The sequence below is a fragment of the Mustelus asterias genome, unplaced genomic scaffold, assembly GCF_964213995.1.
Source record: "Mustelus asterias unplaced genomic scaffold, sMusAst1.hap1.1 HAP1_SCAFFOLD_2342, whole genome shotgun sequence".
Lineage (NCBI taxonomy): Eukaryota > Metazoa > Chordata > Chondrichthyes > Carcharhiniformes > Triakidae > Mustelus > Mustelus asterias.
The window spans coordinates 1-58408 of record NW_027592287.1 but is presented as its reverse complement, the minus strand read 5'-3'; the positions used below and the strand labels follow the sequence as shown (position 1 = coordinate 58408).

Genomic DNA, 58408 nt, shown 5'->3' with positions numbered 1-58408 from the left:
ACCCACCCCCCACACTCCGCCCAACCCCACACTCCCCACCCCCTTACTCCCCCACCCCCACACCCCACCCCCACACTCCCCACCCCCACAGTCCCCACCCCCACACCCCACCCCCACACTCCCCACCCCCACACTCCCCACTCCCACACCCCACCCCCACACTCCGCCCACCCCCACACTCCTCACCTCCTTACTCCCCACCCCCACACCCCCACCCCCACACCCCACCCCCACACCCCACCCCCACACTCCCCACCCCCACACTCCCCACCCCCACACCCCACCCCCTCACCCCACCCCCACCCCTCCCCACCCCCACACCCCACCCCCACACTCCCCACCCCCACACCCCACCCCCACACTCCCCACCCCCACACCCCACCCCCACACTCCCCGCCCCCACAGTCCCCACCCCCACACCCCACCCCCACACTCCCCACCCCCACACTCCCCACCCCCACACCCCACCCCCACACCCCACCCCTACACTCCCAACCCCCACAGCAGCCCCCCCACACCCCACCCCCACACCCCACCCCCACACTCCCCACCCCCACACTCCCCACCCCCACACCCCACCCCCACACCCCACCCCCACACTCCCCACCCCCACAGCACCCCCCCCACACCCCACCCCACGCCCACACTCCCCACCCCCACACCCCACCCCCACACCCCACCCCCACACTCCCCACCCCCACACACCACCCCCACACCCCACCCCCACACTCCCCACCCCCACAGCACCCCCCCCACACCCCACCCCCACTCCCCACCCCCACACTCCCCACCCCCACACCCCACCCCCACACCCCACCCCCACACTCCCCACCCCCACACTCCCCACCTCCACACTCCCCACCCCCACACCCCACCCCCATACTCACCCCCACACTCCCAAACCCCACACCCCACCCCCACACCCCACCCCTACACTCCCCACCCCCACAGCAGCCCCCCCACACCCCACCCCCACACCCCACACCCACACTCCCCACCCCCACACTCCCCACCCCCACCCCCACCCCCACACCCCATCCCCACACTCCCCACCCCCACAGCACCCCCCCCACACCCCACCCCACCCCCACACTTCCCACCCCCACACCCCACCCCCACACCCCACCCCCACACTCCCCACCCCCACACACCACCCCCACACCCTACCCCCACACTCCCCACCCCCACACTCCGCACCCCCACAGCACCCCCCCACACCCCACCCCCACTCCCCACCCCCACACTCCCCACCCCCACACCCCACCACCACACCCCACCCCCACACTCCCCACCCCCACACTCCCCACCTCCACACTCCCCACCCCCACACCCCACCCCCACACCCCACCCCCACACTCCCCACCCCCACAGCAACCCCCCCACAACCCACCCCCACACCCCACCCCCACACCCCACCCCCACACTCCCCACCCCCACACCCCACCCCCACTCCCCACCCCCACACCCCACCCCCACCGCCCCACACGCCCCACCCCCACACTCCCCTCCCCCACCCTCCCCACCCCCACACTCCCCACCCGCACACTCCCCACCCCCACACTCCCCACACCCACACTCCCCAACCCCACAGCCCCCCCCACATGCCCAAACCCCCACCCCCACACTCCCCACCCCCTTACTCCCCACCCCCACACTCCCCACCCCCACACTCCCCACCCCCACACTCCCCCCACCCCCACACTCCCCACCCCCACACCCCACCCCCACACCCCATCCCCACACTCCCCACCCCCACAGCACCCCCCCCACACCCCACCCCACCCCCACACTCCCCACCCCCACACCCCACCCCCACACCCCACCCCCACACTCCCCACCCCCACACACCACCCCCACACCCTACCCCCACACTCCCCTCCCCCACCCTCCCCACCCCCACACTCCCCACCCGCACACTCCCCACCCCCACACTCCCCACCCCCACACTCCCCACCCCCACAGCAACCCCCCCACAACCCACCCCCACACCCCACCCCCACACTCCCCACCCCCACACTCCCCACCCCCACACCCCATCCCCACTCCCCACCCCCACACCCCACCCCCACCCCCCCACACGCCCCACCCCCACACTCCCCTCCCCCACCCTCCCCACCCCCACACTCCCCACCCGCACACTCCCCACCCCCACACTCCCCACACCCACACTCCCCAACCCCACAGCCCCACCCCCACACTCCCCTCCCCCACACTCCCCACCCCCACACTCCCCACCCCCACACTCCGCACCCCCACACTCCCCACCCCCACAGCCCCCCCCCCCCCCCCCCACATGCCCAGACCCCAACCCCCACATTCCCACACGACACACTCTCCACCCCGGGGTGGCACAGGACCCTGCCTCCAGGACGGAGCGTTGCACGAGGTTGGGGGGTGCGGGGGGGGGGGGGGGGGGGGGGGGGGGGAGGCGGTGGGGGGAGACACAGGGAGTTGTTCCAGCCACACTATCTTTCTGTCCCCCCCGAGAGGGCACCCAAACCCTGAACAGACCGTTCAGTCTGGGAGCTGCAGGCTGGGAGGTCTCACACACTCTGAACACCTTTATCTGCTCCTTATCCTGTGCTCACACTCACACCCGCATAGAGATACAAACACTGCCAACACTCTGCTGTCGATTCACCTCACCCCCCCCAACCCCGCTAACCTCTCATCACCTGTCAGACCCCTCAGCTGGGGGAGGGAGAGGGGGATTGGAAAGGGGGTGAGGAGGGCTGAATACCCCTCACTTCCATCCCCAGGCCTGCGCTGCGAATTGGGGGCTGATCCACATGGGACAGGCAGAGTGGGAAAGGACAGCCCAGGATAGTGTTCACTAGAGAGAGCATCCAGCTCCAACCCTGATGGCGAGGATACCTCTGCCTTCACAATCCCATCCCCGGAAAGGGAAGGAACAGGAAAACCTGGGAATGAACTATCCGGAATGTTTTATCTGATTGGTGCAACGGACGTCTGTATTCACTGCCTGATGTGCAGCCGCCATCTTGAACATGGTTCACCCCTGGGTGCGATGGCACCATCACAGCTTCATTCACCCAGGCGGCATTGGGGCACCTCAGTGAATGCTGCCAGTGAGCACGGCAATGGTACCAGGAATTCTCACATATGGACAAAGTCAGCTCCAGGCCTCATTCCCTCTGGCCAACCCCCACTGGAAGCATTCCTGGAAATGTGATCACATGACACTTGTCCACCCTGTCGACCTTAAAGAGGTCGGTGACCCGGAAGTGGAGCCTTTTTGCTCACGGTCTTGCTGAGCTGCAACAAAGTCCCAGGGAGCAGGAGGGGGCAAAGAGGGGGAAAAGAGGGGCAAAAAGAGGGGCAAAGATCAGGGGGCAAAGAGGGGGAAAAGAGGGGGCAAAAAGAGGGGCAAAGATCAGGGGGCAAAGAGGGGGAAAGAGGGAGCAAAGAGGGGGCAAAAAGGGGGCAAAGATCAGGGGTTATGGGGAAAAGGCAGGAAAATGGGGATGAGAAAAATATCAGCCATGATTGAATGGCGGAGCGGACTCGATGGGCCGAGTGGCCTAATTCCGCTCTTATGTCTCATGGTCTTATGATCTAAAGAGGGGGCAAAGAGGGGAAAAGTGAGGATGGGGGGTCAAAGGGGAAAAGAGAGGCCAGAGAAAAGGGGATATTGAGACCAAGGGGGAGAAGAAAAAACTGAGTCTCCCCCCTCCCCAATTTCAGAGACGTCCTTCCCCCTCAATGTTTTAAAAGTTTTTTTAAGTTTATTTATTCGTGTCACAAGTAGGCTTACATTAACACTGCAATGAAGCTACTGCGAAAATAAAAAAAGTGTTCAGTTTCGGCACGGTGGCACAGCGGTTAGTACGGCTGCCTCACAACGCCACGGATCTGCGTTCGATTCCCGCTTGGGTCACTGTCTGTGAGGAGTCTGCACATTCTCCCCGTATCTGCGTGGGTTTCCTCCGGGTGCTCCAGTTTCCTCCCACAGTCCAAAGATGTGAAGTTAGGTGCATTGGCCATGCTAAAATTGTCCCTTATTATCCCGGGATGCGTGTGTTAGAGGGATTAGCAGGGTAAATATGTGGGGTTACAGGGACAGGGCCTAGGTGGGATTGTTGTCGGTACAGGCTCGATGGGCAGAATGGCCTCCTTCTCCACTGTAGGGTTTCTATGATTCTATGAAAATCCCCGAGTCGCCACACTCCGGTGCCTGTTCGGGTAACACTGAGGGAGAATTTAGCACGGCCAATGCACCCTAACCAGCACGTCTTTCAGACCATGGGAGGAAACCCACGCAGACACGGGGAGAATGTACAAACTCCACACAGACAGTGACCCAAACCGGGAATCGAACCCGGGTCCCTGGAGCTGGGAGGCAGCAGTGCTAACCACTGCGCCACCGTGCCACCCAAACTGATCTGATTCATTGGAGAATGTCAGGTTGGGAATTTGATCATCCTTACCCAACTCCAGATCCACAGAGAATTTTGTGGTCTGCTCGAAGCTGCCTGGTGAAGTGGCCTAGTGGGTTGCTAAGGCAACCTATCGCCACCCTCACAAGCGCAATTAGGGATGGATAATAAGCACTGGCCTCTCCAGCGATGCCCACATCCCATTAATGAATCAATTACAAAAGCAGCTCGAACTTCATAATCAGTCAGGTGGTTTGAACGCGTGTTCAGTGCTCTCGGAGAACGTGTTCTTCCAGCTTCATTAATCATTGAGTCTGGGTGTGGGCGAAGCCAGTTGGGCTGTTCTGTTCTGTTCCCAAGGTCACACGAGCACAGCCTGGGTGAAGGCCTGGATTCCTATTTTGTGGAAAGTGTGGGACTGGGTGTGGGTTTGACCAAAGGAAAATTAGTCTGCAACTTTAAACTTCCCATTGGAAAAGTTGGCCAAACAAACCTCCCTCAGGTGGGAAGAGGTTTGGGTTTAGCATGGGTTGTAACCCTGCATAATGTCCTGTGATGGTGGGGTGACGACTGACAGGTCAAGGAGGAGTTTGTATTTCCCCGTTTCCCCCAGAATTTATATCCGGTTTGGAAGGCTTTTGAAAACCCATCTTGTTTGAGAATTTGTGAACCTCTGGGTGTTAGCCGGCTGTGGAGTTGGGAACATTCTGACAGGTAAGTGTCATTATTAGATCCTGTATTAAAAATTAGATGCATATTTACTACAATGTTTCATCACAGGCCTGTGTCCTGCAAAGCTAAGTTGACCAGGATATTGATTAACATTCTGTAAGTTTTGAGATGCATTAGAGTACTTTTTCCATTGGGAAAATTGCTATTATTCACTGAAAAGTGAAGAAAACAGTGCTTGGGAACTAGTATCATGATGATAAGAGATTTAGATGTCTACAGTGTTTTAAGTTTGGTAAAATAAACTGGTCTGTAGCTTTTGCATAGAAAAGAAAAGCTACCTACTCCTAGACTGTTTTGAATGACAAGCTGTCTAGAATGGCTTAGAAAAAGCAAAACCATCCAGTAGTTCAGTTTTAATAGGCTCCATTGATTAGAGCTGTAATGCGTTGTTTTGAAGGCTGAGCCCATTATGAATGCTTGGCTGAATACAAGAACAAAGAACAATACAGCACAGGAACAGGCCCTTCGACCCTCCAAGTCTGTGCCGCTCATGTGCCCACTAGACCATTCTTTTGTATCCCTCTATTCCCAGTCTGTTCATGTGGTTATCTAGATAAGTCTTAAACGATCCCAGCGTATCCGCCTCAATCACCTTGCTTGGCAGTGCATTCCAGGCCCCCACCACCCTCTGTGTAAAATACGTCCCCCTGACATCTGTATTGAACCTTGCCCCCCTCACCTTGAACCCGTGACCCCTTGTGTTCATCACCTCCGACCTGGGAAAAAGCTTCCCACTGTTCACTCTATCTATGCCATTCATAATTTTATACACCTCTATTAGGTCACCCCTCATCCTCCGTCTTTCCAGGGAGAACAACCCCAGTTTATCTAATCTCTCCTCATAGCTAAGACTCTCCATACCAGGCAACATCCTGGTAAACCTTCTCTGTACTCTCTCCAAAGCCTCCACGTCCTTCTGGTAGTGTGGCGACCAGAACTGGATGCAGTACTCCAAATGTGGCCTAACCATCGTTCTAAACAGCCGCAACATCATATGCCAACTTTTATATTCTATGCCCCGTCCAATAAAGGCAAGCATGCCATATGCCTTCTTCACCACCCTCTCCACCTGTGCTGCCACCTTTAAGGATCTGTGGACTTGTACACCTAGGTCCCTCTGTGCATCTATACGCCTGATGGTTCTGCCATTTATTGTATAGCTCCCCCTTACATTAGATCTACCGAAATGCATTACTTTGCATTTATCTGGATTAAATTCCATCTGCCATTTCTCCGCCCAATGTTCCAGCCTATCTATATCCTGCTGTATTCTCTGACAATGTTCATCACTATCCACAATTCCAGCAATCTTCGTGTCCTCCGCAAACTTACCGATCACACCAGCTACATCTTCCTCCAAATAATTTATATATATCACAAACAGCAGAGGTCCCAGTACAGAGCCCTACGGAACACCACTAGTCACAGACCTCCACTGCTACCCTCTGTCTCCTATGGCTAAGCCAGTTCTCCACCCATCTAGCTAGCTCACCTTTTATCCCGTGAGATTTAACCTTTTGCACCTTGTCAAACGCTTTACTAAAATCCATATAGACGACATCCACGGCCCTTCCCTCGTCAATCGTTTTTGTCACCTCCTCAAAAAACTCAACCAAATTTGTGAGGCATGACCTCCCTCGTACAAAACCATGCTGTCTATCGCTAATGAGATTATTCAGTTCTAAATGTGCATACATCCTATCTCTAAGAATCTTCTCCAACAACTTCCCTACCACGGGCGTCAAGCTCACCGACCTATAATTACCTGGGTTATCCTTGCTACCCTTCTTAAATATCGGGACCACATTTGCTATCCTCCAATCCTCTGGGACCTCACCTGTGTCCAGTGAAGAGACAAAGATTTCTGTTAGAGGCCCAGAAATGGCATCTCTCGCCTCCCTGAGGAGTCTAGGATAGATGCCATCTGGCCCTGGGGATTTGTCTGTCTTAATGTTTCCTAAAAAACCTAACACTTCCTCCCTTGCAATTGAGATTTTTTCTAACGGGTCAACACATCTCTCTAAGACACTACCAGTCAACATGTCCCTCTCCTTTGTGAATACTGATGCAAAGTATTCGTTTAGGATCTCACCTACTTAGAAATCATAGAAATCATAGAAACCCTACAGTGCAGAAGGAGGCCATTCGGCCCATCGAGTCTGCACCGACCACAATCCCACCCAGGCCCTACCCCCACATATTTACCCGCTAATCCCTCTAACCTACGCATCCCAGGACTCTAAGGGGCAATTTTTAACCTGGCCAATCAACCTAACCCACATGTGAATGGTGCTGAAATATTGTGCAATAATCAGCGAACATCCCAACAACCACAATTATCTTTCCTTTGTACCAGATATGACTCCAACCAGATTTCCTCTGATTCTCATTGACTTACATATTTTGTGAGGGTTCCTTGATGCCACACTCTGTCAAATGCTGTCTTGATGTCAAGGGCAGTCACTCTCGCATATGGGTTCAGCTCATATCTCCATGCTTGGATTAAGGCTTTAATGAGGTCAGGCACTAAGTTACCCTGGCAGACCCCATCCTGAGCAGAAGTGAGCAGGTTATTGCTGATTAAATGCTGCTTGACACACTGTCCATATCTGTTCCATCATTTTACTTCAGTACTACATTCTGCAGTGTAAAGTGACCAAGGGTGACCATTCAGGCCAGGGGTTTTTTTAAAGCGGGGGTCATGGGTCACCGGGTATCCTGTTTAAAAAAAAATGCAGGATGTTCCGTGATCCTCTGTAGTCCTTTTCAAACATGGCAAGATGTTCAGTGATGCTGTTCAAAAGCATCAAGAGATGTGTTCAAAACATCGCAAGATGTTCTGTGATGTTATTCAAAAGAAAATTGCGACGTTCTGTTTATAATGCGCATTTTGTAAAAGGCAGTATGACAATGAGGATCTCTCAGCTCAGACGATGATGCAGCCATGAAGAGGAAAAGGTCTTCAAGTTATGTGCACTTTATGAAAGGAAAAGGTAAGATGTATTTTTAAATGTACAGTAAATCCCATTTAGATTGTGACTGTAGCAGCTTGCTTGGTCAGTGGTCCATGAAGAAGCAGCCATTTTGTAAAAGTACATCGCCAGAAGAAAAATTTGAAAGACACTGATTTCGACTAAAAGCAGCTTTTACACAAAATAGCCCAAAACAAGTATTTTTTCTTGGATTTGTTTTATAAAACCCTTTTAGATACAATCCATAGAATCCCTACAGTGCAGAAGGAGCCATTTGGCCCATCTAGTCTGCACCGACCATAATCCCACCCAGGCCCTATTCGCATAACCCCATGTATTTACCCTTCTAATCCCCCTGACACTAGGGTCAATTTAGCATGGCCAATCAACCTAACCTGCACATCTTTGGACTGAGAGAGGAAACGGGAGCACCCGAAGGAAACCCACACAGGCACGGGAGGAGGACATGCAAACTCCACACAGACAGTGACCCAAGGCCGGAATTGAACCCGGGTCCCTGGCACTGAGAGGCAGCAGTGCTAACCACTGTGCCACTGTGTTGCCCTGGCTTACCTGGACTGGACAGATAATTAGCTTATTTTATTGGCATGTCTGATTTTTAATACGCTTGTTATTTTATTTCTCATTTATTAAAACAGTGTTCAACAATCAGTCCCACTGATGTTTCCATACAACAGAATCTCTAAGTCATCCCATAAACTGCCCATACTTCTTTTGGTTCTAAGCATAATTCCCCTCCTTTGTTCCTGAGAGGTCCGATTCTTTCCCTAACAACCCTGTTGTTCCTAACGTATGTATAAAATGCCTTAGGATTCTCCTTAATCCTGTCTGCCAAGGGCATTTCGTGACCCTTTTTGCCCTTCTAACTCCCTGTTTAAGTTTTTTCTACTTTCTCTGTATTCTTCCAGTGCTCCATCAGTTTTTAGCTGCCTGGACCTCACGTACGCCTCTTTTTTCTTTTTGATTAGACCCACAATTTCACTGGTTATCCACGGCTCCCGAATCCTACCTTTCCTGTCCTTCCTCTTTACAGGCATGTGCCTGTCCTGCAGTCCTATCAACTGCTCCTTAAAAGACTCCCACATGCCAGATGTGGATTTACCCTCGAACAGCCTCCCAGGAGGCGGAGCCCGACTGGGATGTACCACAATAACTATAATACAAGATGTAACAGCCCAACCCTAACCCCAACAGCAACAAGTAGAACAACCCATCCCTAACCCCAACAGCAACATATATACATACTTGTAGTACTGGCCAGACCCTGGCTCAGTACTATCTAGTGGGAACCAACGATGGTTCACCACATTCACCCCTCCTTTGAGAACAAAGGCCGGCGGGGTACAAAAACAGAATAATTTGTCATCAGTCTATAAGTTCAGACGGTCAGGGGGACCGCACCGTCGTTGTGACCTCCTCAATACCGGCGGTGACACCGGAGTAGGCACTTGCGGTGGTGTTCTCCCCAAGGCGATGTCCAAATGTTCCTCCACAGACTCACGGGCCGGTTGACCCTGAGGTGACGGTAATCCATGGAGTTCCAACACGCCCTGAAGTGGCGACCATCCTCTAGACTCAGGCAAGCTGTACACGGGAGTAAAAGGGTTAAGTAATGGTCCCGATGCTGCTCGCGCCATGTCCGGAGGGGAAACAAGAGTTATGGGGTTTGTAACAGGGGGTATGGGAGCGACAGGGGTTGCTACGTCCCCTGCTGGCGCCAGGTCTCGGATCGAGACCGTGTCCTCTCGCCCGTCAGGGTATGCCACATAGGCATACTGAGGGTTGGCGTGGAGGAGATGGACCTGTTCGACCAACGGGTCGGACTTGCGGGCCCTTACATGTCGCCGCAGGAGGACAGGTCCTGAGTACGTCAACCAAGACGGTAATGAGGTCCCCGAGGAAGACTTCCGAGGGAATGAAAACATCCTCTCATGGGGAGTAGCGTTGGTTGCCGTACACAGGAGTGAGCGAATGGAGTGGAGCGCATCAGGGAGCACCTCTTGCCAACGGGAGACTGGAAGGCTTTTTGACTTCAACGCCAGTAAGACAGCCTTCCAGACTGTAGCATTCTCACGTTCCACCTGTCCGTTACCCCTCGGGTTGTAGCTCGTGGTTCTACTAGAGGCAATCCCGCATGAGAGCAGGTATTGCCTCAAGTCATCACTCATGAACGACGAGCCCCTGTCGCTGTGAATGTAGCCGGGGTACCCGAACAGGGTAAAAAGATCACGGAATGCCTTGATAATGGTGGCAGCGGATGTATCAGAGCAGGGAACAACTAAAGGGAATCTAGAGTACTCGTCAATGATGTTGAGGAAGTACACATTCCGATCTGTTGAGGGAAGGGGGCCCTTAAAATTGACACTCAGTCTCTCGAAGGGACGAGTGGCCTTGACTAAATCCGCCCGGTCAGGTCGGTAAAAGTGCGGTTCGCATTCCGCGCATACCCGACAGCTTCTTGTTATGGACCTGACGTCCTCCACCGAGTAGGGCAGATTGCGGGCTTTTATAAAGTGGTAGAGCCGAGTGACCCCAGGATGGCATAGGTCATTATGGAGAGCCTGCAAACGGTCCTCCTGTATACTGGCGCATGTTCCACGCGAGAGGGCATCCGAGGGCTCATTGAGTTTCCCTGGACGATACATGATGTCATAGTTATAGGTGGAGAGTTCGATTCTCCACCGCAAGATCTTGTCGTTCTTGATCTTGCCCCTCTGCGTGTTATTAAACATGAACGCCACGGACCGCTGGTCCGTGATCAGGGTGAACCGTTTTCCCGCCAAGCAATGGCGCCAGTGCCTGACGGCCTCCACAATGGCCTGGGCCTCCTTTTCCACCGCTGAATGCCGAATTTCGGGGCCTTGGAGGGTGCGGGAAAAAAAAGCGACGGGCCTGCCCGCCTGGTTAAGAGTGGCGGCCAGGGCGAAATCGGATGCATCGCTCTCCACCTGAAAGGGGATGGACTCGTCAACAGCGTGCATCGTAGCTTTCGCGATGTCGGCTTTTAATTTATCAAAGGCCAATCGGGCCTCTGGTGTTAGGGGAAAAGTAGTGGACTTAATGAGCGGACGGGCTTTGTCCGCGTAATTGGGAACCCACTGTGCATAATAAGAGAAAAAGCCTAAGCATCTTCTCAGTGCTTTTGCACTCGTGGGCAGGGGAAGTTCAGAAAGGGGGCGCATACGGTCTGGATCAGGGCCAATGACCCCGTTTTCCACCACGTATCCTAGGATGGCTAAACGGCGCGTACGAAACACACACTTCTTCCTGTTGTAGGTCAGGTTCAGGCGAGATGCAGTGCGTAGGAAATTCAGGAGATTTGTGTCATGGTCCTGCTGGTCATGGCCGCAGATGGTGACGTTATCCAGGTACGGGAAGGTAGCCCACATCCCGTTCTGGTCCACCATTCGGTCCATAGCACGCTGGAAGACCGAGACCCCACTGGTGACACCAAATGGAACCCTAAGAAACTGATACAGACAACCATCCGCCTCAAAAGCCGTGTATTGTCGGTCCTCTGGGCGAATGGGGAGTTGGTGGTAGGCAGACTTGAGGTCTATGGTGGAGAACACCCGGTACTGCGCAATCTGATTGACCATGTCAGATATGCGCGGGAGGGGATACGCATCCAGCTGCGTGTATCTGTTAATGGTCTGACTATAGTCAATGACCATCCGGGGTTTATTCCCGCTCTTGACCACCATGACCTGCGCTCTCCACGGACTAGCGCTGGGTTGTATGATCCTTTCTTTGAGGAGCCGCTGAACTTCAGATCGAATGAAGATCCGATCCTCAGCGCTGTAACGCCTACTCTTAGTTGCAATGGGCTTGCAGCCTGGCACAAGATTCTGGAACAGGGAGGGTGTGGTGATCTTCAGCGTCGAGAGGCTACAGGCGCGTTGGGCAGTTTGGAGGCTGCTGTTCTCCCACAGAAAGCGAAGGGAGTGGCCCACCGTACTGTAGGGTTACACTCCTCAAGTGGACCATGAAGTTTAGTCCGAGAAGTATTGGCGCGCAAAGGTGCGGCAACACTAGGAGCTTGAAACGCTCGTAAACTGTGCCTTGCACCGTTAAAGTTACCACGCAACTCCCTAGCACGGTGACAGACCGGGACCTTGATGCCATAGAAATTGTCTGTTTGACAGGTTGAATCCGGAGTCCACACCGCTTCACAGCGTCTGGGTGGATAAAGCTCTCAGTGCTCCCGCTGTCAAACAGACAATAAATCAAGTGGTCATTTACCTGAATGTCCATCATAGACTTGTCAAGTCTATGAGGCTTGGCCTGGCCCAGGATGATCGACGCCACCGTTGGTTCATGAGCGCCACTGCAGGCAGCTGAAATTGACGAGGATGACCCCTGCTGGTCGTTCGCGGTTGGTGCCGATCAACATGGCCGCTCCCATAGGTCGCACGTGGGTGATGGCGCCAAACTCAGCGACCCCTGGTGGTCACACATCTCCGACTCCGTTGACCGTAATGGCGTCATCCTGGCCTCGCACGTGGATGAAACCCTCGACGATTTCGACGACGAAGAACCGGGCTCTGAGGAATCGCAGGCCGCACTGCTGTTCCTAGAAGCAGATTTAGATCGGCACACTTTCGAATAGTGCCCCTTCTTACCGCAGGCGGAGCACAACACAGCTTTAGCGGGACACCGTTGCCGAGTATGCTTCGATCCCCCACAGCAGTAACACCGCGGGCCGCCCAGAGCTGCTGCCATCGTCTGGCCCGAGTGTGAGCACGCCATTCCGCAGCATTTTGAACCCGAGGGACGAGGAGGGATTTGCGACTGCTCCTGCCACGTTGTCTCCACGTGGTCTTCAGGATACAATACTAGGCTTTTGGAGGCCGTCTCCAGCATCTCCGCTAGTTCTATTGCCTGGGTAAGGTCAAGGTTACCTTTCTCCAGTAGTTTGAGTCGAATGTACGACGATCCGACTCCCGCCACAAACACATCTCGGGCGAGGTCGTTCATGCTCTGCTCAGCCGACACAGCTTTGCAGTTACAGCCCCTGGCTACCTGTAGGAGCTCGTTCGCGTATTCCTCCATCCTTTCGCCAGACTGCCGTCGTCGAGTGGCTAAGAGGTAACGAGCGTGTATTTTGTTGGGCGGTTTGATATAACGCTTCTTCAGAAGCTCGAGGGCCTTTGTATAATCGGTGGCCGCACGGATCGCGAGGTAGACAGTGTCGCTTACCCTCGCATGGAGGACCCGGAGTCTGTCATCATCTGTGGTGACCGCTGCAGAGGCTGCCAGGTAGTCCTCAAAACATTTCAACCAGTGGTCGAAGGTGTTAGAGGCGCCCACCGCACGTGGATCTAGTGTAAGGCGTTCAGGCTTCAGTATCTGCTCCATACTCTTTTTTTTTCGACGAGAGTTTATTTACAGCAAATAAAATTGATGCGCGTTATCACACACGAGGCTTGATGCTCAGGAAATAAAGGCTACTAATTATATACACGATCCCAGACTGAGGGGTCCCAGACAGAGCAGGGACCTTTATACCTCTCCCAGGAGGCGGAGCCTGACTGGGATGTACCACAATAACTATAATACAAGGTGTAACAACCCAACCCTAACCCCAACAGCAACAAGTAGAACAACCCATCCCTAACCCAACTGCAACATATATACATACTTGTAGTACTGGCCAGACCCTGGCTCAGTACTATCTAGTGGGAACCAACGATGGTTCACCACACTCACCATGGGGGGTCTGTCAGTAACCCTTTCCAATGAGGAGATGCAGCCGGTACAGGCTCCTGCTTTCTCCCCATCATTTCCTGTTGTAAAAATGAACTGAGAAACTCGGCCTCCTGGACACAGGAATGGGACAGCCAGTGGACAACAGTCTGGGTGTCAGAATGTTATTTGATCTTGAACAGGACCCAGCTGAGTCTGGTCTTTATTCTCTGGTGTTCGGGTGCTGTTGGGGCACTGAATCTCATTCTGTAATCCATCAAGATACGTTTCACAATTCTGACGAAACGGTTCCTGTCAGATTTTCCTACATTCTGCTTCCAGGAAGCACTGAAATCTTGTGGAGTGTTGCAAACACTGTACTTTCTACAGCCGCATCTCTGTCAGCCGCTGACTGATGACCTTTAGTGCTTCCAAAGGCCTTCGTGAAGCCACTTTCTGGGTGGGGGGAACGGGTTGGGGGAGGGGGGATGGGATGGGGAAGGGATTTGGGGAGGGGTGAGGGGTTGGGGGATGGAATGGGGGGAACGGGTTTGGGGAGGGGTGAGGGGTTGGGGGATGGGAAGGGGGGATGGGTTTGGGGAGGGGTTGGGGGATGGGAAGGGGGGACGGGTTTGGGGAGGGGTGAGGGGTTGGGGGATGGGATGGGGAGATGTTTGGGGAGGGGTTGGGGGATGGGATGGGGGACGGGTTTGGGGAGGGGTGAGGGGTTGGGGGATGGGAGGGGGGGAGGTGTTTGGGGAGGGGTTGGGGGATGGGATGGGGAAGAGGTTTGGGGAGGGGTGAGGGGTTGGGGAATGGGACGGGGGGACAGGTTTGGGGAGGGGGTGAGGGGTTGGGGGATGGGAAGGGGGATGTGTTTGGGGAGGGGTTGGGGGTTGGGGGATGGGAGGGGTGACGGGTTTGGGGAGGGGTGAGGGGTTGGGGGATGGGATGGGGAAGGGGTTTGGGGAGGGGTTGGGGGATGGGATGGGGGGAGGTGTTTGGGGAGGGGTGAGGGGTTGGGGATGGGAGGGGGGAGGTGTTTGGGGAGGGGTTGGGGGTTGGGGGATGGGATGGGGAAGGGGTTTGGGGAGGGGTGAGGGGTTGGGGGATGGATGAGGAAGGGGTTTGGGGAGGGGGTGAGGGGTTGGGGGATGGGAGGGGGGAGGTGTTTGGGGAGGGGTTGGGGGATGGGAGGGGGGAGGTGTTTGGGGAGGGTTTGGGGGATGGGATGGGGAAGGGGTTTGGGGAGGGGGTGAGGGGTTGGGGGATGGGATAGGGGGACGGGTTTGGGGAGGGGTGAGGGGTTGGGGGATGGGATGGGGAAGGGGTTTGGGGAGGGGTGAGGCGTTGGGGGATGGGAGGGGGGAGGTGTTTGGGGAGGGGTTGGGGGTTGGGGATGGGATGGGGAGGGGTTTGGGGAGGGGTGAGGGGTTGGGGGATGGGATGGGGTGATGGGTTTGGGGAAGGGTGAGGGGTTGGGGGATGGGATGGGGGAGGTGTTTGGGGAGGCGTTGGGGGATGGGGTGATGGGTTTGGGGAGGGGTTGGGGGATGGGGTAGGGGGACGGGTTTGGGGAGTGGTGAGGGGTTGGGGGATGGGAGGGGGGGAGGTGTTTGGGGAGGGGTTGGGGGATGGGATGGGGAAGGGGTTTGGGGAGGGGTGAGGGGTTGGGGGATGGGATGGGGAAGGGGTTTGGGGAGGGGGTGAGGGGTTGGGGGATGGGATGGGGGGAGGTGTTTGGGGAGGGGTTGGGGGTTGGGGATGGGATGGGGAGGGGTTTGGGGAGGGGTGAGGGGTTGGGGGATGGGATGGGGTGATGGGTTTGGGTAAGGGTGAGGGGTTGGGGGATGGGATGGGGGGAGGTGTTTGGGGAGGGGTTGGGGGATGGGGTGATGGGTTTGGGGAGGGGTTGGGGGATGGGATAGGGGGACGGGTTTGGGGAGGGGTGAGGGGTTGGGGGATGGGAGGGGGGGAGGTGTTTGGGGAGGGGCTGGGGGATGGGATGGGGAAGGGGTTTGGGAGGGGTGAGGGGTTGGGGGATGGGATGGGGGGACAGGTTTGGGGAGGGGGTGAGGGGTTGGGGGATGGGAAGGGGGATGGGTTTGGGGAAGGGTTGGGGGTTGGGGTATGGGAGGGGTGACGGGTTTGGGGAGGGGTGAGGGGTTGGGGGATGGGATGGGGAAGAGGTTTGGGGAGGGGTTGGGGGATGGGATGGGGGGAGGTGTTTGGGGAGGGGTGAGGGGTTGGGGATGGGAGGGGGGAGGTGTTTGAGGAGGGGTTGGGGGTTGGGGGATGGGATGGGGAAGGGGTTTGGGGAGGGGGTGAGGGGTTGGGGGATGGGATGGGGAAGGGGTTTGGGGAGGGAGTGAGGGGTTGGGGGATGGGATGGGGGGAGGTGTTTGGGGAGGGGTGAGGGGTTGGGGGATGGGAGGGGGGGAGGTGTTTGGGGAGGGGTTGGGCGTTGGGAGATGCGGGGGGAGGTGTTTGGGGAGGGGTTGGGGGTTGAGATGGGGTGATGGGTTTGGGGAAGGGTGAGGGGTGGGGGATGGGATGGGGGGGAGGTGTTTGGGGAGGGGTTGGGGGATGGGGTGATGGGATTGGGGAGGGGTTGGGGGATGGGATAGGGGGACGGGTTTGGGGAGGGGTGAGGGGTTGGGGGATGGGAGGGGGAAGGGGTTTGGGGAGGGGTTGGGGGATGGGATGTGGGGAGGTGTTTGGGGAGGGGTGAGGGGTTGGGGATGGGAGGGGGGAGGTGTTTGGGGAGGGGTTGGGGGTTGGTGGATGGGATGGGGAAGGGGTTTGGGGAGGGGTGAGGGGTTGGGGGATGGGATGGGGAAGGGGTTTGGGGAGGGGGTGAGGGGTTGGGGGATGGGATGGGGGAAGGTGTTTGGGGAGGGGTGAGGGGTTGGGGGATGGGAGGGGGGGAGGTGTTTGGGGAGGGGTTGGGGGTTGGGGGATGGGAGGGGGGGAGGTGTTTGGGGAGGGGTTGAGGGATGGAATGGGGAAGGGGTTTGGGGAGGGGGTGAGGGCTTGGGGGATGGGATAGGGGGACGCGTTTGGGGAGGGGTGAGGGGTTGGGGGATGGGATGGGGAAGGGGTTTGGGGAGGGGTGAGGGGTTGGGGGATGGGAGGGGGGAGGTGTTTGGGGAGGGGTTGGCGGTTGGGGATGGGATGGGGAGGGGTTTGGGGAGGGGTGAGGGGTTGGGGGATGGGATGGGGTGATGGGTTTGGGGAAGCGTGAGGGGTTGGGGGATGGGATGGGGGGAGGTGTTTGGGGAGGGGTTGGGGGATGGGGTGATGGGTTTGGGGAGGGGTTTGGGGACGGGATAGGGGGACGGGTTTGGGGAGGGGTGAGGGGTTGGGGGATGGGAGGGGGGAGGTGTTTGGGGAGGGGTTGGGGGATGGGGTGACGGGTTTGGGGAAGGGGGAGGGGTTGGGGGATGGGAGGGGTGGAGGTGTTTGGGGAGGGGTTGGGGGTTGGGGCATGGGATGGGGAAGGGTTTTGGGGAGGGGTGAGGGGTTGGGGGATGGGATGGGGTGATGGGTTTGGGGAAGCGTGAGGGGTTGGGGGATGCGATGGGGGGCGGTGTTTGGGGAGGGGTTGGGGGATGGGGTGATGGGTTTGGGGAGGGGTTGGGGGATGGGATAGGGGGATGGGTTTGGGGAGGGGTGAGGGGTTGGGGGATGGGAGGGGGAGGTGTTTGTGGAGGGGTTGGGGGATGGGGTGACGGGTTTGGGGAAGGGGAGGGGTTGGGGGATGGGAGGGGTGGAGGTGTTTGGGGAGGGGTTGGGGGTTGGGGCATGGGATGGGGAAGGGGTTTGGGGAGGGGTGAGGGGTTGGGGGATGGGATGGGGAAGGGGTTTGGGGAGGGGTTAGGGGATGGGATGGGGGGAGGTGTTTGGGGAGGGGTGAGGGGTTGGGGGATGGGAGGGGGGAGGTGTTTGGTGAGGGGTTGGGGGTTGGGGGATGGGATGGGGAAGGGGTTTGGGGAGGGGGTGAGGGGTTGGGGGATGGGATAGGGGGACGGGTTTGGGGAGGGGTGAAGGGTTGGGGGATGGGATGGGGAAGGGGTTTGGGGAGGGGTGAGGGGTTCGGGGATGGGAGGGGGGGAGGTGTTTGGGGAGGGGTTGGGGGATGGGATGGGGAGGGGTTTGGGGAGGGGTGAGGTGTTGGGGGATGGGATGGGGTGATGGGTTTGGGGAGGGGTGAGGGGTTGGGGGATGGGAGGGGGGGAGGTGTTTGGGGAGGGGTTGGGGGATGGGGTGATGGGTTTGCGGAGGGGTTGGGGGATGGGGTGACGGGTTTGGGGAGGGGTGAGGGGTTGGGGGATGGGATGGGGTGACGGGTTTGGGGAGGGGTTGGGGGATGGGATAGGGGGACGGGTTTGGGGAGGGGTGAGGGATTGGGGGATGGGAGGGGGGGAGGTGTTTGGGGAGGGGTTGGGGGATGGGATGGGGAAGGGGTTTGGGGAGGGGTGAGGGGTTGGGGGATGGGAGGGGGAGAGGTGTTTGGGGAGGGGTTGGGGGATGGGATGGGGGAAGGGGTGAGGGGTTGGGGCTGCTGGGCATTTGAGTCCCTGTACCTGTTGGGTACCTGGGCCAAGCCCATCATCTCTGGCCGCTCCCACCATATTTCCGACTCCTGAAGATGTCAGTTGGCTGAGGTCTGGGTTTCCTGAGCCCCGAGGCAGTGTCGCAGAAATCTGGGAGGGGGCCATGCCAGGAGAAATAGAACTCAAACACACATCCATTTGTACTGTTAAAATAAACTCCAGAACCATGGAAAGAGTTGGTAAGAGATCTCTTCAGAAAGGCTGGATGGACCCACGTTAACCAATAATACTTCATTTGGTTACATTTGCAAATGCAAACAACATGCCTTTTGATTGCTGTCTGTATAGAGGTTCCTGTGGTCTGCTGCAAGATCAGGTGACAAGGTTAGCAATGCTGACCTTTGGGTGGGGGCAGCTGGTTTAGGGTGAAAGGATTGGGATTGATGTTGGACGGGGCTGTGAACCCAGCAGGGAGGGATTGTTCAGCTGTATTGCTGTACACTCAGCTATGGCTTGGATATCAGGCCCCCGTGCTCCTTCACCTCGCTGCCATTGGCTGTTCATTCTCCCCCCCCAATGTTGGCTCCAGATGTTCTCCCATTTTGGATGCAGCAAGATCTGAGAGTACTGAGCCCACCACAGGATTCTCCTTTCCAATGGGGCATTAAACTGAACCCAGGCTGCCCTCACTACTGAATAGAAAAGATCTCACAGCCCAATCCAAAGAAAAAATGATTTGGTCATTGTCACAGTGCTGTGTGTGGGATCTTGCTGTGTGAAAATTTGGCTGCCGCATTTCCTGCATTGACTACATTTGCAAAGCACCTTATAAAGCAAATTGGAATGTCCTCAGTTTTGTTTATTCTTTCACAGGATGTGGGCGTCGCTGGCTAGGCCAGCGTTTATTGCCCTTGAGAAGGTGGTGGGGAGCTGCCTTCTTCAATGGCTGTGGTGTAGGTACACCCATCGTGCTGTTAGGGAGGGAGTTGCAGGTTTTGGGAAGGAGCTGAAGGCTTGTAGCAGTGAGCTTGTCTGCAGTTGGTTTGTGCACAGTCAGCGATACCCTGAACCTGACAGTCAACATGAAGCCGTGACCCCCAGAAACCCTGCAATCTGTGCACACAGTTTAGTACATGTAAACACCCCAATCAGTGTATACACCCCAGTCCCTGAGTACATTCCAATCCCTGTGTACTCCCCAATCCCTGTGTACTCCCCAATCCCTGTTTACATCCCAATCCCTGTGTACGTTCCAATCCCTGTGTACATCCCAATCCCTGTGTACATTCCAATTCCTGTGTAGACCCCAATCTGAGTGTACTCCCCAATCCTTGTGTACTCCCCCATCCTTGAGTACACCCCAGTCCCTGTGTACTTCCCAATGCCTGCGTACACCACAATCCTTGCGTACACCCCAATCCCTGTGTACATCCCAATCCTTGCGTGCATCCCAATTCCAGTGTACACCCCAATCAGTGCGTACACCCCTATCCCTGCGTACACCCCAATTCCTGTCTACATCTCAATTCCAATGTACTCCACCATTCCTGCATACATCCCATTCCCTGTGCACTCCCCAATCTCTACGCACATCCCAATCTCTACGTACATCCCAATCCCTCAGCTATCTCTGCTGCTTCAGCCTCCTCCAGCTGGAATAGGAAACAGCCAGTCCCCCTCGAATAGAGTCTAGCCAATGTAGGCAGAGATTGAAAAAAATCCACACTCATAACTATCTCGGAACAAACAGCAAGATACCCGACAAAAATATTGACAGTGATGGAAGTGAGTTCCCTTTAAATTGCGTTGGAACGTTCTCCCCATCAACCGCGCCTTAAATCACCAGATCCCGGTTTAATATATTCAACAGGTGGCTGGTGGTGTTGATTGGAGTGTTGTGATTTGACACCACAACAGATGGACAACCTGCCGTGGAATTGATGGATCAGTGGATCTATTCCCAGTATTTTTATTGAGCACAATGTCCTGATCACACTCTGAAAATCAGCCTCTATTTCCCACAGAACACCTAGCAATCAATTGGTTTGAATGGCAAGGTGGCACAGTGGTTGGCACTGCTGCCTCACAGCGCCAGGAACCCCGGGCTCAATTCCCGGCTTGGGTCACTGTCTGTGCGGAGTTTGCATGTTGTCCCCGTGGGTTTCCTCCGGGTGCTCCAGTTTTCTCCCACTCTCCAAAGATGTGCGGGTTAGGTGCATTGGTCATGTTAAATTGCCCCTTAGTGTCAGGGGGATTAGCAGGGTAAATACATTGGGTTATGGGGATAGGGCCTGGGTGGGATCGTTGTTGGTGCAGACTCGATGGGTCGGATGGCCTTCTTCTGTACTGTAGGGATTCTATTCATTTTTAAATTCATTTTACGGGCTATGGGAATCGCTGGCTGGGCCAGGATTTATTGCCCATCCCTAATTGCCCTCCATTCCAGGGGCATTTAAGAGTCAACTGCTGTGGCTCTGGACTCACATGTAGGCCAGACTGGGTCAGGGTGGCAGATTTCCTTCCCTAAAGGACATTAGTGACCCAGATGGGTTTTTCTGACAATCGACAATGGTTTCATGGTCATCAGTAAATTCTTAATTCCAGATATTTTTTTATTGAACTCAAATTTTCACCATCTGCCGTGGCGGGATTCGAACCCTGGTCCCTGGATCTTGTCATGGATCTCTGGATTACGAGTCTAATGACAATGCCACTCCGCCACTGCCTCCCTATTCTATGATTCTATTCTATGATTCTCTGTTTAGGTTGGGTGGATTGGCCATGCTAAATGTGTGGCGTTACGGGGATAAGATGGGCCTGTGAGAGTAACTCTGTGAGTTACTCTGTCAGAGAATAGGTGCCGACCTGATGAGTTGAATGGCCTCCTGCTGAACTGTTGGGATTCCGTAGATTAAAACTAAACAGTGACGTAACTGCAACCTGCAGCAGAATTGATACCAAGTCTAAAGATCAGATTGAGCGTTTGATATATTTCCAGTGTTTAAATCCTGTCCAACGCTGATCCCGCTTGATACCCAGAGCACACCGCCTATCAGAGTCAAACCAATTTCCTCAAACAACTCCCGTAAGGAAAATCTGCTCACTTACCATCCTCAGGTGTTGGACGCTGCACCGACTGAGGGAGAAACATTTGTTGTTTGATAGAAACGGAGCTGGAACTGGAAGGTCAGAGAGCGGGGAAGCAGTTTGCACGATTAAAAATCAATGAGGAAGTTCCAGACCACATATTTCTCCATCTGTATATGGGCATCAATAAATACTTTGCATATGGAATGACTCAATCTCAGCAAGTTCCGAACAGGGTGTTTTCTTCCCAGTCTGACATTGTTTAGTAACAGGAATCCAATGTTCAGATATTGAGTGAACCTTGAGATGCTAATCAAGAATCATTGTCAGGAAGAGATTCCCCTGGAGCAGGGCATCGAGTTCTCACTCTGGTTCAATTCTCCACTGACCCTCACTGACCCGTACTGGGCACTGACCATCACTGGGCACTGACCATCACTGGGCACTGACCATCACTGACTCTGACCTGTACTGGGCACTGACCATCACTGACCCTCACTGACCCTGACCCGTACTGGGCACTGACCATCACTGGGCACTGACCATCACTGGGCACTGACCATCACTGATCCTGACCTGTACTGGGCACTGACCATCACTGGGCAGTGAACCTCACTGACCATCACTGGCACCGACCATCACTGGGCAGTGAACCTCACTGACCCTGACCCGTACTGGCACTGACCCTCACTGGGCACTGACCCTCACTGACCCTGACCGGTACTGGCACTGACCCGTACTGGGCACTGACCTTCACTGGGCACTGACCCTCACTGACACTGACCTTCACTGGCACTGACCATCACTGGGCACTGACCCTCACTGACACTGACCATCACTGGCACTGACCATCACTGGCACTGACCATCACTGGGCACTGACTGACCATCACTGGGCAGTGAACCTCACTGACACTGACTGACCCGCACTGGGCACTGACCCTCACTGGGCACTGACTGACCCTCACTGGCACTGACCCTCACGGAGTACTGACCCTCACTGGCACTGACCCTCACTGGGAACTGACCCTCACTGGCACTGACTGACCCGCACTGGGCACTGACCCTCACTGGGCACTGACTGACCCTCACTGGCACTGACCCTCACGGAGTACTGACCCTCACTGGCACTGACCCTCACTGGGAACTGACCCTCACTGGGCACTGACCCTCACTGGGCACTGACTGACCCTCACTGGCACTGACCCTCACTGGTCACTGACCCTCACTGGGCACTGACCCTCACTGGGCACTGACCCTCGCTGGGTACTGACCCTCACTGGGCACTGACCCTCACTGGGCACTGACCCTCACTGGGCACTGACCCTCGCTGGGTACTGACCCTCACTGGGCACTGACCCTCACTGGGCACTGACCCTCACTGGGCACTGACCCTCACTGGGCACTGACAGGCAGCACTCATGACTACAGCTGGCCAGTGAGTGTCCAAGGGTCCAATCCTGATAATCAACACACATCGTACACTGGAGCTGTCGGTAATGGGAACCGTGTCCTCGATTAGTCCCCTCCCCTCCCCGAACGGTACTGAGGCCAATTATTCCACTCCCAGCACAACCAGGGACTGTGTCCGGCGGACTCCGCTCAGGAACAGGGCTGACCTGTGCTTTCCCTGCTCAGTGCCTAAATGGCCATTCAGCCCTCGAGATCGCTTCCCACCAAAGCAGACGATGTTGCTCGTCACACTTCCTGGCAGCGGAGTGAGATGGCTGCAATAAAAATCCAGCAAGTGTTGTGAAGTATTAAATGAAGCAGCTTTGTGGCGAAAGTGAAAGGCCTTTGGGCTGCTTTGCTGCAGGAAATGGTTTCTCACTGGGCTTTCCATCGGTCTCCTTCCCAGTGACAGTGATCTGTGAAGCACAAACGGAGATTGCCGCTTGTTCTGTGAGAGATCTGAACCTTTCCTCTCTAGCTGTTTCTTGGTAAATGACAGTAAGGAGTCTCACAACACCAGGTTAAAGTCCAGCAGGGTTATTTGGTAGCACGAGCTTTCAGAGTGTCGCTCCTTCATCAGGTGAGGCTGTGCTCCGAAAGCTCGTGCTACCAAATAAACCTGTTGGATTTTAATCTGGTGTTGTGAGATTCTTACTGTGCCTACCCCAGTCCAACACCGGCATCTTCACATCTTAGTAAATGAGGTTGCTGTCTGTCTGCTGTCTGTGTGTCTGCCTGTCTGTCTGCTTTATCCTGGGATTTGGGCCTGGCAGGGGCTGGGACCTTGTCCTCTCACTGGTGATGAGCTGGGAGGTGGGAAGGGTTCTATTTAGGCAGGGCGGCCGGCAGCGTCCTGGGACCCTCTCCCACCCGCCCCACCCCTCCCCTCTCCCGCCCCTCCCCCTCTCCCACCCCTCCCCTCTCCCGCCCCTCCCCCTCTCCCACCCCACCCCCTCTCCCACCCCGCCCCCTCTCCCATCCCAACCGCCCCACCCCCACCCCTCCCCCACCCCGCTCTGCCCCTCTCACACCCCACCCCGCCCCTCTCCCACCCCCACCCCGCCCCGCCCCTCCCCCAGCTCACCCTGCCTCTCTCCCACCCCACCCCTCTCCCACCCCACCTGCTCCTCTCCCACCCTGCCCCTCCCCCACCCTGCCCTGCCCCTCTCTCACCCCGCCCCCACCCCACCCCACCCCATCCCTCTCCCACCCCGCCCCTCACCCACCCCACTTCTCTCCCACCCCCACCCTGCTCTGCCCCTCTCCCACTCCACCCCGCCCCTCTCCCATCTTGCCCCCCTCCCGTCCCTTTCCCGCCCCTCTCCCCCTGCCCCTCTCCGCCCTGCCCCTCTCCCACCCCGCCCCTCACCCACCCTACCCCGTCCCTCTACCATCCCGCCGCTCTCCCACCCCCACCCCGCCCCTCTCCCACCCCCACCTCGCTCTGCCCCTCTCCCGCCCCGCCCCTCTCCCACTCCACCCTGCCCCGGCCTGCCCCTCTCCGCCCTGCCCCTCTCCCACCCTGCCCCGCCCTGCCCCCCTCCCACCCTGTCCCTCTCTCCCTGCCCCTCTCCGCCCTGCCCCTCTCCCACCCTGCCCCCCTCCCACCCTGTCCCTCTCTCCCTGCCCCTCTCCGCCCTGCCCCTCTCCCACCCTGCCCTGCCCTTGAGACATCCTTTCCTGCAGGGAAATGGCTCGAGAAGGATATGGAACCAGAGAAAGGTTACAGTGCAAAAAAAGAGGCCATTCAGCCCATCATGATGGCAGCAGCCAAAGAAAAAAGAGGAAATAAAGGAAGTAGCGATTCATTTTAATCCCCCTGTCCTGCTCTGTAGGTTACAACTCTTTGTCTCAAGATCTCTGTGCTTACACTCAGTGTATAAGGACCGTTCCTATCGACTCTGCATCTACCCTGGTATCAATGCCATCCTTGGTCAACTGGCATTGCATTGGCCAGTCATGGGGTGTAGTTGATGTGCTGCCCCACCTTCTCTGCACAGCCTGCATCACACACACCCTTTGCTGTTCTTCCTGGCTTTGATTCCAAACAGCGCCGGATCTATCGCTACCCAGACAAATGTCAAAACTTAACCCCGTCATATCGAGTTCCTCATAGAATCTATTATTAAACTAGAAAGAGCGCAGAAAAGATTTACTAGGATGCGACCGGGACTTGATGGTTTGAGTTATAAGGAGAGGTTGAATAGACTGGGACTTTTTTCTCTGGAGCGTAGAAGGCTGAGGGGTGATCTTATAGAGGTTTATAAAATAATGAGGGACACAGATCAGCGAGATAGTCAATGTCTTTTCCCAAAGGTAGGGGAGTCTAAAACTAGAGGGCATAGGATTAAGGTGAGAGGGGAGAGATACAAAAGGGTCCAGAGGAGCAACTTTTCACACAGAGGGTGGTGAGTGTCTGGAAGAAGCTGCCAGAGGTAGTAGTAGAGGTGGGTACAATTTTATCTTTTAAAAGGCATTTAGACAGTTACATGGGTAAGATGGGTAAAGAGGGATATGGGCCACAGGTGGACAATTGGGACTAACTTAGTGGTAAAAACTGGGCAGCATGGACAAGTTGGGCTGAAGGGCCTATTTCCATGCTGTAAACCTCTGTGACTCTAATCATAGTCATCTATGGCACAGAAGGCCATTCAGCCCCTGGATTCCATGCTGCCCCTTGTCGATCTGCATTGCATTGCATTCATTAACAAACGCTCTATATATCTTTAATGAATCCTTTACAAAAGCAATTTTTTTTATTTGAATTCCAACAGAAAAAGAGAAAGTATAAATCAAGAACAAAAGCATTTTTGGTAAACTTTGCACCTTTCAGGCACTCTTGCAAACAGCCCCAAGTTTCTCCAGTACTTTGTACATTTTAAAGAGGTGACGATGGAATTTCTGGGGGAGCTTCTGGCTCTGCAGAACAGTCACAGTGTCGGCCTGGAGTGTTCTATGTTAAACATATTTGCAAAGAACAATTCACTCCTTTACTTACAAGACCAGAATGTAATGACTTGGAGGAATAATGCACCCATCCACACCCCTACAATACTGTTTCTTCTTAGGAATAAATAATAACAGAACATTATTAAACTAGAGTGACTGTCTACAACCATCTACCAAACGCTTCCAAATACAGCTTCAAACATACAGGAACAGCAAATAGTTCCATATAATATTTCACTAGAATTAAGGCTCTTTTCCATGCATATATAATGTGTTGTGTTAAAAACACCATTTAAAACACAATCACCAGCAAGCAGAGAGACCTCTTGAAATTTTACATTGCTGAAAGTAACAAGCATTTTTCTTTTCAAATAGTTTGTTTACCGCTTGCTGAAATGTTCTAACCATATCGCAGACTGATCTGGGGAAAAACATCTGCAACTACTTTTCAATTTACAATTTACTCTCCAACCCGCATTAACGTGTTGAGCAGTCTGTTTGTTTCAGACATAGTGTGCACCGTAATAAGCCTCACAACACCAGGTTAAAGTCCAACAGGTGTATTTGGAATCATGAGCTGTCGGAACGCTGCTCCTTCATCAGGAGAGTTGGGTTCACAAGCACAGCATATATTGACAAAGACTCAATTGCGAGATAATGATTGTAATGCGAGTCTTTACAGGTAATCAAGTCTTTACAAGTACAGATAGTGCGAGTGGAGAGAGGGAGAATCACAAGCTAAAGAGGGGTGAATTGTCTCAAGCCAGGACAGTTAGTAGGATTTTGCAAGCCCAGGTCAAATGGTGGGGGTTACACATAGTGTGACATGAACCCAAGGTCCCGGTTGAGGCCATCCTCATGTGTGCGGAACTTGGCTATCAGTTTCTGCTCGTTCAGTACTTCTCCAGAGGGGAGAAGCTACGACATCTTCTTCGGAGCCTTCAACATGTTATCGATGAAGGTAAACATCTCGCCAAGGCCATCCCCACACCCCCACTACTTGCCTTCAAACAACTGCGCAACAGACCATTGTTCACAGCAAACTACCCAGCCTTCAGGAGAACAGTGACCACGACACCACACAACCCTGCCACAGCAACCTCTGCAAGACGTGCCGGATCATCGATGGATACCATCAATGGATCATCATGGATACCACTATCACATGTGAGAACACCATCCATCAGGTACACGGTACATACTCATGCGACTCGGCCAACATTGGCTACCTGATACGCTGCAGGAAAGGATATCCCGAGGCATGGTACATTGGGGAGACCATGCAGACGACAATGGATGAACAGACACCGCACGACAATCACCAGGCAGGAGTGTTCCTGTCCGGGAAAACTTCAGCAATCAAAGGCATCCAGCCTTCGATCTTCGGGTAAGCGTTCTCCAAGGCGGCCTTCATGACACACGACAACACAGAATCGCTGAGCAGAAACTGATAGCCAAGTTCCGCACACATGAGGACGGCCTCAACCGGGATCTTGGGTTCATGTCACACTATCTGTAACCCCCACGACTTGCCTGGGCTTGCAAAATCTCACTAACTGTCCTGGCTTGAGACAATACACATCTCTTTAACCTGTGATTCTCCCTCTCTCCACTCCTTTGTCTGTACCTGTAAAGACTTGATTACCTGTAAAGACTCGCATTCCAACCATTCTTCACATACCAATCTGCAATTATTTTGCAATTTATTTATTTTTATTTATTAAGTTTATTTATTTATTAGTCACAAGTAAGGCTTACGTTAACACTGCAATGGAGTTACTGTGAAAATCCCCCAGTCGCCACACTCCGGCGCCTGTTCGGGTACACAGAGAGAATTTAGCACGGCCAATCCACCTAACCAGCATGTCTTTCAGACTGTGGGAGGAAACCAGAGCACCCGGAGGAAACCCACGCAGACACGGGGAGAACGTGCAAACTCCACACAGTGACCCAAACCGGGAATTGAATCCGGGTCCCTGGCGCTGTGAGGCAGCAGTGCTAACCCACTGTGCCACCGTGTATCTCTGTCTATATACGCCATGTTTGTGAAACCGACCTCTCCACTCACCTGATGAAGGAGCAGAGCTCTAAAAGCTCGAGATTCCAAATAAATCTGTTGGATTTTAATCTGGTGTTGAGACTTCTGACTGTGCCCAACGCTGCCCAACGCTGGCATCTCCACATCAGACAAAGTGATTTAATCTCTCCACCTCAATTTCCTGTGACATTTCAAGAGATGAAATAGGTATCACTGGGGAACAGGAACTGAGTGACCTCAATAGAATGGACGTGGAAAGAATGTTTCCACTAGTGGGAGAGACGAGAACTCGAGGGCACAACCTCAGAGTGAAGGGACGTTCCTTTAAAACTGAGATGAGGAGGATTTTCTTCAGCCAGAGGGTGGTGAATCTGTGGAACTCATTGCCACAGAGGGCTGAAGAGGCCGGATCATTGAGTCAGAGATAGAAAAGTTCTTGATCAATAAGGGGACTAAGAGTTATGGGGAGAAGGCAGGAGAATGGAGATGAGAATCATATCAGCCGTGACTGAGTGGCGGTAGCAGATTCAATGGGCCGAATGGCCTAATTCTGCTCTTATTTCTTATGGTCTTATAGGATGGGAATAAACGGGATGGGAATAAACGGGATGGGAATAAACGGGATGGGAATAAACGGGATGGGAATTGAATTGTAAGATGTCACAGTGTTTTATTTTAGTTTCTTTAGAGCGACAGTAATTGGATAAACAATCTGTTTTCTGAAATAGTCAGGTCCATAACATCAAAAGTATTTTGAATCCAGAGAAGATTTGTTTCCTGGTCCTGATGTAAAACCATCGTTGGCTCTGAGATTCCTCTGGGGCAAAGGTTCCGTGGCAACAAAGCAGAATGTTCTGGATTCGAGTCCCTTTCTGGAGCTGTTATGGGGTTTATTTCCTCATGTGTAACTCATCCTGAAATTTTGTGCTGGTGTATCGCGCGTGAAAACCTTTCTTATTGATGGTATCATCCGTATGAAATCGAATCATTATCGAGTCTCCCGCTGAAAAGATCTCCTCTGGGGGCTGTGGAAACACAAATCAGATTGAATCGGATTATTCCACAGAAATAACTGAAGTCTAAACTCCACAAACCAGCGGCTCACTTCTGGAAGGATTCTTGTTTTGTGCTAGAATCGAGGTCATGGAGGTGGGTGGCAGAGTTTGAATTGAATTGAGTTTGAACACAAATCCCAGAGCAGAAAGGTCCAAACCTTTTCAATCGTTATTCCTGATGAGACCACAGTGGGTGTGATGGAACATGCTCCACTTACCTGCGTGGTGGAAGTTCCAACAAACACTCAAGAAGCTCAACATCATCCAGGACAAAGCAGCCATTTATTTGGCATCCCACCCCCCACAATAAACATTCACTCCCTCCACCACCAACAGACAGTGGCAGCCATGCATACCATCTACAAGATGCACTGCAGGAACTCACCAAGGCTCCTTAGGCAGCACCTTCTAAACCCACGACCACTACCAGCTAGAAGGCCAAGGGCAGCAGATCCCTGGGAACACCACCACCCGGAGGTTCCCCGCCAAGCCACTCACCATCCTAACCTGGGCGGCACAATGGCACAGTGGTTAGCACTGCTGCCTCACAGCGCCAGGGACCGGGGTTCGATTCTTGGCTTGGGTCACTGTCTGTGTGGAGTTTGCATGTTCTCCCCGTGTCTGCGTGGGTTTCCACCGGGTGCTCCGGTTTCCCCCCACAGTCCGAAAGACGTGCAGGTTAGGTGCATTGACCCGAACAGACGCCAGAATGTGGCGACTAGGGGGATTTCACAGTAACTTCATTGCAGTGTTAATGTCGGCCTTTCTTGTGACTAATAAGTAAACTTTACTTTAAAATATATCGGCTGTTCCTTCACTGTCACTGGGTCAAAATCCTCGAATTCCCTCCCTAACAGCACTATGGGTGTACCTACACCACACGGGACTGCGGCGGTTCAAGAAAGCGGCTCCCCACCACATTCTCAAGGGGTAGTTAGGGTTGGACAATGAATGCTGGCCTAGCCAGCGACGTCTGCGTCCCATAAATGAATAATAAAAAGTGTTGGCTCGACTCTCTCTCCACAGATGCTGCTGAGATTTTCCAGCATTTTGTTTTTTGTGCCAGTTAAAGACGTCTCTCCTGCAGACATTAACAACATCCTCATCAGAATCAATAACTACTTTTAAAAATTATATTCCCAACTTTCCTGAAACGCAGAGAGGAAGCACAATTAGTCAGCCAATCACTGCATGCAGCCAGATAGAGGGAAGGGAAATTGATCATTGGCTCTATGAGTTACAATGCAACCAATGGTAACATGTTGTGGTGGTCAGCTGACCAGCTGAGCTGGTACAAACAGGAAGCAGCTGGGGATTGTGGGGAGTGTTTGTTGTTTGTATATGGCAAGAGGGGAGGTATTATTGCCAGACTATTAACCCAGAAGCTCAGCGAATGTTCTGGGGACCCGGGTTTGAATCCCGCCACGGCAGATGGTGGAATTTGAATTCAATAAAAAATATCTGGAATTAAGAATCTACTGATGACCATGAATATTGTCGGAAAAACCCATCTGGTTAACTTAGGGAAGGAATTCTGCTGTCCTAACCCGGTCTGGCCTACATGTGACTCCAGAGCCACGGCAATGTGGTTGACTCTCAACTCTCTGCCTTCTGAAATGGCCGAGCGAGGCACAGTTCAGGGGCAACTAGGGATGGGCAGTCAATGCTGGCCAGCGACACCCATGAGCCACAAATGAATAAACAAAAGGATGAACATTCGTAACAGAGGAAAACCCTTCGCTGCCTGGTGTTTGTGTTCATAGAATCCCTACAGTGCAGAAGGAGGCCACTCAGCCCATCGATTCTGCACCGACAACAATCCCCCCAGGCCCCATCCCCGCTTAGTTACCCTGCTAATCCCTCTAACCTTTCACATCCCGGGACACTAAGGGTCAATTTCGCATGTCCAATCCACCCTAACCTGCACATCTTTCGGACTGTGGGAGAAAACCAGAGCATCCGGGGGAAACCCACGCAGACACGGGGAGAACGTGCAGACTCGACACAGACAGTGACCTGAGCCGGGAATCGAACCAGGGTCCCTGGAGCTGTGAGGCAGCAGTGCTAACCCACTGTACCACCCTTTTTTAAAGAGGAAAACCTGTCGCTGCTTGGTGATTGGTTTGTAAGGCTTGAAGAGGAGCCTCAGACTCAGCACACGACCAAGGCAGAAGGTGAAAGCAAACTTGCATCGTTTGATTGTCCCCATGCCTTTTTGGATGCTGAACCATATCGGCAGTGGTAGCCATAGAGGTTTACAGCATGGAAACAGGCCCTTCGGCCCAACTTATCCATGCCGCCCAGTTTTTATCATTAAGCTAGTCCCAATTGCCTGCATTTGGCCCATATCCCTCTATACCAATAAAATCCCTACAGTGCAGAAGGAGGCCATTCGGCCCATCGAGTCTGCACCGATAACAATCCCACCCAGGCCTTATCCCCATAACCCCACATATTTACCCCACTAATCCCTCTAACCTAAGCATCCTCGGACACTAAGGGGCAATTTAACATGACCAATCCACCTAAACCACTTTGGACTGTGGGAGGAAACCGGAGCGCCAGAGGAAACCCACACAGACACGGGGAGAAAGTGCAAACTCCACACAGTCACCCAAGTCGGGAATCAAACCCGGGTCCCTGGCGCTGTGAGGCAGCAGTGCTAACCACTGTGCCATTGTGCCGCCCATCTTATCCATGTAACTGTCTAAATGCTTTTTAAAAGACGAAATTGCACCCGCCTCTACCACTACCTCTGGCAGCTCGTTCCAGACACTCACCACCCTCTGTGTGAAAAATTGCCCCTCTGGACCCTTTTGTATCTCTCCCCTCTCACCTTAAACCTACGCCCTCTAGTTTTAGACTCCACTGCCTTTGGGAAAAGATGTTGACTATTCACCTTATCAATGCCCCTCATTATTTTATAGACCTCTATAAGTTCACCCTTCAGCCTCCTACGTTGCAGAGAAAAAAGTCCCAGTCTATCCAGTCTCTCCTTATAACTCAAACCATCAAATCCTGGTAGCATCCTAGTAAATCTCTTCTGCACCCTTCCTAGTTTAGTTCTAGTTTTCAGGTAACATCATTAAAATGTTTTTGGGAAACAATCATTCCCCGCCACTTTGTTTCAATTCAGATCGGAGTGCTGTAGCGCCCAGAGGAGAGGGTTCAATGGTTAGCTCAGCTACGTGCCAGACCAAATGGTCCCTAAACAGAGACAGTTACACTAATAACAGACATGACGTTGAAACCGGGTATCACCGATTTGATAAGAGGGATAGAAGACGCACATGGAAGTGTGATAAAAGACGTTTAAATTGAAGAAATGGGAAAGGGATTGTGAATCGCTGTTTTCAATGTGATTTCTCGTATCACCACATAGTGAATGGTCCAAAAAGAAGAAACCTTGTCTTTGAAACCACACGTGAAGCAGAACATGTAGAAACCAACACTGATGAAGATAAGGGCCATGAAGGCATCGTTTTGGTCACAGAAAAATTGAGCCCAATAATGAGGTGCTGAAGATAGACTCTTTCAACTGTGCAGTGTTAGATAGCGGATGTACATCAACTGTTTTTGGCAAAGATGAGCTAAATTGCTATTTCAGGTCCCTTGATCAGATTGCATTAGTGTGAGTGGTGCATACGAAAAATTTATTCCAAATGGTGGGGGGTTATAGCCTGTACCAATTGGAAAATGGGAGGAACCCACAATTACCATCAGTGTTGACGGACACTCCTCTGACATTAGAAGGGACAAACATTAGCTCCATTTTTTCCACATATCTGGAGGCCATGCATGCAGAGAGAAATGATATGGAGATGCCGATGTTGGACTGGGCTGGGCACAGTAAGAAGGGGCAGCGCTCTGAAAGTTCGTGATTCCAAATAAACTTGTTGGACTTTAATCTGGTGTTGTGAGACTTCTTACAGTGCAGGAAGAAAGGCCTTTATTAAGGCTGAGGTTTCAGAACGGATACAACGAGCCCTAAGGCATCGCATAAGACCATCGGGGGTACGTTTCGGAAAAGGTGATATGGTCTACTATAAAAGACAGGGCCTAAAACATGTGAGGTTCCCGGGAAAAGGCCTGGATGGGATACTCTGTTGGAGGTTTGGTGCAGACCCAATAGGCCAAATGGCCTCGTTCTGCACGGTCGGGATTCTATGATAAAAGAGTGGAAAGGGCCAGATAAAGTGTTAGGGACAGATGGCAAGGTAGTTACACTCCAACATGGTAACCAGACAGTGTGAGCCCACTCTTCGGGGTTAGTGGGAGTCGATTATGAATTTGGAACATCTGTGCAAGGTATAGAAATACAAGAAGCACCTTGTGCCTCACAAACACACACCTGAAACAATTGTGACAATCGGACAGCGATAGACACGAGGGAATCTGATGATCAGCTCAGTAACAGTGGCGCAGGAGATGAAGCCGTTACTTCAAAAGGTTCAGCTACCCAAAATGGGCACAATGGTATCATACATACCCAACGGGTCAAGACAGTGGAGGAATGCCATGATAATCGGGAGAGCAGGAAAAACCTCAGGAAAATATAAACACTGGCTCAAGAGCAAAAAGTGAAAGCTGTAGATTGGGAAAATGGGGTGAAAAGATGGAAGCCAAAAAAACGAGATTAAGTTCTGAGGATGAGTCAATGAGCCCAGGAAAAGGTCACAAATCTGTGACTGACATTGTGTTGGCAGAGAACGGAGGTCTGGTAGCAGTAACACTGACAGGGACAGACACATCAGCGGAGGCCAGAGTTTAATGAGGAAGGCTAGGAATCAGACCAGTGACAGTAATAGGAGTAGAAGCCCCCATGATAGGGAAGTTTTGGTGGCTGCCAACAAAATGGAGGTCATGGAAGTAAGAGAGGCTAAACAAAGAGAATTGGACAGTTGGAAAGAGTTTGGGGTGGAGACTGAGATACCAGACGGGAGGCAGCCTGCACTGTCCCATCAATGGGTTTGCACACAGAATATTTTGCAAGATGGGACATGTAAAGCAAAGGCCAGATTAGTAGCCTGGGGGTGTGAGGAACACTCGGAGGGGACAGGCGTTAGTGTTGATTCGTCCACAGTGGGGAAAGCAACACTGAAATGTTTTTGCCGTCCCAGCCAATAACAATTGGGAATGTAAGTCAATAGATATCAAAGCTGCAATTCTGCATCGCAGAACAGTGCAAAGAAAAGGCATTACGATTCTCCCAAACAAATCCTAAGTGTTGCATTTGCGTAAAAGCTGGAGCAAAGCCCACGTTTGTTCTGTGGGAATTTCAAAATGAATCTCCCACTCTGTGCACTGCAGAGTTCCCTAGCGTAAATCCCTTTGGAAAGTTGGGGGTGGGGCCTATTCCCGCTGGAGAGGCTGGCTGTGTAGTGCTGAGTGCGCCACTGCGCATGTACCGATTTGTCAGCGCCGAGATCCGTGCATGCGCAGTAGCCCTGTATTGCCACCCCCCCCCCCCCCCCCCACCCCGATCACTGGCCAGCCCCGTGCCCCCGCATCGCTGGCCCTCCGAACCCCCCACAGCCTGATCGCTGCCCCCCCCCGAACATGCCCAGGCCAACCTCGACCCCTCTCCCGCCCACAGCCCGCCTCGATGTCTCCCCCCCCTCCCCCCACCACCATCGGGAGATCTCCCGATTCTCTCCCCCATCAGCAGCCCTGATTTCCCCCCCGCCCTCCCAGCAGCCCTGCCCCCCATTAGGCCCCACCCTCATTAACTCATGCCCCTTTGGCACTGCCTAATATTCGGTCGGCAGTCCCAAGATGCTCCCTGGGCATTGGCACTTTGATCCTTGGGCAGTGCCAGGGAGCCCAGGCTGGCACTGCCAAGGTGGCAATGCCCAGCGGGCACCCCCCAGCACCTGACCCTCTGGGCCTTAATGGCCCCCCTTCACTCCAGTGGGGTCGGGCCGCCAGCTCCCCACAAGTGGGGAGCTATACTAACCCCACTGGAGTGAACCACTCTGGCTGGGGAGTGGGGGGGGGGGAGGGGGTGGGTGGGGGAGTGGGGCGGGGGGGGGGGGGGGGGGGGGGGTTGGCGGGCGGGGGGCAATGTTCGCGGGCCCGGAGATTTCAATCCCGGGCCCGCTAATGGGATTTAAATTGTATGGAAATTAGAACTTGCATAAATTATTCAGCTCTCTCTGATTTCTGGCGTGGAGCTGAGGGCACCGGAAATTCAGCGCTGGGAGATGCGCGGAGGCCATGGCGCCCAAAGGGGAGCCTGCCAAACGGATTCCACTAGAGTCTCCTGGCCCGCTGCACTACAAACACAGCGGGCTGGGAGAATTGCCCCCAAAAGGAATGAAGGGTTATGGTGAGCGGGTGGGTAAGTGGAGCTGGGTCCACAAAAAGATCAGCCATGATCTTATTGAATGATGGAGCAGGCTCGAGAGGCCAGATGGCCTACTCCTGCTCCTAGTTCTTATGTTCTTAAAAGAGGCAAGTAATACACAGGAACAGTTCTGGAGACTAATTGGTTCGGACTATAGCCCTCCACCATTTGTCATGAAATTTTCGCTTGTACCGCAAATGTGTGATGCATCAAGGGTTTGGTATTTCTCTGTATGATCTGTGTTGCTGAAAACTGGCTGTGTCCAGTTAAAAGCAGATCCTGCAATGCTCTACTGGAAGGCTGAAGGAAAACTGGCCGGAGATTTCGTGATGCATTTTGATGACTTCCTATGGGGTGGACAGAGGAACTGGAAAAGAGGGTCATTAATAGGTTAAAGACAGAATTTAAAGTAGGCAGTCAAGCAGCTGGTGCTTTTCGATATCTTGGTCTTGATATCTGACGAAGCAAATCCGGGGTAACGATGAGTCAACAGGGATATCTAGACAGCATTGATCCCATTCCCATCACCAGAGAAAGGGCGATGGGAAAAGAGGAACCGGCCAACAGAAAAGAAACGGAATTATTGAAGAGTATGATAGGACAGCTAAATTGGCTATGCACACAGACAAGATGGGATTGGAGCTATAATGTCCTCAAGCTCAGTAAATGTTGAGGCACGCTTCAGTCTGAGATCTTGCAGGCTAATAAAATTTTTAAAAAGCTGAAACTAGAGGAAAACTAAATTGCCAATACTGAAGACCAGAAGATATGAAATTGGTTGTGTTCAGTGATGCTTCAAATGCCAGTCTACCAGATGGATATTCAGGTAGTGCTGGATTCATAATATTCCTGGTGGGTAAAGAAGGAAAATGTTGCCCCTGGCCTGGGAAGCAAAGAAAATAAGAAGGGTAGTCAAAATCACATTGGCGGCTGAAACCCGAGCGTTGGATATGGGGATATTTGTCAGACGCATTAACAATAATTTTTGATGGCCACATCGGGTAAGAAAGTACCAATTGAATGTTATGTGGATAATCGGTCTTTATGGGATAATGTTCACTCAACAAAAAGTGTAGCGGAAAAGCGACTGAGAATTGATTTGGCCAGCATTAAACAAATGCTGCAATACAGGAGGTTTAACAGCTGAGGGCCGCGTGTCTCAGTATCTCAGAGATCATTCAGCCATTGAGGAGGGAGTATATTTCCTTTCTTTTCAAACTGATCGTTCTCAGTCATTTCTGCAGCCTTACCCCTGATCCACAGAATCTGCCCAGTCTCGGGGCAACGCTCTCGTGACCGTCGTAGACCTCCATGTAATCGTATCCACAGTCTGCCTCCTCCTCGATCTCAAACATCTGGAATATCAGCTCCACCCCATAGCCGTCCTCTGCCACAATCACCCAGTCACAGTGTGCCTGGCCTGGGTAAGTATTGTCTCCGAACTGTGCGTGCGAGTACAGATGTTTCGTTCTGACTTCCGCTTTGAGTTGTCCCCCACACTCTGAAAAATCGGAAGTAGATTGAGTAAAGTTCAGGATAAAAGCCTTAGTGCTCTACTTACTGAGGGAGTCCAGGAGAATCATCAAACCACTTACATCCCTTCAGCCTTTTGCAAATGCCGGGCCCATTGTAGTTGGTGCTGTGAACATTGCCCATTCTAAAAGCTTGAACAGCAAATACTCATCTTAAAGCTCTGTCCAGTTAACGAGCAGATCCAATTTCAGAAGAACATGGCCCCCACCCTGGGCGAGTTTTTCCGCTGGATTCAAAATGTGTCCCAAGTCTATTAGCAAATGCTGAGAAACATCGAAAACATTCCCCCAGCCCAGGAAAGCTCACGCTGTACCAGGGCCCGAAACTCTCATCCCCCTTTCTCACAAACATCTCGGTGACGTTGCGGTAGTTAAGTCGGGCGGGGATGCCGTTTATGTTAAGTATCTCAATGCAGGCTAGCTCTGAAAGGCCCCCGGTATCAAAGGGGCAGAATTCAGCATCCCAGGGGGCCAGATATCTACCCCCAAATTCTGCAGCATTGGAGGCAGAGGCAGGCGGAGAGAGATTAGAATGAGATTGTGAGGATGGAAGGGTGGAGGGAGTGAGTGTAGAAAGGAACTGGTGACTTGAACTATCCGAGGGGAGTGGGTGTTGGTCTTTGGAATGGGAGATCCATGACTGATTTCGGAAACTCGTGGAAAAAGATTAAAGTTTGTCAATGACAGGACAATTTATCGGGGAGGTGATGGCCTAGTGGTATTATCGCTAGACTATTAATCTCAGCTAATGTTCTGGGGACCCGGTTTCGAATCCCGCCACGGCGGATTGTGGAATTTGAATTCAATAAAAAAAATCTGGAATTAAGAATCTACTGATGACAATGAAACCATTGTCGATTGTCGGAAAAACTCATCTGGTTCACTGATGCCCTTTGGGGGAGGAAATCTGCTGTCCTGACCTGGTCTGGCCTACATGTGACTCTAGAGCCACAGCAATGTGGTTGACTCTCAACTGCCCTCAGGCAACTAGAGATGGGCAATAAATGCTGGCCAGCCAGCGACGCCCATGTCCCATGAATGAATAACAAAAACAAATTTGACAGACCCTCTCATGGGCGATAATGTCTGTTTGAGAGAAGCGAGCTCCACTTATTGCTCTCACCTGTGCTGTGTTTAGCTTGAAAACCTTTCCTCTGGACTGACGCATCAGATAGGAATTTGACGAATATCTGATTCCCTGTGCTGACTACAGGTTCCGGTTTGCGGCTCCCACAGTACCTGCCCAAAATCGGCGACTTCTCGTTGGGTCCATCGTAAATCTCCAGATTATCATAAATACATTCCTGATGCTGTTCAATCTCAAACTCACTGAAAGCCTATTGGGTAAAGAGTTCCAAAGGTTAGCACAACAAGTCATGAGAAAAAAACTCAGCCCAGTTCCCTGAAAGAAAGGACTCCTTCTAATCTCAAATCTTTCTTCAAACAGTGACCCCCCTCCTGCCAACTACGTCAATGGAATATTTTCAAACTTCCCATAGGATTGCCAACATTTCAGAGCTAAGAATCCAAGGAGCTGGGAGGGTTGGAGGGTAGCTCCAGCGCACACAAGGCTTTGTCCTTTGCAGACAGAAGGAGTGTGTCTACACATTGAGCCTTTTTCAACTAAACAAAAGCCTGGTGGATGGACAGCCATTCCCTGGGTCATTCCCCGTGACAACGCCTTGACCCTTAGAGGAGGGGGCTGAAGGGTGGATCAGTAAATTTGCTGATGACACCAAGATTGGTGGAGTAGTGGATGAGGTGGAGGGCTGTTGTAGGCTGCAAAGAGACGTAGATAGGATGCAAAGCTGGGCTGAAAAATGGCAAATGGAGTTTAACCCTGATAAATGTGAGGTGATTCATTTTGGTAGGACTAATTTAAATGTGGATTACAGGGTCAAAGGTAGGGTTCTGAAGACTGTGGAGGAACAGAGAGATCTTGGGGTCCATATCCACAGATCTCTAAAGGTTGCCACTCAAATGGATAGAGCTGTGAAGAAGGCCTATAGTGTGTTAGCTTTTATTAACAGGGGGTTGGAGTTTAAGAGCTGTGGGGTTATGCTGCAACTGTACAGGACCTTGGTGAGACCACATTTGAAATATTGTGTGCAGTTCTGGTCACCTCACTATAAGAAGGATGTGGAAGCGCTGGAAAGAGTGCAGAGGAGATTTACCAGGATGCTGCCTGTTTTGGAGGGTAGGTCTTATGAGGAAAGGTTGAGGGAGCTAGGGCTGTTCTCTCTGGAGCGGAGGAGGTTGAGGGGAGACTTAATAGGGGTTTATAAAATGATGAAGGGGATAGATAGAGTGAACGTTCAAAGACTATTTCCTCGGGTGGATGGAGCTATTACAAGGGGGCATAACTATAGGGTTCATGGTGGGAGATATAGGAAGGATATCAGAGGTAAGTTCTTTACTCAGAGAGTGGTTGGGGTGTGGAATGGACTGCCTGCAGTGATAGTGGAGTCAGACACTTCAGGAACATTTAAGCGGTTTTTGGATAGGCACATGGAGCGCACCAGGATGATAGGGAGTGGGATAGCTTGATCTTGGTTTCAGATAAAGCTCGGCACAACATCGTGGGCCGAAGGGCCTGTTCTGTGCTGTACTGTTCTATGTTATATGTTCTATGACCAATTATGGTCAACCGGCCTGGTTTGAATTTAAACAAAAGCTTGGCAGTTAACTGTCCTCTGCTGCATTCTCCTTTGCAACACCTCTACCAATCAGACTCCACTTGCCAAAGTTTTGACAGCAAGCCTCTTTTATTCAGCAAAATGTTATTTAATGTCAAACTCGTACAGCCAGCGAGGGAGATTCTCATCCCAGTTGAAGCAGGTTCAGAGATGGCAGAATAACGTGTTAATCCAGAGCAGCACCAAGCTCTCAACACCAGCACCAATGGCAATGTATTCTTAAGGAGCTTGACAGAGTAAATGTTGAGAGGGTGTTTCCCCCTCATGGGAGAGTCACCCTCTCAGCTCGAAGGTTTAATTCCCCTCCCTAGTGACCTGAGCACCTCAGTGTACCACCGGGGGAGTGCCGCCCTGTCACCGAGGGAGTGCCGCACTGTCACCGGGGGAGTGCCGCACTGTCACCGGGGGAGTGCCGCACTGTCACCGGGGGAGTGCCGCACTGTCACCGGGGGAGTGCCGCACTGTCACCGAGGGAGTGCCGCACTGTCACCGGGGGAGTGCCGCACTGTCACCGGGGGAGTGCCGCACTGTCACCGGGGGAGTGCCGCACTGTCACCGAGGGAGTGCCGCACTGTCACCGAGGGAGTGCCGCACTGTCACCGGGGGAGTGCCGCACTGTCACCGGGGGAGTGCCGCACTGTCACCGGGGGAGTGCCGCACTGTCACCGGGGGAGTGCCGCACTGTCACCGGGGGAGTGCCGCACTGTCACCGGGGGAGTGCGGCACTGTCACCGGGGGAGTGCTGCACTGTCACCGGGGGAGTGCCGCACTGTCACCAGGGGAGTGCCGCACTGTCACCGGGGGAGTGCCGCACTGTCACCGGGGGAGTGCCGCACTGTCACCAGGGGAGTGCCGCACTGTCACCGGGGGAGTGCCGCACTGTCACCGGGGGAGTGCGGCACTGTCACCGGGGGAGTGCCGCACTGTCACCGGGGGAGTGCCGCACTGTCAGCGGGGGAGTGCCGCACTGTCACCGGGGGAGTGCCGCACTGTCACCGGGGGAGTGCCGCACTGTCACCGGGGGAGTGCCGCACTGTCACCGGGGGAGTGCCGCACTGTCAGCGGGGGAGTGCCGCACTGTCAGCGGGGGAGTGCCGCACTGTCACCGGGGGAGTGCCGCACTGTCACGGGTGCCGTTTTTCAGATGGCATTAACGTGTAAGAGATTCTGTGGCATTATTTGAGAATCAGGGCATTTCTGATCACCATTTATTAGGAATTTTTACAGTTGAAGTAGGAGGCCATTCGGCCCACCGTGTCTGTACTGGCTCTCCAAACGAGTGCCATGACTTACTGCCACACTTCCAGGCAGAACATTCCAGACCCCAACCACTTACTGGGTGAAAAAGTTTTTTTCTCACATCATATTTGCCTCTTTTGTAAATCACTTTAAATGTGTGCCCTCTCGCTCTCGATCCTTTTACGAGTGGGTAGTTTCTCCCTCTCTACTCTGCCCAGCCCCCTCTCTCCAAATCAACATTAAAGCAGATTATTGGGTCATTATCACATCATGGGATCTTGCTACATACTTACTGGCTGCCCCATTGCCTACATTGGTGACCACATTTCAAAAAGGTTTCACCGAATAGAACAGCGCAGTAGGAGACCATTCAGCCCATTGGGTTCGTGTCAGCCCTTTTGTAGAACAACCCAGTTCGATCCAGCCTCCTGATCTTTACTCTATTCCAGAAAGACAATTTCTCCTTCAGGTTTGTGTTGAATTCCTTTTGGAAAGTTTCTATCCAATCTGTGTTGACCACACTCTCTGGGGGTCCCAAATCCTAACCAATTGCATGGGCTGAAATATTGGCCACAAACAAGCTGCCTCGTTAACTGTGGGAATGACGGGCTTAGGCCCCGCCCCTCCAGCTGGCTGACTGACCCCCGGCGAGAAAAGATGTCCGCAAAGCGGGCCTGTTTCACACAGCTTTCTTTGCCTGATCCAGCACCCTGCGCCATTTTCATAGAATCCCTAGAGCGCAGAAGGAGGCCATTCGACCCATCGAGTCTGCACTGACTCTCCGACAGAGCATCTGACCCAATCGCTATCCCCGTAACCCCATGTATTTACCCTGCTAATGCCCTAACCTACACATCTTTGGGAGGAAACCAGAGGAAACCCACGCAGACACGAGGAGAATGTGCAAACTCCACACAGACAGTTAGATTCAAATTTATCATAACGGCGTTCCTGATGTTCATAGAACATATAGAACATAGAACATAGAACAGTACAGCACAGAACAGGCCCTTCGGCCCACGATGTTGTGCCGACCTTCATCTGAAACCAAGATCAAGCTATCCCACTCCCTACCATCCTGGTGTGCTCCATGTGCCTATCCAATAACCGCTTAAATGTTCCTGAAGTGTCTGACTCCACTATCACTGCAGGCAGTCCATTCCACACCCCAACCACTCTCTGCGTGAAGAACCTACCTCTGATATCCTTCCTATATCTCCCACCATGAACCCTATAGTTATGCCCCCTCGTAATAGCTCCATCCACCCGAGGAAATAGTCTTTGAACGTTCACTCGATCTATCCCCTTCATCATTTTATAAACCTCTATTAAGTCTCCCCTCAATCTCCTCCGCTCCAGAGAGAACAGCCCCAGCTCCCTCAACCTTTCCTCATAAGACCGACACTCCAAACCAGGCAGCATCCTGGTAAATCTCCTCTGCACTCTTTCCAGCGCTTCCACATCCTTCTTATAGTGAGGTGACCAGAACTGCACGCAATATTCCAAATGCGGTCTCACCAAGGTCCTGTACAGTTGCAGCATAACCCCACGGCTCTTAAACTCCAACCCCCTGTTAATAAAAGCTAACACACTATAGGCCTTCTTCACAGCTCTATCCACTTGAGTGGCAACCTTTAGAGATCTGTGGATATGGACCCCAAGATCTCTCTGTTCCTCCACAGTCTTCAGAACCCTACCTTTGACCCTGTAATCCACATTTAAATTAGTCCTACCAAAATGAATCACCTCACATTTATCAGGGTTAAACTCCATTTGCCATTTTTCGGCCCAGCTCTGCATCCTATCTATATCTCTTTGCAGCCTACAACACCCCTCCACCTCATCCACTACTCCACCAATCTTGGTGTCATCAGCAAATTTACTGATCCACCCTTCAGCCCCCGCCACCACCTTCCCCCCGCCACCACCCCCCCGCCACCTTCCCCCCGCCACCACCCCCCTACCGCCAGGATTCCCGTTCATGTCACTGGTGGGGGGAAGGTGGCGGGGGGAAGGTGGCGGGGGGAAGGCGGTGGGGGGGAAGGCGGTGGGGGGAAGGCGGCGGGGGGAAGGTGGCGGGGGGAAGGTGGCGGGGGGAAGGTGGCGGGGAGAAGGTGGCGGGGGGAAGGTGGCGGGGGGAAGGCGGTGGGGGGAAGGCGGCGGGGGGAAGGTGGCGGGGGGAAGGCGGTGGGGGGAAGGTGGCAGGGGGAAGGCGGTGGGGGAAGGTGGCGGGGGGAAGGTGGTGGGGGGGTGGTGGCGGGGGGAAGGTGGCGGGGGGAAAGTGGCGGGGGGAAGGCGGTGGGGGGGTGGTGGCAGGGGGAAGGTGGCGGGGGGAAGGCGGTGGGGGGAAGGCGGTGGGGGAAGGTGGCGGGGGGAAGGTGGCGGGGGGAAAGTGGCGGGGGGAAGGCGGTGGGGGGAAGGCGGTGGGGGGAAGGTGGCGGGGGGAAGGTGGCGGGGGGAAGGTGGCGGGGGGAAGGTGGCGGGGGGAAGGTGGCGGGGGGAAGGTGGCGGGGGGAAGGTGGTGGGGGGAAGGTGGCGGGGGGAAGGCGGTAGGGGGGTGGTGGCGGGGGGAAGGTGGCGGGGGGGTGGTGGCGGGGGGAAGGTGGCGGGGGGAAGGTGGCGGGGGGAAGGTGGCGGGGGGAAGGTGGCGGGGGGAAGGCGGTGGGAAACGAGCTTGATGGGATCCCTACTGACATAAACCACGGTTTCAGCCTCTCGCGAGGTCTTCCGCTCCGTCACTGCAGAAGAATGGGAGCAGAAATCCTGACCAATGTGTCTCTATTGAACAACCTAGTTGGCTGCAAAGCATTTTGGGTCACCCTGAAGTTATGAAAGATGCTATTTAAATGCAAAATATTGAATCGAATTAAACAAAACTAGATGCACTGCAGAGACTCACCAAGGCTCCTCAGACAGCACCTTCCAAACCCACGACCACTTCCATCTAGAAGGACAAGGGCAGCAGATACCTGGGAACAGCACCAGCTGGAGGTTCCCCTCCAAGTCACTCACCATTCCGGCTCGGAAATATATCACCGTTCCTTCACTGTCACTGAGTCAAAATCCTGGAACTGCCTCCCTAACAGCACTGTGGGTGTACCTACACCTCAGGGCCTGCCGCAGTTCAAGAAGACAGCTCAGCACCACCTTCTCAAGGGGCAATTAGAGATGGGCAATGATACAGATGTACCCTGAATTAATTTTAAAAAGGCATTCTTTCTAATTCACATCTGGAGTTGAAAAGCAGCTCAGCATCAACTGAAGCCACTTACCAGCTTGACTCTGTGTCCAGAGGTGGTAGAGATGAGCCAGGTACACTCCTTGCGACTGGGGTACTTGTGGGGCCAGTTTGGACTGGTGATCACTCCCTCCACACTGTTTATTTTGTGCTCACAGCCGGCTGTAAGGGAAACAGTACAAGGATCTGGATTAAAATCATGCAGGCGCTATCTAGATCCAATTCAGAACTTCAACATTTGAGCTCAGCGGGGTGAGACGGACAGTTTCCTGCCACAGTGCGTTCAGCGATCTCTGCTACCTCCCAAACTCCTGCAGCAGTGTCAGCGACACACACACACATACACTCACACTCACACATACGCTCACACACACACATACACTCACACTCACACATACGCTCACACACACTCACTCACACGCTCACACACACATAGGCTCACACACACACATGCATACGCTCACACACACACATACGCTCACACTCACACATGCATACGCTCACACTCACACACACACACATACGCTCACACACACATACGCTCACACACACATACGCTCACACTCACACACACACATACGCTCACACACACACATGCACACGCTCACACTCACACACACACATAGGCTCACACACACATGCATACGCTCACACACACACATACGCTCACACACACACATGCATACGCTCACACACACACATACGCTCACACTCACACATGCATACGCTCACACACACACATACGCTCACACTCACACATGCATACGCTCACACTCACACACACACATACGCTCACACACACATACGCTCACACACACATACGCTCACACTCACACACACACATACGCTCACACACACATGCATACGCTCACACTCACACACACACATACGCTCACACACACACATGCATACGCTCACACTCACACACACACATACGCTCACACACACACATGCATACGCTCACACGCACACACATACGCTCACAAACACACACACATACGCTCACACACACACACACACGCTCACACACACACACACATACGCTCACGCACACACATACGCTCACACACACTCACTCACACACGCACACACTCACACACACACTCACTCACAGTGCATGTTAGGAATGGGTTAACTGCAATCTAATTTGTATGTTAATTATTTAATAGTACTCACTGGGATATATAAAGGGCTATATTACAAGTGGCACTGGTTGTTGGGTGTGTGTATGTGGAGTTGTAAAAGAGAATAAAGTGAGTTTGTGATGACGCTGAACTTGCAAGTGGGAGGCTCAACAGTGCGGACTGGAGTTAAAGCCTTTTCAACAGGCCAAAGTCTGAGGTCACGTACCAACCGACTCAAGAACAGCTTCTTCCCTGCTGCTTTCAGACTCCTGAATGGACCGACCTCACATTAAGTTGATCTTTCTCTACACTCTATGACTGTAACATGACATTCTGCACCCTCTCCTTTCCTTCTCCCCTATGTACTCGGCACGGTAGCACAGAGGGTGGCACGGTAGCACAGTGGTTAGCACTGCTGCTTCACAGGGCCAGGGACCCGGTTCAATTCCCGGCTTGGGTCACTGTCTGTGAGGAATTTGCACATTCTCCCCGTGTCTGCGTGGGTTTCCTCCGGGTGCTCCAATTTCCTCCCACAAATCTGAAAGACGTGCTGGTTAAGTGCATTGGCCGTGCTAAATGCTCCCTCAGTGTTACCCGAACAGGCTCTGGAGTGTGGCGACTAGGGGAGTTCCACAGTAACTTCTTTGCAGTGTAAATGTTAGCCTACTTGTGACACTAATAAATAAACTTTATGTGACAATAATAAATTAAATCAAATTAAATGTGAATGCGATTATGTTCTAGAAATGCACCCTCACTCTGTACAGAGGAACTGTGAGGCCAGAGGCATTGGCAGAGAGGAGTATCCGGCCCCTCGTTACAGCTGAGAATCCTACAACAAACCAGATTTCCCGCTTGTCTTCATGATGAGAGAGTCGAACGCACTGACCTTTTCTACAGTTCAGGAGAGAGAGATAAGAGTCTCGATGGGCGAGAAGAATCTGATGCACTGACCTTCTTTACAGTTCAGGCCATTTTGATGCAGCATGAAGCCATTGCGACACTGGCAGACGTAACTGCCAAGTGTGTTTAGACACTCGTGTTCGCATCTCCCATTATCCACTGAGCACTCGTCCTTATCTGAAGATGAACATTTGTACATTGTTAGTTATTAACATCAGAATCTGCAGTCCTGAGACTGAGGCCCAGGGGGCGACACTCGGTCAGGAATATAGAGGCCAAGCCAATGTGAGTCAGCTAGAATCGTGCGGGGGAATCTCACTGCGACGTTACTGCTGAGGGGTCACTGCCCCTCACTCTGACGCAGTCACTGCCCCTCACTCTGACACAGTCACTGCCCCTCACTCTGACACAGTCACTGCCCCTCACTCTGACACAGTCACTGCCCCTCACTCTGACACAGTCACTGCCCCTCACTCTGACACAGTCACTGCCCCTCACTCTGACGCAGTCACTGCCCCTCACTCTGACACAGTCACTGCCCCTCACTCTGACACAGTCACTGCCCCTCACTCTGACGCAGTCACTGCCCCTCACTCTGACACAGTCACTGCCCCTCACTCTGACACAGTCACTGCCCCTCACTCTGACACAGTCACTGCCCCTCACTCTGACACAGTCACTGCCCCTCACTCTGACACAGTCACTGCCCCTCACTCTGACACAGTCACTGCCCCTCACTCTGACACAGTCACTGCCCCTCACTCTGACACAGTCACTGCCCCTCACTCTGACGCAGTCACTGCCCCTCACTCTGACACAGTCACTGCCCCTCACTCTGACACAGTCACTGCCCCTCACTCTGACACAGTCACTGCCCCTCACTCTGACACAGTCACTGCCCCTCACTCTGACACAGTCACTGCCCCTCACTCTGACACAGTCACTGCCCCTCACTCTGACACAGTCACTGCCCCTCACTCTGAAGCAGTCACTGCCCCTCATTCTGACACAGTCACTGCCCCTCACTCTGACACAGTCACTGCCCCTCACTCTGACACAGTCACTGCCCCTCACTCTGACACAGTCACTGCCCCTCACTCTGACACAGTCACTGCCCCTCACTCTGACACAGTCACTGCCCCTCACTCTGACACAGTCACTGCCCCTCACTCTGACACAGTCACTGCCCCTCACTCTGACACAGTCACTGCCCCTCACTCTGACACAGTCACTGCCCCTCACTCTGACACAGTCACTGCCCCTCACTCTGACACAGTCACTGCCCCTCACTCTGACACAGTCACTGCCCCTCACTCTGACACAGTCACTGCCCCTCACTCTGAAGCAGTCACTGCCCCTCACTCTGAAGCAGTCACTGCCCCTCACTCTGACACAGTCACTGCCCCTCACTCTGACACAGTCACTGCCCCTCACTCTGACACAGTCACTGCCCCTCACTCTGAAGCAGTCACTGCCCCTCACTCTGACACAGTCACTGCCCCTCACTCTGACACAGTCACTGCCCCTCACTCTGACACAGTCACTGCCCCTCACTCTGACACAGTCACTGCCCCTCACTCTGACACAGTCACTGCCCCTCACTCTGACACAGTCACTGCCCCTCACTCTGACACAGTCACTGCCCCTCACTCTGACACAGTCACTGCCCCTCACTCTGACACAGTCACTGCCCCTCACTCTGACACAGTCACTGCCCCTCACTCTGACACAGTCACTGCCCCTCACTCTGACACAGTCACTGCCCCTCACTCTGACACAGTCACTGCCCCTCACTCTGAAGCAGTCACTGCCCCTCACTCTGACACAGTCACTGCCCCTCACTCTGACACAGTCACTGCCCCTCACTCTGACACAGTCACTGCCCCTCACTCTGACACAGTCACTGCCCCTCACTCTGACACAGTCACTGCCCCTCACTCTGACACAGTCACTGCCCCTCACTCTGACACAGTCACTGCCCCTCACTCTGACACAGTCACTGCCCCTCACTCTGACACAGTCACTGCCCCTCACTCTGACACAGTCACTGCCCCTCACTCTGACACAGTCACTGCCCCTCACTCTGACACAGTCACTGCCCCTCACTCTGACACAGTCACTGCCCCTCACTCTGACACAGTCACTGCCCCTCACTCTGACACAGTCACTGCCCCTCACTCTGACACAGTCACTGCCCCTCACTCTGACACAGTCACTGCCCCTCACTCTGACACAGTCACTGCCCCTCACTCTGACACAGTCACTGCCCCTCACTCTGACACAGTCACTGCCCCTCACTCTGACACAGTCACTGCCCCTCACTCTGACACAGTCACTGCCCCTCACTCTGACACAGTCACTGCCCCTCACTCTGACACAGTCACTGCCCCTCACTCTGACACAGTCACTGCCCCTCACTCTGACACAGTCACTGCCCCTCACTCTGACACAGTCACTGCCCCTCACTCTGACACAGTCACTGCCCCTCACTCTGACACAGTCACTGCCCCTCACTCTGACACAGTCACTGCCCCTCACTCTGACACAGTCACTGCCCCTCACTCTGACACAGTCACTGCCCCTCACTCTGACACAGTCACTGCCCCTCACTCTGACACAGTCACTGCCCCTCACTCTGACACAGTCACTGCCCCTCACTCTGACACAGTCACTGCCCCTCACTCTGACACAGTCACTGCCCCTCACTCTGACACAGTCACTGCCCCTCACTCTGACACAGTCACTGCCCCTCACTCTGACACAGTCACTGCCCCTCACTCTGACACAGTCACTGCCCCTCACTCTGACACAGTCACTGCCCCTCACTCTGACACAGTCACTGCCCCTCACTCTGACACAGTCACTGCCCCTCACTCTGACACAGTCACTGCCCCTCACTCTGACACAGTCACTGCCCCTCACTCTGACACAGTCACTGCCCCTCACTCTGACACAGTCACTGCCCCTCACTCTGACGCAGTCACTGCCCCTCACTCTGACGCAGTCACTGCCCCTCACTCTGAAGCAGTCACTGCCCCTCACTCTGAAGCAGTCACTGCCCCTCACTCTGACACAGTCACTGCCCCTCACTCTGACACAGTCACTGCCCCTCACTCTGACACAGTCACTGCCCCTCACTCTGAAGCAGTCACTGCCCCTCACTCTGACACAGTCACTGCCCCTCACTCTGACACAGTCACTGCCCCTCACTCTGACACAGTCACTGCCCCTCACTCTGACACAGTCACTGCCCCTCACTCTGACACAGTCACTGCCCCTCACTCTGACACAGTCACTGCCCCTCACTCTGACACAGTCACTGCCCCTCACTCTGACACAGTCACTGCCCCTCACTCTGACACAGTCACTGCCCCTCACTCTGACACAGTCACTGCCCCTCACTCTGACACAGTCACTGCCCCTCACTCTGACACAGTCACTGCCCCTCACTCTGACACAGTCACTGCCCCTCACTCTGAAGCAGTCACTGCCCCTCACTCTGACACAGTCACTGCCCCTCACTCTGACACAGTCACTGCCCCTCACTCTGACACAGTCACTGCCCCTCACTCTGACACAGTCACTGCCCCTCACTCTGACACAGTCACTGCCCCTCACTCTGACACAGTCACTGCCCCTCACTCTGACACAGTCACTGCCCCTCACTCTGACACAGTCACTGCCCCTCACTCTGACACAGTCACTGCCCCTCACTCTGACACAGTCACTGCCCCTCACTCTGACACAGTCACTGCCCCTCACTCTGACACAGTCACTGCCCCTCACTCTGACACAGTCACTGCCCCTCACTCTGACACAGTCACTGCCCCTCACTCTGACACAGTCACTGCCCCTCACTCTGACACAGTCACTGCCCCTCACTCTGACACAGTCACTGCCCCTCACTCTGACACAGTCACTGCCCCTCACTCTGACACAGTCACTGCCCCTCACTCTGACACAGTCACTGCCCCTCACTCTGACACAGTCACTGCCCCTCACTCTGACACAGTCACTGCCCCTCACTCTGACACAGTCACTGCCCCTCACTCTGACACAGTCACTGCCCCTCACTCTGACACAGTCACTGCCCCTCACTCTGACACAGTCACTGCCCCTCACTCTGACACAGTCACTGCCCCTCACTCTGACACAGTCACTGCCCCTCACTCTGACACAGTCACTGCCCCTCACTCTGACACAGTCACTGCCCCTCACTCTGACACAGTCACTGCCCCTCACTCTGACACAGTCACTGCCCCTCACTCTGACACAGTCACTGCCCCTCACTCTGACACAGTCACTGCCCCTCACTCTGACACAGTCACTGCCCCTCACTCTGACACAGTCACTGCCCCTCACTCTGACACAGTCACTGCCCCTCACTCTGACACAGTCACTGCCCCTCACTCTGACACAGTCACTGCCCCTCACTCTGACACAGTCACTGCCCCTCACTCTGACACAGTCACTGCCCCTCACTCTGACACAGTCACTGCCCCTCACTCTGACACAGTCACTGCCCCTCACGCTGACACAGTCACTGCCCCTCACTCTGACACAGTCACTGCCCCTCACTCTGACACAGTCACTGCCCCTCACTCTGACACAGTCACTGCCCCTCACTCTGACACAGTCACTGCCCCTCACTCTGACACAGTCACTGCCCCTCACTCTGACACAGTCACTGCCCCTCACTCTGACACAGTCACTGCCCCTCACTCTGACACAGTCACTGCCCCTCACTCTGACACAGTCACTGCCCCTCACTCTGACACAGTCACTGCCCCTCACTCTGACACAGTCACTGCCCCTCACTCTGACACAGTCACTGCCCCTCACTCTGACACAGTCACTGCCCCTCACTCTGACACAGTCACTGCCCCTCACTCTGACACAGTCACTGCCCCTCACTCTGACACAGTCACTGCCCCTCACTCTGACACAGTCACTGCCCCTCACTCTGACACAGTCACTGCCCCTCACTCTGACACAGTCACTGCCCCTCACTCTGACACAGTCACTGCCCCTCACTCTGACACAGTCACTGCCCCTCACTCTGACACAGTCACTGCCCCTCACTCTGACACAGTCACTGCCCCTCACTCTGACACAGTCACTGCCCCTCACTCTGACACAGTCACTGCCCCTCACTCTGACACAGTCACTGCCCCTCACTCTGACACAGTCACTGCCCCTCACTCTGACACAGTCACTGCCCCTCACTCTGACACAGTCACTGCCCCTCACTCTGACACAGTCACTGCCCCTCACTCTGACACAGTCACTGCCCCTCACTCTGACACAGTCACTGCCCCTCACTCTGACACAGTCACTGCCCCTCACTCTGACGCCATCACCATGTTCAGATTAAACAGCACAATCTCACAGCACTTCAATCATTCCTTCATAAACTCCCACTGTGCTTCAGAACACTCTACTCTTGCTTGGATGAATGCCGCTCTAACAACACTCATGGGCGGCACGGTAGCACAGTGGTTAGCACTGCTGCTTCACAGCTCCAGGGACCTGGGTTCGATTCCCGGCTTGGGTCACTGTCTGTGTGGAGTTTGCACATTCTCCTCGTGTCTGCGTGGGTTTCCTCCGGGTGCTCCGGTTTCTTCCCACAGTCCAAACATGTGCGGGTTAGGTTGATTGGCCATGCTAAATTTGCCCCTTAGTGTCCTGAGATGCGTAGGTTAGAGGGATTAATGGGTAAATATGTAGGGATATGGGGGTAGGGCCTGGGTGGGTTTGTGGTCGGTGCAGACTCGATGGGCCGAATGGCCTCTTTCTATGCTGTAGGGTTTCTATGATTTCTAAGAAGCTTGGCACAGTGGTTAGCACTGCTGTCTCAGTGCCAGGGACCTGGGTTCGATTCCGGCCTTGGGTCACTGTCTGCGTGGAGTTTGCACGTTCTCTCCGTGTCTGCGTGGGTTTCCTCCGGGTGCTTGAGTTTCCTCCCACACTCTCCAAAGATGTTCTGGTTAGGTGGATTGGCCGTGGTAAATGCGCGGAGTTACAGGGATTGGGTGGGGAGGTGGGCCTGGGTAAGATGCTCTTTTGGAGAATTGTTGCAGACTTGATGGGCCGAATGGCCTCCTTATGCACTGTAGGGTTACTATGATTCTATGATCTCTGATGAATTCTATTATCCAGGACAAAGCAGCCCACGTGATTGCCACCTCTTCTACAAGAATTCACTCCCTCCACCACTAACGCACAGTGGCAGCCGTGTGTACCATCTACAAGATTCCTTACACAGCACCTTCCAAACCCACGACCACTTCCATCTGGAAGGACAAGGGCAGCAGATACCTGGGAACACCACCACCTGCAAGTTCCCCTCCAAGCCACTCACCATCCTGACGTGGAAATATATCGGCTGTTCCTTCACTGTCATTGGGTCAAAATCCTGGAACTCCCTCTCTAACAGCACAGTAGGTGTACCTACACCTCAGGGATTGCAGCGATTTAAGATGGCAGCTCACCGCCACCTTCTCAAAGGGCAATTAGGGATGGGCAATAAATACTGGCCCAGCCAGCGACACCCACATCCCAAAACTGAATAGGAAAAGGGTAAAAGCTTCACCACTGGGCCTCATTTCCGATTGATGCCGGGCTGAGAATGTAACTGTGCACCACAGGAAAACCCGCTGGCAGCTGGGTGTGAGCGCTGGGGCCTTGTGGCCCTGGGTTTGTCCAGGTGGGGGATCAGTGGGAGAGGATAATGGGCAGGAATTGCCGTGGTAGCAGCAATGGGGGCTGGCGGTGTTCCAATGGGCTGCTCTGAGAGAGAGAGAGAGAGAGAGCCTGCAACTGGTCCCTGGAAAGACCATTGAGTGGTTGGCATGGAGACGTGGGCACATTCCCGGCAGCCCAATTTCAGGAATAAGGCCCCAGAGGTTTCAGGCAGATCCTGGACGCCTATATTTTTACCCGCGAGCGCATATGTCGAACAATATTTGTGTCTTCATTGGTGTTGAGGTGCCCAGTGTCCCCTCAGAGATGGGCAATGGATTGTTAAGTGAGCTCCTTCACCACAAGTGGTTTACTTTGTGTCTCTCTGGGGCTTTGTGCTACTGCCTGCTCCACCCTGGGGTTGGTGCCCCCTGCTCGGTCAAACCCGTTGCTGCGGCGATGGGCTTACCGGAGAAGAATTGGCCTTTGAATCCTTTCTTGCTCACGGTGTTGTCAGATTTAAACTCGATCCTCATGTTGTTGAATTGTGAGGTGATGATGTCCGGTTTCTCCGATCCGCAGAATCTGCCGTGGAGTTTGGATTCTAAGGAAAGGCCGCTGTGAACCTCCACATAATCATATTTACAGACCTGAAAAATCAAACACTCTGCCCTCAGTATCCACACACTGCACCCCCACTCCTCCCTCAGTATCCACACTGCACCCCCACTCCTCCCTCAGTATCCACACTGCACCTCGACGCCTCCCTCAGTATCCACACACTGCACCTCCACTCCTCCCTCAGTATCCACACACTGCACCCCCACTCCTCCCTCAGTATCCACACTGCACCCCCACTCCTCCCTCAGTATCCACACTGCACCTCGACGCCTCCCTCAGTATCCACACACTGCACCTCGACCCCTCCCTCAGTATCCACACACTGCACCCCCACTCCTCCCTCAGTATCCACACTGCACCCCCACTCCTCCCTCAGTATCCACACTGCACCTCGACGCCTCCCTCAGTATCCACACACTGCACCTCGACCCCTCCCTCAGTATCCACACTGCACCTCGACCCCTCCCTCAGTATCCACACTGCACCCCCACTCCTCCCTCAGTATCCCCACACTGCACCTCGACCCCTCCCTCAGTATCCAAACCATACACCCCGACTCTTCCCTCAGTATCCACACACTGCACCCCCACTCCTCCCTCAGTATCCACACACTGCACCCCCACTCCTCCCTCAGTATCCACACACTGCACCTCGACCCCTCCCTCAGTATCCAAACCATACACCCCGACTCTTCCCTCAGTATCCACACACTGCACCCCCACTCCTCCCTCAGTATCCACACTGCACCCCCACTCCTCCCTCAGTATCCACGCACTGCACCCCCACTCCTCCCTCAGTATCCACACTGCATCCCCACTCCTCCCTCAGTATCCACACAATACACCCTCACACCTCCCTCAGTATCCACACACTGCACCCCCACTCCTCCCTCAGTATCCACACACTGCACCTCGACCCCTCCCTCAGTATCCACACCATACACCCTCACACCTCCCTCAGTATCCACACACTGCACCCTCACTCCTCCCTCAGTATCCACACAGTGCACCTCGACCCCTCCCTCAGTATCCACACCATACACCTCCACTCCTCCCTCAGTATCCACACACTGCACCTCCACTCCTCCCTCAGTATCCACACACTGCACCCCCACTCCTCCCTCAGTATCCACACACTGCACCCCCACTCCTCCCTCAGTCCTCCCTCAGTATCCACACACTGCACCTCGACCCCTCCCTCAGTATCCACACTGCACCCCCACTCCTCCCTCTGTATCCACACACTGCACCCCCACTCCTCCCTCAGTCCTCCCTCAGTATCCACACACTGCACCTCGACCCCTCCCTCAGTATCTACACTGCACCCCCACTCCTCCCTCTGTATCCACACACTGCACCCCCACTCCTCCCTCAGTCCTCCCTCAGTATCCACACACTGCACCTCGACCCCTCCCTCAGTATCCACACTGCACCCCCACTCCTCCCTCAGTATCCACACACTGCACCCCCACTCCTCCCTCAGTCCTCCCTCAGTATCCACACACTGCACCTCGACCCCTCCCTCAGTATCCACACTGCACCCCCACTCCTCCCTCAGTATCCACACACTGCACCCCCACTCCTCCCTCAGTCCTCCCTCAGTATCCACACACTGCACCTCGACCCCTCCCTCAGTATCCACACTGCACCCCCACTCCTCCCTCAGTATCCACACACTGCACCCCCACTCCTCCCTCAGTCCTCCCTCAGTATCCACACACTGCACCTCGACCCCTCCCTCAGTATCCACACTGCACCCCCACTCCTCCCTCAGTATCCACACACTGCACCCCCACTCCTCCCTCAGTCCTCCCTCAGTATCCACACACTGCACCTCGACCCCTCCCTCAGTTTCCACACTGCACCCCCACTCCTCCCTCAGTATCCACACACTGCACCCCCACTCCTCCCTCAGTCCTCCCTCAGTATCCACACACTGCACCTCGACCCCTCCCTCAGTTTCCACACTGCACCCCCACTCCTCCCTCAGTATCCATACACTGCACCCCCACTCCACCCTCACTATCCACACACTGCACCCCGACTCTCAGCCAATCTGGATTCAGCACATATAATAACTGGATAAAAGCAAATTACTGCAGATGCTGGAATCTGAAACCGAAAGAGAAAATGCTGGAAAAACTCAACAGGAGAGAAAAGAGCTGACGTTTCGTGTCCAGATGACCCTTTCGGCCAACTTCCCTCAGGTGAGTTCAATGCATCATCTGGACTCGAAACGTCAGCTCTTTTCTCTCCTGCTGAGTTATTCCAGCATTTTCTCTTTTGAATTCTGGATTCAGCACAAACTGGCTCAAATCCCGGGATACTCAGATATGTCCCATTCCTCCGTTCACTGAAGCGATAGGTTTTATTGAGTGCAGAAAACCCCAATTCACTTTAATGTTTATTTATTAGTGTCATAAGTAGGCTTACATTAACACTGCAATGAAGTTACTGTGAAAATCCTCTAGTCGCCACACTCCGGCACCTGTTCGAGCCAATGCACCTAACCAGCACATCTTTAGGCTGTGGGAGGAAACCGGAGCACCCGGAGGAAACCCACGCAGACATGGGGAGAGTGTGCAAACTCCACACAGACAGTGACCCAAGCCAGGAATTGAACCCGGGTCACTGGCACTGTGAGGCAGCAGCGCTAACCCACTGTGCCACTGTGCCACCCCAGTGATCACTGTTCACCGAGATCACCTCTTGTTTCTGCTGTCAGTTAGTTAAATGGGGGTTAGTGATGGTGACTGTCTGACTCTCTCCTCTCCATCTGGGCGGCATGGTAGCACAGTGGTTAGCACTGCTTCCTCACAGCGCCAGGGACCCTTGTTCAATTCCCAGCTTGGGTCACTGTCTGTGTGGAGTTTGCACGTTCTCCCCATGTCTGTGTGGGTTTTCTCCGGGTGCTCCGGTTTCCTCCCACAGTCCAAAGATGTGCAGGTTAGATGGATTTGTCATGGTAAATTGCCCCTAAGTGTCAGGGGGACTAGCAGGGTAAATACATGGGGTTATGATGGGCCAAATGGCCTCCTTCTGCACGGTAGGTATTCTAATATTCTAGGTGGGTGAGAGTGTGTGTGTGTGGGGGGGGCTCGGTGTGTGTGTGGGGGTCTGTGTGTGTGTGGGGGTCTGTGTGTGTGTGTGTGAGAGTGTGTGTGTGTGTGTGTATGAGAGTGTGTGTGTGTAGGTGGGGGGGGTCTGTGTGTGTGGGGGGGTCTGTGTGTGTGTGTGTGTGTGTGTATGAGAGTGTGTGTGTGTAGGTGGGGGGGGTCTGTGTGTGTGGGGGGGTCTGTGTGTGTGTGGGGGTCTGTGTGTGTGTGTGTGTGTGTATGAGAGTGTGTGTGTGTAGGTGGGGGGGGGGTCTGTGTGTGTGGGGGGGTCTGTGTGTGGGGGGGGGTGTGTGTGAGGGTGTGTGTGAGGGTGTGTGTGTGACTAATTGTTACTCACATCATTTCCCTCCAGCTCGAAGGCCTCAAACTGCAGTGAGATTCGATACTGGGCCGGGGCGACGAGTTGCCAGACACAGTTCTTGTTGGTGGGGTACTGGGTGGGCCAGCCCGGGCTGCTCAGGGTGCCGTTCAGTTTGGTCACATACCCCCCACACGCAGCTGTGAGAGAACGCAAAGTAGATCAGAGCGGGAACAGAGAGAGAGAGAGACCACTGGGCCTCACACCCGGCGCGCCACAACCTGCACCCCGCGCACTGCATTTAAACATCACATTGATATAGAGTCATAGAGGTTTACAGCATGGAAACAGGCCCTTCGGCCCAACTAGTCCATGCCGCCCTTAATTTTAAACCCCTAAGCTAATCCCAATTGCGCACATTTGGCCCATATCCCTCTATACCCATCGTACCCATGTAACTGTCTAAACGCCTTTTAAAAGACAAAATTGTACCAGCCTCTACTACTACCTCTGGCAGCTTCTTCCAGACACTCACCACCCTCTGTGTGAAAAAATTGCCCCCTGGACACTTTTGTATCTCTCCCCTCTCACCTTAAACCTATGCCCTCTAGTTTTAGACTCCCCTACCTTTGGGAAAAGATATTGACTATCTAGCTGATCTGTGCCCCTCATTATTTTATAGACCTCTATAAGATCACCCCTCAGCCACCTATGCTCCAGAGAAAAAAATCCCAGTCTATCCAGCCTCTCCTTATAACTCAAACCATCAAGTCCCAGTAGCATCCTAGTGAATCTCTTCTGCACTCTTTCTAGTTTAATAATATTCTTTCTATAATAGGGTGACCAGAACTGTACACAGTATTCCAAGTGTGGCCTTACCAATGTCTTGTACAACTTCAACAAGACGTCCCAACTCCTGGTTTCTGACCAATGAAACCAAGCATGCTGAATGCCTTCTTCACCACTCTGTCCACCTGTGACTCCACTTTCAAGGAGTTATGAACCTGTACCCCTAGATCTCTTTGTTCTGTAATTCTCCCCAACGCCCTACCATTAACTGAGTAAGTCCTGCCCTGGTTCAATCTACCAAAATGCATCACCTCACATTTGTCTGAATTAAATTCCATCTGCCATTCGTCAGCTCACTGGCCCAATCGATCAAGATCCCGTTGCAATCTAAGATAACCTTCTTCACTGTCCACTATGCCACCAATCTTGGTGTCATCTGCAAACTTACTAACCGTGCCTCCTATATTCTCATCCAAATAATTAATATAAATGACAAATAACTGGGCCCAGCGCTGATCCCTGAGGCACTCCGCTGGTCACAGGCCTCCAGTTTGAAAAACAACCCTCTACAACCACCCTCTGGCTTCTGTTAAGAAGCCAATTTTGTATCCATTTAGATACCTCGCCCTGGATCCCGTGAGATTTAACCTTATGCAACAACCTGCCATGTGGTACCTTGTACACACGGACACACCCAAACGCACATCTGTAAATACACATCTGCTGATAGGAGCAATCAGATTTAAACACTCACTCCCACTCCGATATAGACAAACCTCCTCACCGGGTTAAACTCCCACATCCATCTCTGAGAAAAATAACTCATTTGATCCTTTTGTGATATTCTGCCCAATGAGGAAGCCAGAATCCACTGAGTGGGACA

General features: G+C 53.6%; 1 protein-coding gene across 1 annotated transcript; it reads right to left on the bottom strand.

Annotated features, from left to right (window-relative positions):
• Nucleotides 1–28535: 28535 nt before the first annotated feature.
• Nucleotides 28536–56936, bottom strand: LOC144489599 (tolloid-like protein 2; the record flags this gene model as incomplete). The annotated part of the gene is made up of 7 exons (XM_078207462.1): nt 28536–28913; nt 36540–36790; nt 37945–38158; nt 44029–44156; nt 46073–46198; nt 53172–53352; nt 56776–56936. Coding segments are annotated over 7 exons (1196 nt in total), but the record flags the coding sequence as incomplete, so codon positions are not given.
• Nucleotides 56937–58408: the final 1472 nt, after the last annotated feature.